We start from the raw sequence: 72089 nt of genomic DNA on the forward strand, positions 1-72089 counted from the left end.
CAGGAACAAGAGAAGGTGCAACTGTTTTTTTAAGGGTGGTTGTTGGTTCTACTAAGAGGGGAAATTAATTTATAGATTCTAGATCCATCAAGTATTTATTGACAAATGTGTGGAACTAATCATTCAGGCAGGTTATGTATTATTATGAGTTTATGACCAACCTCGCGTGGTCTGATGATAAATTATAGTCACAGTCACTTATTCTTGAAAAGAGTAGTAAATTGGTAATGGCGAATCTTGATGTACATAATGCACTAGGGACAATGATGACTTTTCGAACTTTGGCATATTTTTCTTGGAGAATACAATGCTTATAGTTTACTTTATGACCATTCTAATATGAACACTGCAATAGTATTCTTGTACCACCTAAAACAAAAAGAAATATAATTTAATTTCTATTATCTATGAATATCATTAACATAGAAGTATAATAAGATGGGTTGTGGAAAACATCAAAGATGTCAAGGCATGTTAGAATTTAACAGTACTATATTAATTAGAAAATGAATTATTCTAAGGGCAAAAATATAGAGAGACCACATATCTCTTGTAAGATAACAGATTATGTTGCTTGTTTGCAAGATTTGTTTTGTTGTCTTGAGTACGTGTTGTTTGTTTTACTAATAGAGGGGACCAGTTCATATCGATACAATAGATTAAGTAAACAAAAAAGTAGTTGTTGTCTGCGCCAGATTGATTGTAGCAATAACAATTATTTAATCTCAGTGAGAATTATGAAATGACAATGCAATAGTGCAATTTGGTGCGCATAATACAATTATGGCATGGCAACTTTTCAAAGTTCGGCATACTTTTTCTTGAAGAACACAATCCTCATAACCTAGAAAGCAACACTAACATGATTTCCTTCCATCCACGTATATTTTTTTTAAAAAAAATAAAGCTATTATGACTTGTAGCCAAATAATGTGTACCTAGTCAGGCTAACGATTTAATTTGAATCATGTTGAATTGGTAGTATACTGATCAAGTAAATAAAATAGGGGAAAGAGTACATCTCAACTTGCAGCAAAGCCGCAGAGGGAGCCTTGGGGCCGGTTTAGTTCGCGAAATTTTTGGCGAAATGCTACTGTAGCATTTTGTTGTTATTTGACAAACAGTGTCCAATCATAGTCTAATTAGGCTTAAAAGATTCGTCTCGTGGATTTCGTCTAAACTGTGTAATTAGTTTTATTTTTTATTTATATTTAATGTTTCATACATGCGTCCAAAGATTCGATGTGACGGGGAATCTTGAAAAATTTGGCGTTTTGGGTGGAACTAAACAGCCCCTTGATGGATCCCCCCATGGGTCAAGTCATCCTCTGGCACATCTGGAAGTCGAGGAACACCCTGATCTTTGACCCTGAGAACATCGCCGTGGTTGGGGGGTTGCGTCAAGCCGCCAAAGACCTTTGGGCCTGTCGTTTCAAATGACACAAAGACCTCGTCCTGTTTTGGAGAGATTTTGTTTTGAGCTGTTGTAACACTTTGTAATAGTCTGTCGCCTGTAATTTTCCCTCCCTTTCTCTAACTATTTCTCTCCTTCTCACCCCCGGTGTATTTTGTATTTGCCTATACTTTGGCTGCTCGTTCAATGAAACTATGAAAGTACGTGGGACTAAGTCCCCCCTAATTGATAAAAAAAACATCTCAACTTGATGTACCCATAGCAATGACTACGGTTAACATGACACATCAAGATAATTAAAAAGAGAAAAATGACACTAAACATCATGAGCGCCAAATTTTCCAATTGGCAACGTCAGGCAGTGGCCCATCCCCTGAGGTCACCGATAGTTTGTTGGGGCGAGCATCCAATGGCCCCAGTGCAGAGGGGCCTGGTTCGATGAATGGTGGCCAGGTCCCAGTAGTTTATTCGTGGGTTACCATCTATAGCAACGTTTGTTATTATTAATAAATACTCCTGGAATGGAGGAGTACTGCTTCTGCAACCCACAGCCTCGGATTAGTTTGTTATCTTATGTTATCTCCAACAACAACATCTAAAATATAAGACATATTTGTTCTTTGGATAGCGCTACAGGCAAAAGGTTCAATACATATTCAGCATCTTCTCCAACAACAAGACCCAAAAAAAAATCATTTCTACAAATGGGTTTCCAGGAGAGAGGATGCCCATATTTAGGTTGTGCCTCTCAGACAAACCAAAATAGATCTTCCGTATAGGTACTCTATTGGAGGCTGATTTTGAATCTCTTGCTACCCATTTTAGGTTTGGGTTACCTTGTTGGAGACAGTCTTACTATGTAAGTAGTAGATATACATAGTATGTCACTACTACAAAAACGATTTTTAGCAACGATTTTTTTTTGTAGGGACGACTCCAGTATCAACCGCCCCTACAGTGGGTGAGCTCGGGTCTCATAATTCTAGCCGCCCCTACAAATCTAACAGTAGGAGCGGCTGGTGATACAAACCGCCCCTACAAATGGGGTAGATTTATAGGGGCGGCTTATTCACTAGCGCCCCTACTGTTCATTGCAGTCACCAGCCGCCCCTACAAGTGTCTGTTTCGTAAAAAAAGAAAAAGGCTAAAATGGTATGTGTCATGAACATTTTCTGCGTGGTATATAGATTCGGTAGTAGTGGGAGAGATTGCTCAAGAACATTGAAAAATAGTTCTCCATCATACCGAATCTAATTTAGTTGGGAAAAAGGATAAATTCGGTGAATACTATATATAGGTGTATATATATACAAATTCGTACATTGTTTACAAGTTAGCCGGTCAAGACTAGTATAATACTCCTACTAGAGAATGCAAGTGGCAATAGCCAAAAAACTGCCGACACCATGGATGAATTAGTAGCACTGCACATAATTAAAGTTGGAACATATTTTTTTTATACAAAAAACTAAGAAGTAGGACCACTTTTATAATATGGAGAAAAAAAGGAAAAATAATTAAAGGAGGTCTAGGACCACAGATAACTTTCACACGCTATTCCTTGCGCTGTAGCACAACTGGGACTCTGGGAGACTGTGCCTAAGTTGTTTCAATTTGTTGAAATACTCTCTCCATCCCAAGAGAATATTTTTTTTTACTTTTTGATAAATCAAATTGTTTTTCGTTTGATCGAATCTATAAAAAATACTAACATTTATGACATGGTATAAGTATCATTTGGTTAATAATAGAATATATTTTATAATATGTCCATTTTAAGTCATAAATGTTTATAATATTTTATATAAACTTAGTCAAACCACTAGTTTGGAATTACATTTTTTTGGATGGAGTTAGTGATAATAATGTTGTGTCTGGTGTGTTCCTCCTTCAGATACTCCACCACAGGAGCAGGAGCCTCAAATCATAGGTCCTCTTCCTTACACTAGAAATGGCTCCGGCTCATCTTTGTATATCCAAAAACAGCTTTCTCTCCTCAGCTGTCTGGTGTGGTTTCTTGTAACACCTCTGGTGTTTTGGCCTAGCACTAAAATTTGACATGTCATCATATGCATTGCAAAGCATTCATGAAGTAGAAAATTTTGAATGCATTCATTAAATAAGCTTTATTTCATAATGTTATTATTTCATGTGATGTGATTCAAAACCCTAAATAAAGATCATGACCACAAGGGTCAAATTTCATGTGATCATGTGAGGTCATGTGTCATTTGACTCAAATAACCCTAATGGGCCATGTTACTGGTCAAAAATCAAAGTTAAAGTAAAAGGAAAACAAATCAAATTTGGATTCAAATTCAAATTTTAAAAGTCCTTTTTACCCCTTTTGACTAATTCAAAATCCATGTGGAATTTGGGGTTGAGGCAAAAAGCAAAGTTGAAGATTATTTTATAAGGATCAACTTTGGTATTCAAAGTTTTTCAAGTTTACATATAAAATTTGGAGTAATTTTGAAATGATTCAAATACTCAAATGCACCCCAAATTCAAATTTCAAAATGAAGGCAGAATTTGAAAATGTTCCTTGAAGCAAAGTTGTAGAGTTTGAAAAATTGAGCAACTTTCATTTTTGGAGATTTTCAACTTCTTTAGGAAATTTGTGAGTAATTTGAAAAATAGACGCAGTGGCAATTCTGTAAATACTTCAAAATTGAAATTCGGCCGAGCGCCACCTCTCTGCTTGCCGCCGGCGCCACGCGGATGTCGCCGCCGATCAGATTGCGCCGCTTCCTCGCGCATTGACACGCAGCTGGTGCCGTGGCGGGTCCGTTTGTGCGCTGTCGACGCCGGGCAATCCCTTCCCGGCTATAAATAGCAGCAGCCGCCACCGTCGTCTTCGTTTTCCCCTTCTGCTCTGCTCCGCCGCCCGCTAGCTCCGCCGCTCACCGTAGCCATCGTCGAGCCGCGTCCGTCGTGCCCAGCTACGCCAACGCGATCGCCTCGGCCTTGCGATTCTCTACGACTTGCTCACGTCGCTTGGGTTGGCCGGAATCGCCCGGCGCAACGTCTTCTTCCCCGAGCCCGACCGGAGCTCCGCCACCATCGACTCGACGTGGTCAGGCCGTTCCAGACCGTCTTCACCAAACGCACCGACGTGACCGTGGTGAGCTACTGAACGCGATACTCACTTTGTTTTAGACTCTACTGCGCCACTGCCGGGGTTATGCCGTGAGCCATCGTGCTCGAGCCGCCATGGCCGGCGTAGAGTCTTCTTCGATGCGCCTTCTGCCATTCAAAGGGCGGGGAAGGGTTCGTAGGAGTGTGTAGATCATTTGGGTGCGGTCTGCCTCGCCGGAGCGTCACCGTCGGCGCATTTTGGGGCCGGCCAGTGAGGGCAGCGCCGCCGTGAACTGTATGAGTCACTGACGAGTGGGGTCGGGCTGTCAGTGAGAAGGAAGGAGAAGAACAGTGAGGTTTTATTATTTTCTGATTTTGAATAATGCTGAAACTTTGGGAATTTGTAGGAAATTAATCATAGCTCCAAAAATTCTAAAATTTTGTGTGTAGCCTCTATACATGCTCTAGTATGATTTAAAAATTTGAAACTTGAAATTTGAATATATTTTTAATGTTCAAATATTCATTCCATTAATTAATAAATGTAATTTCCATGATTTTTGTAGGCCACTGTATAATTCCAAAAATTATGAAATTTGTTTTGGTACAGTAATTTGACATAAGGAAGCTTACATAAAATTTTTAGGTCATTTGGAACAAGTTCATTTTTGGGTTTATTTCCAAATTAATTCAAAAATGGATGAAAGCAAACCCTAAGTGTTAGTTTTGGGTTTGATCTTGTTTTGGTCATGTTTTGTGACCAGTAGGGTTTCAAGATCCGTAGTGGTCGGAGAGTTCGCCGTAGTGGTCGAAGAGTTCACCGTAGTGGTCGGAGGGTTCGCCGTAGTGGTCGGAGAGTTCGCCGTAGTGGTCGGAGAGTTCGCCGTAGTGGTCGGAGAGTTCGCCGAAGTGGTCGGGGAGCTCGCCGAAGTGGTCGGTGCTGGCGTGGTCACATCCGTTATGAATATGGTTTGATTAGTTTGGATTGTAACTGTACCGTGAAGAAAAATTGTATTCGAGGTGTTGTTATATTTCATGTACCATGACAGCATCATGTTTACATTATCATCATGTTAAAGCATCTGTTATCATTTCATGTAGAATCCGAGAGTGAAACGATTCTAGTTGAGCAAGTTCTGGAAGAACCCCCGGTTGTCACGGGATTCGATCATTGTGGTACTGATCCGGAACCCGAGATCGTCAACGAAGGCAAGCCTCGGTTTATGCATTAAACCCGAGATCATTGTGGTACTGATCCGGATTTGAGGTGTGTTGTGCTCTCGGGTGGCGTGGAGACGGCTTAGTATAGGAGGATCCGGTAGCGAGGTTGATATATGCAAGATTATGTTCTACATATGTCGTGTGATAAGGAATCCCCAGCTAGGACTTGAATCAATTCGAATTGCCGGTGCTCCGCGAATATGGAGACTCGATTCATTACAGAAGTAATGCAGGACTGGTGAATTACTAAAATATGAGAAAAGAATGGAATGAGAAGGAATGGAATATGGGAAATGTACATTTAGTTGAGATAATGAACAAAAAGGACTTAGGGGTAAAACTTGAAAATAGAATGAAGAATAGTAAGCTTTTAGCAAAGGACTTTGAATTTTGCTACATCCTTACCTTGCCCCAATTCCTGCATATTTAAAAGTCTTACACCCCTGTTACGTCGGGTTAGTCTTGTTGAGTACTTTTGTACTCAGGGTTTGTTAACCCTTGTTGCAGGTGAGTCGCATGCGCAGGCTTGTTTTGGTCCCTGCTGCATGTCTGTGTTTGAAGTCAATGACGATGAGGAGTGATGAATGGCCTTTGGACAAGGCACTAGTTTGTATGATAAATAATGTTAATGTAATATTATCCCGCTACTATGGTTGTATGACACTTATGGTATTGTAAGTTTGAAAACAACTGGTTTGTAAACTATGTTATCTTAAGACTTCCGCTATCTTTTACTCTGATGTACATATTTGAATAAACTGTTGTAATCTGCAATGTCTGTGATTGGGATCCTGTTTGAAAAGAGAATCGTGGATGATTTGGGTTTTCCGAGGACACCCGACAGACCTGTTGAGTTGTTGGGAACTCGTGTACGCTATCAAAGGTCTGTTGAGACAACGATAGGTGCACGTGGGCCCAATTTCTTAGGAGGTTCTGCCATAGCTGGTATCAGAGTAGTTCCCATCTAAGATCATTGTAGGTCACTTTGGAAAACCTTCAAATTGATTTGGATCAAAGAAAGTAAACTTGATATTTTAAAGTTCAAATTTCTTTCTTCTTACCTTTGATCTAGCCTCAATCCTGTCTTATTTGAAAGTTTGTGGCGGATAATATGATTAGGTTTGTCCTATGTATTAAAAATCTAGTACTTATGATTATATAAATCTTTTGTACTTAGATTCGTAAGATCGATTCATGCATCATGCTTGAGCACCTTGCATAAATAATTCCCCTTAATAGTGGTTGGGTAAGTAATGTCAATCCCATTCTTGCTAACCTCCGTTATCCTCAAGCTATTCTTATAGTCCTACCTTAAATCCTACAGGCTATGGCAAAGACCAAGAAAACCGCACGCAAGTCCACCGGACCTCATGGAGTCCCTCGTCACCAGTTGGCACCAAGAAACCACGAGCTTGGTGAAGGAAGTGCCAAGAACTTAGGAGATGAAGGATCTTCAAGCAACCCCGCCAACATTGAGAACCTGACCAAGGAGCTCAACACTCTTCGTCGAGCTCATGCCAAAGATCAAGAAGAGCTGGCGGAATTGCAAAGGGGCATCACCATGACCATGGAGCTACAGAATGAAGCCTAGACACGAGAGGATGCGGCCAATGAACGCGTCCATGAGTTGGAATTCTATGCAGAAGACCTGGAGATGGATAATGCCATTCTTCATGAGAATGTCCACCTGCTGTACGCTCAACTTCATCCTCCTCATGGGGATGGTGAAGTTACAGATGAAGAAATGATTGTAGATCCAGGAGAAATCGAGAATGAAGAAGAGGAGGAGGATCCTGAGGAGTTAGTGTACTTCTCAGATGAAGATGAGGTTTTGTCCGATATGGGCACGGATGCCGATGACTGAGAGCCCGGAAGTAGTAATAGTTCCTTTACTGCTTTCCTAGTAAACCAGGGTTGTCTGGTGGGATACAAGACATGTAAATTAAATAAGTAACCCTTTGTAGCATGGGACCTTTTAAATGCTTTCAATAAAGAATAATGTAAGTAAACATGTTTCTTTAACAGATGCCTCGTCCTATCACCTGAACTGGTGCTAGTGGCTCGCATGACGATGATGAATGCCCAAATCCTCCACCAATGCCTTCGACTATGGCGGATGCCATCGCCGCACTCGTCAATGCAACGGCAGAGAATGCTAGGTTGTTAAGGGAATTGGCGCAGAACCAACAGGCACCATACCCTAATCGCGGCTGTCGTAATATTGGAAATGATGAATCAACCTATGTTGATTTTACTGACACACGTCCGCCTGTGTTCTCTAAAGCAGAAGAACCTTTAGAAGCTGATGATTGACTTAGGACAATAGAGCAAAAGTTTGAGTTGATTCACTATACCGAGATTCAGAAACCAAGGTTTGCGGCACAGCAACTCCGAGGAGCTGCTGGTGCCTGGTGGGCAAATTTAGTAGCAGTACAGCCCGCTGGTCACCAAATCACATGGAGGTAGTTTAAGGATGCCTTCAGGGCACACTATATTCTAGATGGGGTAATGACCATGAAGTTAGAAGAGTTCTTGGCTCTTAAGCAAGGGGAGCACCCGGTGATGCACTATGTTGGGTGCTTCAATCACCTATCGCAGTATGCTATAGAGTATGTGAATACTGACAGGAAGAAGAAGAATCATTTTCTTAGAGGCCTGAACACTAAACTTTAGACCATGATGGCAACTTGTGGTAACGCAACTTATCACAAGACAATCAACATTGCTATCGCTTCCGAGGAGAATTACCGTCGACACAAGGAGGCAAAGAAAAAGAAAATATCTGCTTCCGGATCATCAAGTGGCAAGCGTCAGAAGATAGTCTACCATCCTCAGAATCATGGCCGTACACCATTCTACCCACAACAAGGCCAAGGCAGGCAGCAAATCTTTATTCGCCCTGCAACTAATACGCCTTATCTTCATCAAGCCCCGCAGCAGCAAAATAATACAAATAATGCAAATCGCAATGCTACTCTCCAGAATCACAATTATCCATGCTATAATTGTGGTAAACCCGGACACTTTTCCCGAGAATGTCCGTATCCCAAGGAGAACAATCCTGATGCACCCAAAGCCCCTGTTACTCAAGCTCAGAATCAGTACAGGGGTAATACTCAGAACAATCAGAAGGGTCAGGCTGAGAAGAAAACCGGAAGAGTCTTCTATACTCAGGTGGAATCCATTCCAGAAGGAGAACCAGTAATGATGGGTATGTTTCCCATTGCTAAGCATCCAGTAATTACCTTATTTGATTCTGGTGCATCCCATACATTCATCAATCGTACATTTGTTGTGAAGCATGAGATAACTATTGGGGAAACAAAAGAACCCTATCATATACAGTCGCCCGGGGGACGAATCTGTACAAGGGAGGTAGTTCAGCATGTACCTATTGATTTGGGAGGTTATGAGTTCCCTACCAATATGCTGATATTAAAGGATCAAGATATAGATGTGATCTTTGGTATGAACTAGTTAACTCAGCACGGGGCTATCATAGATGTCCTGCGTAGAACCATAAGGGTAAATGCACCTGACAGCAAAACCCAACTTCTCATCCAACTTCCCTTTCCTAAAAGTACAGTGGGAACAGTCTGTGCAACTAGTGTTGAAGAAGCCGAGAAAGTTTTAGTGGTATGTGAGTTCATGGATGTCTTTCCCGATGATCTGCCTGGTCTGCCACCAGACCGAGATGTAGAGTTTAGAATTGATCTAAAACCAGGAACGACACCAGTGTCCAGAAGAGCATATAGGATGCCACCCAAAGAACTAGCAGAATTAAAAATGCAACTACAAGAGTTGTTAGACAAGGGTTTCATTCAACCCAGTTCATCACCTTGGGGATGCCCTGCTATCTTCGTGAAGAAGAAGGACCAAACCTTAAGGTTATGTGTTGACTATCGGCCATTAAATGAAGTCACCATAAAGAACAAATACCCCTTACCCTGAATTGATTTGCTTTTTGATCAACTTGCGGGAGCTAAGGTATTCTCGAAGATAGACTTAAGATCAGGCTACCACCAGATTAAGATCAGATGTGAAGATGTGCCGAAGACAGCGTTTACTACCCGATATGGTCTATATGAGTATCTAGTCATGTCTTTTGGGCTGACCAATGCCCCAGCTCATTTCATGTACCTGATGAACTTAGTTTTCATGCCCGAGTTGGATAAGTTTGTCGTGGTGTTTATTGATGACATTCTTATCTACTCTAAAAGCAAAGAGGAATATGCGGAACATCTCTGTATTATTCTACAAAGATTAAGAGATCACCAACTATATGCCAAATTCAGCAAATGTGCATTTTGGTTGGAGGAAGTACAATTTCTGGGTCATGTGCTATCTGCTGAAGGTATAGCTGTTGATTCAAGCAAGGTAAGAGAAGTCCTTAATTAGAAAGCACCTACAACTGTTCATCAAGTTCGTAGTTTCCTGGGGTTGGCAAGGTATTACCGTCGGTTTATCCCTGACTTCTCTAGAATTGTGAAGCCAATTACGGGATTGCTGAAAAATCAAACTAAGTTTGTATGGTCAACAGAATGTGAGGAGGCCTTTCAGACATTGAAGAAATTGCTAACAACTGTACTAGTTTTAGCATAACCTGATATCGAGAGGCCATTTGATATCTATTGTGATGCATCTGGAATTGGTATTGGCTGTGTTCTGATGTAAGAAGGCAGAGTCATAGCATACGCTTCCAGACAACTCAAGAAGCATGAAGAACATTATCCCACCCATGACCTTGAATTGGCTGCTGTTGTTCATGCACTCAAGATTTGGTGACATTATTTATTGGGCAACATCTGTCATATCTATACGGATCACAAAAGTTTGAAATACATCTCCACTCAGTCAGAGTTGAATATGAGGCAAAGAAGATGGTTAGAACTTATCAAAGATTATGACTTAGAAGTGCATTATCATCCGGGCAAGGCTAATGTTGTTGCCGATGCCCTGAGTCGTAAGAGTCATTGTCATTGTCTGATTATAGAACCTATGCAACGAACATTGTGTCAAGAGATGGAGCATATGAATTTACAAATCGTAGAACAAGATTCCCTGTCCAATATGGTAATTGAGTCCACTATCAAAGATCAGATCATTGATGCTCAACGGAAAAGTAAGGGCATAACCCATATCAAGGATAAAGTCAGATCTGGAAGACCAACATGTTTCAAGATCGATGAATCAGATGTCGTATGGTTCAAGGATAGATTGATAGTACCCAAGAATCCAGAGCTGCGAAAGCAGATTCTTGATGAAGCTCATTCTACAAGATACTCCATTCATCCGGGTAGCAACAAAATGTATCATGATCTGAGAAAGAGATATTAGTGGACCAAAATGAAAATAGAAATAGCTCAATATGTAGCCAAGTGTGATATTTGTCAGAGAGTCAAAGCGATTCATATGAAGACTGCAAGTCCATTACATTCGTTGCCAGTTCCATCTTGGAAGTGGGAAGATATTTGTATGGACTTCATCGTGGGATTGCCTAGGACATCTGTAGGCTACAATTCAATATGGGTTATTGTTGATCGCCTAACCAAGATAGCTCATTTCTTACCAGTCAGAGATAAATATTGAGCGGAACAGTACGCAAAGCTTTATCTTGATAGAATCTTCAGTCTGCATGGGGCACCCAAGACCATTGTCTCTGGCAGAGGGTCATTGTTCATATCTAAGTTTTGGAAAAGTCTACATGAGTCTTTAGAAACTAAACTTATCCGTAGTTCTGCTTATCATCCGCAAACAGATGGACAGACTGAAAGGGTAAATCAAATTCTTGAAGATATGTTGAGAGCATGTGTCCTTGACTTTGGTGCTAAATGGGATGAATGCCTTCCCTTAGCTAAATTCTCATATAACAATAGCCATCAAGAGAGCATTAAAATGGCACCATTCGAAGCACTGTATGGTCGTAGGTGCCAAACACCTTTAAATTGGTCAGAAGCTGGAGAATATTGGTTCTTTGGACCGGATGTGGTCAAGGAAGCTGAAGAGAAAGTTAAACTCATACAAGCCAATATGAAGGTAGCTCAATCTCGATAGAAAAGCTATGCTGATAAGAGGAGATGACCACTAGAATTCAAAGTGGGAGATTATGTCTATCTCAAGGTATCACCAATGAAAGGAGTTCATCGTTTTGGGATGCGAGAAAAGTTGGCGCCCCATTATGTAGGTCCTTTTCAAATCCAACAACGGTGTGGACCTGTCGCCTATCGTGTTAAGCTACCAGATCACATGTCAGCGGTGCATGATATCTTTCATGTATCTCAGTTAAAGAAGTGTCTTCAAGTACCTGACCAAGAGATCGACTTTGGTGATGTAGAACTAGAACCTAATTTGACTTATGCCGAGTACCCTATTAGAATCTTAGATCAGAAAGATCAAGTTACTCGAAGACATACAATCAAGTTCTATAAAGTACAATGGAATCAACACACTGAAGATGAAGCTACTTGGGAGTCCGAGGATTACTTAGAAGAGAACTTTCCTGACTTCTTCGCTTCTATCTAGTTGCAATACCTTGTCTATATTATAACTTATCTCGTTTGTCAACAGAATGGAAAACCCCCTCCCTAGCCTTTTGAATAAAGTTCTGATGTGTTAGCTTGACACATTTCTTTTTCCATTACTTAGCCTTAAGTTTTAAATCTCGGGACGAGATTTCTTTAAGGGGGAAGGGTTGTAACACCTCTGGTGTTTTGGCCTAGCACTAAAATTTGACATGTCATCATATGCATTACAAAGTATTCATGAAGTAGAAAATTTTGAATGCATTCACTAAATAAGCTTTATTTCATAATGTTATTATTTCATGTGATGTGATTCAAAACCCTAAATAAAGATCATGACCACAAGGGTCAAATTTCATGTGATCATGTGAGGTCATGTGTCATTTGACTCAAATAACCCTAATAGGCCATGTTACTGGTCAAAAATCAAAGTTAAAGTAAAAGGAAAACAAATCAAATTTGGATTCAAATTCAAATTTTAAAAGTATTTTTTACCCCTTTTGACTAATTCAAAATCCATGTGGAATTTGGGGTTAAGGCAAAAAGCAAAGTTGAAGATTATTTTATAAGGATCAACTTTGGTATTCAAAGTTTTTCAAGTTTACATATAAAATTTGGAGTAATTTTGAAATGATTCAAATACTCAAATGCACCCCAAATTCAAATTTCAAAATGGAGGCAGAATTTGAAAATGTTCCTTGAAGCAAAGTTGTAGAGTTTGAAAAATTGAGCAACTTTCATTTTTGGAGATTTTCAACTTCTTTAGGAAATTTGTGAGTAATTTGAAAAATAGACGCAGTGACAATTCTGTAAATACTTCAAAATTGAAATTCGGCCAAGCGCCACCTCTCTGCTTGCCGCCGGCGCCACACGGATGTCGCTGCCGATTAGATTGCGCCGCTTCCTCACGCATTGACACGCAGCTGGTGCCGTGGCGGGTCCGTTTGTGCGCTGTCGACGCCGGGCAATCCCTTCCCGGCTATAAATAGCAGCAGCCGCCACCGTCGTCTCCGTTTTCCCCTTCTGCTCTGCTCCGTCGCCCGCTAGCTCTGTCGCTCGCCATAGCCATCGTCGAGCCGCGTCCGTCGTGCCCAGCTACGCCAACGCGATCGCCTCGGCCTTGCGATTCTCTACGACTTGCTCACGTCACTTGGGTTGGCCGGAATCGCCCGGCGCAACGTCTTCTTCCCCGAGCCCGACCGGAGCTCCGCCACCATCGACTCGACGTGGTTAGGCCGTTCCAGACCATCTCCGTCTTCACCAAACGCACCGGCGTGACCGTGGTGAGCTACTGAACGCGATACTCACTTTGTTTTAGACTCTACTGCGCCATTGCCGGGGTTACGCCGTGAGCCGTCGTGCTCGAGCCGCCATGGTCGGCGTGTAGTCTTCTCCGGTGCGCCTTCTGCCATTCAAAGGGCGGGAATGGGTTCGTAGGAGTGTGTAGATCATTTGGGTGCGGTCTGCCTCGCCGGAGCATCACCGTCGGCGCATTTTGGGGTCGGCCAGTGAGGGCAGCGCCGCCGTGAACTGTATGAGTCACTGACGAGTGGGGTCGGGCTGTCAGTGAGAAGGAAGGAGAAGAACAGTGATGTTTTATTATTTTCTGATTTTGAATAGTGCTGAAACTTTGGGAATTTGTAGGAAATTAATCATAGCTCCAAAAATTCTGAAATTTTGTGTGTAGCCTCTGTACATGCTCTAGTATGGTTTAAAAATTTGAAACTTGAAATTTGAATATATTTTTAATATTCAAATATTCAGTCCATTAATTAATAAATGCAATTTCCATGATTTTTGTAGGCCACTATATAATTCCAAAAATTATGAAATTTGTTTTGGTACACTAATTTGACATAAGGAAGCTTACATAAAATTTTTAGGTCATTTGGAACAAGTTCATTTTTGGGTTTATTTCCAAATTAATTCAAAAATGGATGAAAGCAAACCCTAAGTGTTAGTTTAGGGTTTGATCTTGTTTTGGTCATGTTTTGTGACCAGTAGGGTTTCAAGATCCGTAGTGGTCGGAGAGTTCGCCGTAGTGGTCGGAGAGTTCGCCGTAGTGGTCGGAGAGTTCACCGTAGTGGTCGGAGGGTTCGCCGTAGTGGTCGGAGAGTTCGCCGTAGTGGTTGGAGAGTTCGCCGAAGTGGTCGGGGAGCTCGCCAAAGTGGTCGGTGCTGGTGTGGTCACATCCGTTACGAATATGGTTTGATTAGTTTGGATTGTAACTGTACCGTGAAGGAAAATTGTATTCGAGGTGTTGTTATATTTCATGTACCATGATAGCATCATGTTTACATTATCATCATGTTAAAGCATCTGTTATCATTTCGTGTAGAATCCGAGAGTGAAACGATTCTAGTTGAGCAAGTTCTGGAAGAGCCCCCGGTTGTCACGGGATTCAATCATTGTGGTACTGATCCGGAACCCGAGATCGTCAACGAAGGCAAGCCCTAGTTTATGCATTAAACCCTTACCTTGTTTACTTTGAAAATTTTATCACCTATGTTACTTATTGCATTAAGTTGATTAATTCAAATGCTACCTACTTGATGCATTGCCTACCTTGTTAATTGTTTACCATCCTTGAAGATGTTTTCATTTACAAAGGCGTGGAATGCTTAATATGCTTTATGGTAGGCTTTCAAAGTAAAAGTTTTGATGCAATCAAAGATGGCATTCTGGCCAAGGAAAGAAAGAAGATAGAATAAACTAGAGACTAGTCAGGTGACTTATCTTGAATGTTGGGTAATGTTGCTGACTATGTCGCTTAAAGGCCACTCATTGTGGATCTTCTGAACGAGACACTTTGTAGTACTAGTCACATACCCCGGTAAGCCTACTTCGGCTAATCCGATACTAAGACGAATGTCCACGCACTGGGAGTGGAGAGATGGCGGGAGTAGCGTGTACCATCGTGGCTGGAATGTGGCTGGATTTGAGGTGTGATGTGCTCTCGGGTGGCGTGGAGACGGCTTAGTATAGGAGGATCCGGTAGCGAGGTTGATATATGCAAGATTAAGTTCTACATATGTCGTGTGATAAGGAATCCCCAGCTGGGACTTGAATCAATTCGAATTGCCGGTGCTCCACGGATATGGAGACTCGATTCATTACAGAAACAATGCAGGACTGGTGAATTACTAAAATATGAGAAAAGAATGGAATGAGAAGGAATGGAATATGGGAAATGTACATTTAGTTGAGATAATGAACAAAAAGGACTTAGGGGTAAAACTTGAAAATAGAATGAAGAATAGTAAGCTTTTGGCAAAGGACTTTGAATTTTGCTACATCCTTATCTTGCCCCAATTCCTGCATATTTAAAAGTCTTACACCCCTGTTACGTCGGGTTAGTCTTGTTGAGTACTTTTGTACTCAGGGTTTGTTAACCCTTGTTGCAGGTGAGTCGCATGTGCAGGCTTGTTTTGGTCCCTGCTGCATGTCTGTGTTTGAAGTCAATAACGATGAGGAGTGATGAATGGCCTTTGGACATGGCACTAGTTTGTATGATAAATAATGTTAATGTAATATTATCCCGCTACTATGGTTGTATGACACTTATGGTATTGTAAGTTTGAAAACAACTGGTTTGTAAACTATGTTATCTTAAGACTTCCGTTATCTTTTACTCTGATGTATATATTTGAATAAACTGTTGTAATCTGCAATGTCTGTGATTGGGATCCTGTTTGAAAAGAGAATCGTGGATGATTTGGGTTTTCCGAGGACACCCGACAGACCTGTTGAGTTGTTGGGAACTCGTGTATGTTATCAAAGGTCTGTTGAGACAACGATAGGTGCACGTGGGCCCGATTTCTTAGGAGGTTCTGTCACATTTCTCCTGCTTCTTCTCTATTGAAACTGCTGCCTCAGCCGAGCTGCGCCAAACACGACATAGGAACCCTACATTTGGTTCTTCTGCATATTTTTTTGTCAGTTCTTAGTGTCTTTGCCTGCCTTGACACGATCGACAAGTGGACAAAAGATTATGGCCCTTAGTTTCTCTGAGGCTGAGGCCGGTTTCACGGAAACAGAGTTATTGTCGGGGCGCCTCAATAACACCACCCATGCGCGGCAGCCATGCAAAAATACCAAAAGGATCCTCTTCTCCCCGTCGCATTATATAACACCACCTACAAGGCTACAAGTACTACCAAAAGCACCAGCAGTATATTATAATAACACAGATACAAACATATATGTTTCAGAATCTCAAGTTTACTAGTAGCAGCAGCAGCAGCAGCAGGCTTCAGAGTAAGAGGAAGGGTCCCATCCCAATGAGAAACACGAAAGAGCGCGAGCTCGTGCACACAGCTCGCTGGCCCCATTAGATGCAAAAACTGCAACTTGTCCAGCCGTAATGGATAGCTCCGTGCAACTTACATTTTACAATGCCGAATCGGGCACCTCCGGGCCACCGGAGCACCAAAGAGAGATTAAAGAAGGAAGCCTGCACGCAGCCTGCCGCTTTGGGGGGCTCCATTCTTGCCCATGCGTGCCAGGGTTCCCAAAGTAGCAGCATAATTCTCCCCAGCGCTTGCTATAGCTGCCAAAGGTTGCCTGCGCCGTTAGCTTTCATGATACAGTCCACTCCAATGGCAATGAGATCTGGGCAGGGCAGGGCAGGCTGCCTTTCTCCTTCGGTCCTCCATGGAAGAATAGTCAGCACTGGTACAGTAGCCGTGAAAAGCTGGTGCTCCAGTTTCCAAAGGACATGCAACAAGTGCAAGGGCATCAGTACTAGGGCCTTGTTTAGTTCTTTTTAAAGTTCCAAGTTTTTTCACTCTCTCTATTACATTAATTTTTGGACGCTTGCATGGAGCATTAAATGAATGTTTGTACTTGTACCCTGGATGCAAAGCTTCAGCTGTCCACTGAAACGACTTTTTTCCAATGTTTGTTTTCTCATCAGGAGCCAGGATTCACTAGAAAAAAAGGGCGCAAAAATTACAAGTTCAGCTCATCGCCACTTCTGAAAGAAGAGTGGTCGTTTGTGCATGTGCAGAACCTCAGTGGAGTACTTGTCTGTACAAATAGCCTGTACACCGAGTGGTGAATAATCCTTTCCTTCTTGTTCTTCATTCAAAATATTCCGATTTTTTTTTAAAACTACATAGCGTGCCCGTGCGGATAGCTAATATTTTGTACTAAAACACACGGATCGCACGATAAGATAACAATACTGTAAAAATTAAATACCAACGTTAAAGTGACATTTAATCCAAAAAACAAAGTTTGTGAAATTAATAGTCACGAAGAGCGCGGCGTCACATGCTTACGAACTCTATTTTATAGACTTTTCCGTGATGCGCCTAAGATAATGTTTTATATCGACAGGAAAAAATCTCCAATATCCATTTTTTTCGTGCGCCAATAAATCTACGAATAAGTTCCACCGCATCTTCATACCATCCTGTACATAGGCTCGAGTATATATGTCAATATTAGTGCCTATTGCATGGGTAATACTGCATCTCTTGAAAAATCTTCCATAAAAACTTAAAACAAAGTGTTATACTCACCGTATGAATATGTGTGGCTTTTGGTCTATTCCACGTAGACATATTCCCCGTGATAACGCTACGGCAATATCTAGGTTAACACATATTAAACAATCATTCATCAAATCTCGTGCTAACGCTACGGCGACATCTAGGTTAACCCACATTAAACAATCATTCATAAAACTTGGTAAACAACCTATCATTACGGATTTGAAAAATATAGAAAATCTAAATCAATCTATTAAACTTGATAGTTGCGTGTCCGTGCTAGTGTTACGGTAAAATACAAAACAACATAAATTTATAAAAAGCAAAACGAACAATCAGATTTATTAAGATCCACGTCTTACATATATTCATTAAGACACACAACACACTCAAGGTACAAAATCCCAATTAAGCTTGCTAATAACAATAGCACGTGCAATTTCACAAAGCATAGTGGCACCACTGAGTTACTGCGTATAGCGAATTTGCTTATTTGGAATGAGGCTGCAATGATAAAACAATGCTTTCACTGAATCCTTTAACAATGCTTATTAATGTTTATTCTATGGTGGTGACCTCGACACTGGTCAAGAGCAAGAATATAGTGGAAATAATCACTAATCTAAACCAATATAGTAAAGGCATCGAACTTTGACAAACACAATACATAGTTTCAAAGTTCAGTTTCTCCAAGACAAAAAAGGATAAAATTTGGAGAAAAAAAATCTCAGCCTCCTTTTCATCCAGAAACTGTTGAGGCACCCACTGGCATTCTACCGTGCACCGAGGAGGCTCCAGAACTCCTCCATGAACTTCACTGTGTTCTTCTCCATGAACCTTGTCAGTTGGATCTAAATCTTCTTTCCTTCCGCTTCCTGCCATTAAAAAACAAAGGCATAACACAACTCATTGCCATAATCTACTATCTTTGATATAGGCAAATTAATGTTAAAAAATAGAAGAAACAATACAGCTATCTGTACTTGGCTTGTACCTGACTTCAGATAACATTAACAAAAATCCAATTCTACGGCTGAGCAACATTGGACTCCTGAACTAAAACATAATACAAAGCTGCATCTTTTCAGTAAGCTCGACCACAAATGGTTGCTCTGTAGTTTCTGAGCTACAGTAGTCAAGCTAATTAGACTAAATCAGCCCTATCCTGGCATGCCCTAAGTGTACCAGGTTTGTTATCTTTTCAAAGAACCAAATTCAATAAAATTTGATACCTTGCTTTTTAGAGAACCAGATTCAATAAAATTTGATACCTCCCGGAAAATATGCAAACACAATTCAACAAGGACAATATAAATAAGCAACATTGCTGGACTTGAATAAATACCTTCTCCTCGAGGAGGCCATAGATGAAGTTGATGAGAACCTCGTCCTAGAACCCAAGGAGCTCAGTGACCCGCTTGTCAATCCAGGGCTTCATCACGTCCTTCTTGCCCTTGGCATATCCACCTATCACCAACACAAGCAGCTTATGTGTGTATATATATTTCTTGTCTGAAAGTAAAAACTCCAAAGAAGTTAGTAAAAGGTAACATCAGGCATTTGAACTGATGGGGTCCTCACTGATTAGTACGAAGGAAATTCAGAGCTATATATAATAATATATAATTTAACTGAAGCTTTGAACTATTCGATTATTGGATAAGCTTTGGAAAGTTGTAACTAAATTATTAGGTTATTGCAAATATGGCACTGCAATATAGTTTGAAGAAGCATGGGGAAAATATAGCACTGCAATATAATCTCTGTCATACCTGCTTTGTGGATCGGTCAAGCACCGCTCAAGGAAGAAGCTTCATCGTCACAAATCCAACACCAAGGCTGCAGTTCATGCATGTCAGGACTCGGGAGGCTACATCATCCCTCAGGATCCACTGCCAGCATGCCAGAATAGTATGCTTGATGTCCCTGAGTTGAATGAATAGAGATTTATGCTAATTAGGAAACGCTACCTGCATTCACTACAAAATTAATAGAAGTTACAATAGTGTGCTATGTCCAGCAGGGAGCCTGTTGTTACTGATGATTGGGTGGTAAAGTCTATAGAAGAGCTGTGAGCTATTCAGATGCACCAATTTCCTGCATTTGTTGTGAAAGAAAATTAGGATTGAACAATGTCCAGATAATTTCAATACAAGGGATCAAAATTGAATGTAGTCCCATGATATGGCTTTACTAACAGGACGTTGTTCTGAAAAATGGATATACCAAATACCATGCACAGGAATGGTAAAAGATGACTACAGATTTTAATAGACAATGATCTAGCCTAGTCATACCTAAACACATAATTTATTTGGTAAAATACAAGAAGACAGCCTGATGTTCATTTGGTACAGAACCAAAGTTTATGATAATCTGAATCCAGGCAGTTACTATTATAAGATGAAACAAGCTATGACTTTGGTTTCACACTATATCCACAAACTTTATGAAACCATGAACACACAGCAAAGCTAGAGGCTTACGCCCGTTCGCTTCCCTGAAAAAAAAACCGAAACACTGTTCCGGCGTTGCGAGAGAAAACACTGTTTCGGCTAAAAAAACTAAGCTAAAAAGTACGGATTATAAGAGAAGCGAACAGGGCCTTAGAGCTACCTAAATCAAGATGAATCAATGTGAAGGAACATGGTGAATCGTCATTAAAAAAAATGAAAATAGCAGGGACGATTCGTTGTGCCATGGACTTATCAGCAACACAAACCCCCAAAAGCAACCATATGATGTATGGTGAATTAATAGTAGCCTAAGGAAATCACAAACCTCCAGGTTGATGGACGATGCAGATATGGATGGATGATTTCTCCACGAGCAGCTTACGGAACTCAAATGTTGCCCCCGTCGTAAAAAATCCAGATCGGCAGTAATAAACCATCAAAAAATTGGGATCCGAAATAAATATAAAACACAAAATAGAATCGGTCATCCTCGCGTACCCGGATCTGCAACCAAGATCCACTTTGTCCCTACCGCCGCCATGGGACTGGCCATCGAGAGTTCGGGAGGGTGAGCCCCACCCTTACATACTGCTGCCGGCGAGGATCTACTCAGAGCATCGTCTCCCATGGCCTGCTTGGGGGAGCTCTGATCTGTTTGAGAGAAAAATTAGGAGAATGGGAGAGGCACAGATGGGGCTCAATCACGCGACCCGCTCCGACCCGATGCGAAGGCGTCGCGGCCTCGCGAACTGGCTCCGCCGCTGATGGGCCAGCGTCGCAGCCGCGCGACCCCGCCCAGCCGTCGAGCAACTCCCGTTCCTGCTGAATCGATGACATCAGTCCCGTCTGGAACTTGGAGACAGGACGGCAGCAGCAGCCTTCCGTAGGCGGCGACGCGACGTTTCCCGGCGGCGGTCCTCGACGAACTCCCTGTGGACAGCCTTCACGGCAGGTCCTGAACTATTTGGCGGTAGCAGATGGGGAGATCAAGGCGACGGTGATTCCTCGTTGCCCAGCGATGCCTTCGCAATTCCTTCCTTTGTCACCGCGATTCCTTCCTTTATCATGGCCCGCTGATCGCGGGTGGGGGTGGTCGCAGCTGGTTTTCGTCTGGCGCGGTATCGCAAGGGAGGGGCGGGCCGAGGCAGCGACGATTGTCGCACGAAACGGTGGGTTATTTTCTTTCTTTCTAGTTGTATGAGAAAAAAAGAGGAAGTGATGCCAACGGGAATATGGGATCCTTTGACCCTTTCAGCATTATGAGAAAGTTAGCCGAGGTCTGAACAGACACGCAGAAAGCAGATGGATGGACGATGGGCCTACACAAAAACTATTGCCCCGTTCGTTTGACTGATAAGTCATGGCTGAAAGTACTGTTGATTAATTTATTATGGGAGAAAAATAATATTCATTGACTGAAAAGTACGGCTTATAAGCCAAACGAACATACGTATAACAGCGTATGCTGCCTGCCGAAAGACGCAGACTCAAGCCTACACCGAAGAGCGGCAATGGAAGACAGTCATACAGATACATGTAACAGGGAAACCATTAGCTTCACGTCAGATTCACAGAGTGGAACGGGAACGCCATGCTTCAGTTTCGCAGCATGGGCCGCGGGCCGCGGGCGACGCGGACCGCAGGCAGAGCCGGACCAGGGCCTCTGGGTTCCTGGGAACAGTTGGGCCACCCCACAAGATACGGCACATGGCCTGCTAGTTGCCGAAATCGGTTCAGTGCGCGGCCTACCCTATCTGGGCTGGGCTGGGCTGTGCTCTAGAATGAAACACTTTGCAATTGGGAAATGTTGCGCCCATTTGTTAGTCAAATGCCGGCCAATTGAGAGCCGCGCGTCTTAGAGCTAGCTTCACACTAATTCTTTCCTATCCTCACCTCTACTCAATTTAGCTTCGACTATTTCAAGTGTTCATTAAGCTTCTTCTGGATCAATCCATGTCATTGTCACTGTCTAAGTTTTATAACATTTTCTAGAATAATAATATCATTATTAACTTTTTTTAGATAATTGAATAACATCCGGCTTCATTCCCACAAGTGAGGGATCAGCCCAAAACTATTATAGGACTGTTGACGAAATATGGTCGGCAGTCTACCGAGAGGTATGTCCACGGTAGTAGATGAATCGGTGGAGGTGCACATAAAGGAACCGGACGGTGACACAGAACGCAAGAGACAACGATTAGGTAGGTTCAGACCGCCGACTTAGCGTAATACCCTACGTCCTGTGTCTTTCGGTGGATTGTATTACATATGATCAGATGCCTTTGGCTAAGCCTAGGATTCGTATGGAGATGTCGACTAGGGGACCCCTGCCCTTCTTTATATGCTCTGGAGGGGTAGGGTTACAAGAAAAATATCATATTTGGTATTATACAATATCTAATAAAGCACATCTTCTTGTAGCCATACGGTGCACGCCGACCAGTGTCGTGCGCCGCACGCCTTGATCTTATGGGCTGGGCCACCTCTGATGATGCGGCTCATGTCTTGTCTTGTGGGTACCGGGGGTCATACCCCTACAGCTAGTCCCCGAGCGTCTTGTATTCACTTAGCAACACTGTCTTGAGCTTGTCCGAGCTGTCCAACTTGCTACTGATCATCAAGAACAGGTGTTCGATCAGTTTAACTAGAAGCCGAGCTGTTGAAGCGAGTATCCGAGCAGTTGAACAGACGTTCAAATAGTTGAACTGACATCCGAGCAGTGGGAACGACGTCCGAACAGTTCAACTGTGAGCAAGCCCAGACTTACTCGAAGCTGAGGTTTGCTAGAAGGATGTAAGGGGCTCATGATAAAAAATTTTGAAGTCTCCATCTTAGATGAAGTGTACCCACTTAGGTTCCGGACGTCGAAATTAGACGCTTAGCGTCCTTGACTTAGTCAGCGCGGAGTAACTTAGTCACTTTGTAGAAGATTGAGTCGAAAAATAAGCACATTCACCATGAGGTGAAGTGTGCCCACTTAGTCCCCGAGCCTGACAGTAGGTGAAGTAGTCACATGGTGCTAGGGTCCAAAGTAGTAGTCTTCAGGTGCTGACCCAATCCACAATGTCGCTGGAAACCAGTGTAGAAATAAATACAGTCATCGCAAGATGACGTGTACACACGTAGTCCCCGAGCTTGCTGGAAGATTTTAAGATATCTTGTAGCAGGGTCAAAGAATTTTTAATGAAAGCTTGCCAACGTCATCTGCCATGTACTTCACAAGACCCCGAACATGCTGCCCAAGATCAGCAACCCTACCCCGAACAGCATGGAGCAACTTGATAGCACACCGATGAGACGTAGCAAGATCTGACCAAAAAAAGGAGCCCCAACTTAGCTGACGACGCTTGCACAAAGAATCCGAACACCGAGGAGTCCCCAGCGTAGCTGACGAGCCCTAGCATAGCTGGCGATGAAGCCCATGCGATGAGCAGTCCAACCAACTGGTCGACGACAAAGTGAACGCCGAGCAGGAGTGACCACCCAGACGATGATCATCTTGTCCAGTCCCTGAGCGTAAGCTCGTTGACCGAACCGTGCCCCTGCGAAACAAATATATAGAATGGGTAGTACATGATGTAAAAATAAAATATATGAACTCTGGAGAAGAATCAGCAATGGTGATGAAATAGAGTATGCAACTCAGCGATTAGTTGGTGTGAACACTTAGTGTTATTCTAAAGATGTGTTTATATTTAATATAAATCATCCGACCAGTTAGCGTGTAACTAAGTCTCCAGCCCTAGCTAGCCTGTTAACCATAACACGGAGCGTGGATCCTATGTGCGTGTAGGAAGAGCAGGGCGTTGCTAAGGAGCCGCTGCCGACCACCCCTAACGCAGAGGACAGGCGCTCATGCACGTGTAGAGAGAAGCCAAAGGCAGGGCCATCTCTAGGAACATCCGAACATCAACATGACTGTTTGGAAATTTGCCTTAGGCTTAGCTATATGTTATCTTTAAGATGGTATATATGAAAGAAAATTATTTGGAGAACAAACATAGAGAAAACAGCTCGGAGAAACATCATGGAGATATATGAAGGTTGGGGAATATTTAGAAAAAATATTAAAGCGTGACTTAGCTTTAGACAGAACGTCTGGTCGACGTCGACGAAATTGCTCGGCTCTCGAACTTTCCAGCCTGTCATCATGGCGGCGGTCGTAGTCGTTATAGCGCTGTTCTTCGCGGCAGTCATCATTGAGACGTGGCAGGCGGTCGGAGCAAGTAGTCCAGGCGACGTCGTCCTTATATTATTGGTCGGCCTTAGGTAGATCAGATTCGGGGAGATCAGTGACATAGGACTTGGGCGGCTCGCTGGTGGCTCGACGTGGCTCGCTTAGCGGCTCGCTTCATGTTCGAGTTGGATCCCATGTCACGAGGATGTAGATCATCTATGATCATTTGTGGCTAGCTTGCTTGCATCATCTTCATGTCGTGGTGATGTAGACCACGCATAATTTCCTTGCTTGCATGGCTCTGTGGATTGGCCAAACGGGGGATCATTCTGTATGTATGCCCCATTAATTTGCACTATCAATCCGGTTGACGAAGAAACTTGAGCGAGTGGACGGTGAGGTCCCCATCGTCGATGAGGTACGACCAGTCGACGACGTGAGTCCTGATGAGACATCGGCAAGGGCTGTCGTGGCTTCCTGCCAATAACAATCATCATGCAGACAAGCAGAGAACTAGGGATGCACGAGGATATACATAACCCATAGACCATGTTTAACTAAAATAAAAGTATGACTTAGATTTTGGATCCATGAACGCAGGTGTCGTCAACTGTCAGATTGTTGCATGGTGCTATAGACATGGTCGTTGTCGCTCTAGGCTGTTAGCCACCTTGATTAGGATCTTCGAGCTTTGAGGCTTGCCATACATGAGGCGTGGTCATGTTAATGTAGCCATGGGATGGATCCATGGGAGCGACGCTGGTACGGATCTGAGAGAGTCGTGCCCCCCGTAGACCTTGCGTGACTCTAGCTAGCTATCACATAGGATTTCATAGGCCGCGGAATCACGCCCTCCATCATTGGAGAGGACTTGAATCCATGATCTATCCGTTGCCGTCGGCGATGAAACACCGAGTCCCGCCGAAGCTTGTGTGGTAGAACCGACTAATCTAATGCCTCCTAGGAGTGCTTGTCTTCAATTAGACACTAAGCACTCAGGGGAGAACACTAAATTACTCGGTTCCGTTGGGCACACCCCAGGGGAAAACTCAAAAATCCACATTTTTGCCATCGGGATCACAAATGAGAGAATAAAGCTTACATCAGTCTTAACCATTTCTTACATCACTTTTAATACAATATCAGAGTACATTATTTATTATTATGACAGCGGAATGTAATCATATTATCAGAGTTATGAACAATTTAATTAATAGCGGAATATAAACATGTGATCAGAATTACAACGAAATTAAACATCTATTTATGGCATGATGAAGCATTGATATGTAAACTAGGACAACCGATTATAAACTTTCATTTATAAAGACATTTAGTGAGAGTTATAAATAAAAACTATGATCGTAGCGTAAAGAAAATCCTCTCTGAGCCCACTAGGAGGAATTCACACACAAGAGTCAGCTTTAGCATCCACCTATCACCTACAACAGGGGGAATAAAACCCTGAGTACTTAATTATAATCAGTAAGACTTATCCGACAGGAGGAAAGAAAAGACTCCAAGGATATGCAAGGCTATCTGGCTTGTGGGTTTATTGCATTTGCAGGAAGCATTATTAAGCGTGTGTCCTTATATTCGATTTTTATTAATAGCCGCACTGGTTCATTAACTAACCATTCTATGTAAGCACCTATGCTACTCTCTAGCGGGTGGTAAGCAATCAGATTTCCTTTTTCCATCTTCCATCTTTCATCTTTCAGTTCTTACTACGATGCTAAACCATAGACAAGCCGTACCGAAACGCCGGCGATTCATGAATCAATGCCCCAGCTAGGTATCCCGAAAACACACGCCCCGCTTATACCCAAGGCACAAGCGGGACCAACCCATCACCCTCCTGTCCTGGGTGTTCAGGTCCCCATCCAAACTGGGACTCCAAGCCCCCGCCCCTGAGTCCCGGACTCAGCGCGGTGCAAGGACCTCCTAACCCAAAAACCACCAAGACAGTCGGTCCGAAAAGAGCCGGATTCACAACAAGAGAGCAACAAGTCTTCCAAGCGTCCATACCCAAGTATGTGCTCGGGATAATAAGTCTGTGACTTACCTAGAGCCTTATGCAACGACCGGTCCTTAATCGACACAAACAGGGAAAGCAGTGTAACCAAGGCATGCCCCGTGTCCATGGCGACACAACCTCTTACACCCACCAATACCCAAACCATATCCCTGCCCGGTCACCATTTTTCCTTTCCACCATTTATATTTTCCAAGTGATAATAATACAGTAATATATTTCCTATCTCTCGCGAGTGACAGACAATCACTCGACTTCTATCGGAGTCCTGTAGCATAGCAATCTACACGATCCTGACATACTAGTAGGACTCATAGGATATATATATATATATATATATATATATATATATATATATATATATATATATATATATATATATATATATATATATATATATATATATATATATATGCAAGTGAGTTTCATTCAACTCCTTAAAACTTAATGCACAAATATAATTTAAAGTGCAAAAAAGTAGGAGTTATGCACCGGGGCTTGCCTGGGTAAGATATAAACAAAAGTTAGTATTTGCATCTTCAGATCATCCACCATCATTTGAATAGAAAGCCCATTGCATCATCTCCTGCAGAGAATACCATTACACCATCTTTGGATTCCCAATCATCCTTCAATTGATCCGTTGATCCATCATCGTGCCTATATGATATGCATTGATGCAAATGCATAGATATAAATAATCAACGACAGTCGAAATGCTTAGAAACCCGACCACGCCTCACAAGCTAACGAGCTCATTCTAACGATGTCCATACTTAGGCTACCTATCTATGTTGTCGAATCAGGTGTTACTTCCCAACTAAAGTTTTAGTTATACAACCCAAGTTGTTTCTTTATTCCGTTCTATCAATTTAATATTTATTCAAAATAGGACATCATTATCTATCTAGCAAATTAATTATCCTAGAGCTACAACAATTACCATGAGTACCTAATATTGCTAGGAACCTACAGTAGAAATTTTAGATCCAACACTATTACCAATTTACCACGAAAATTCCTACAAGTTCTTCTTTTAACAATATTAAGCATTTTAAAATAATTAGAGCAACCCTAAAGACATACCGAACCAATGCGAACAAAATACACTGTTAGGTAGATCATGATTTTAGAAACTCAACAAAACTGGTTTCATCATTTTTGGACACCTACAAAATTTTATATTGATTTTGCAAGGTTCAGCCATTTTAAACAAAAACTAGAAAAAGATAGGCCAAGAGGTCCAGACACCCGTAGCCCAGTCGGCCAGGCAAGCGACCCACCGGCGCGCACGCGGGTAGCGGCCCACGGCTGGCTGCAGCCCACATGGCCAAGGCCCAGAGGGCGATGCGCGCGCGCGGCGCAGCGGCCCAGGCGCGGCGGCCAATCTGGCCCAGCAATGCGGCAGCATGCTGGCCCAGACGGCGAGGTAGCCCAACGCGATGCAACAGCAGTACTTTTGCGTTGCGGTCCCTGCACGTTTCTTAAATCAATCCGTAGGGCATACGCACTATTCACCTAGGTCACGTATTTCACAGTAAGGACCCTGTACAAAGTTTCTACTTGGATCCATACCGTTCTCACCTCATCTTCTACATACCGAGGAGCATAGGAGGTCCGGCCGATGGTCAATCCTGGCCAAGAAGGACACGGCGACGGAGGAAAACCTACTGGCGAGCGGCACGAGAGACTGCACGACCACGACAGCAGGCGATGGCGGCACGCCAGCACGGTGCTCACGCGAGACCGTAGGAAGCAGTGGCATTGGAGCGGGGAAGGGGGCAGCTTCCCTGGCCTGAGGATGGCCATGGGAGGAGCAGCGCAGGGAAAGCGGCGTGGTGGCGCGTCACGACGGGGACGCGGTGCGGGACTTGGGAAGGGCAGTGCCAAGGCAACGGTGCAACACGACCATGGGGGCCCATGCGTGCTCGCTCGCACACGCGATGGACGAGCCACAGCGGTGCACCGCGACTGCTGCGGGCATAGGAAGGGAAGCGGTAGGGGCGCCGGCACTCGGGGTGCTGTGGCTCGGGCGTCGAGGAGCAGCAGGTCCATGCGGGGTTGGGGCATGCGCGAGGCAGCAGGGAACCAGGAGTTAGGCGCGGCCATGGCGCTGTGGTCCAGAGCGTGGAGTGGCTGGAGGCAAGGAAGAGCAGGGCTAGGATCCAGCGCGGCTATGGGGTGCTGCGGGGCGGCGGGCAAGAACCGAGGAGGGAGCGCCAAAGACTGCGGTTGCGGTGGGCATGACGGACGGAGGTTAAACAGAGAGTGGTTGAGTAGCGCGCTGCGAGACAGTAGCTGGTCGCGGTCTGTCTGGACGCTCTGTAGTGGCGAGGAGCGGGGAAGGAAGTCACACGCGGGCTTGGTAGGTGGAGCTACGCGCAGCTCCGGTGAGCAGGCCGAGGAGCTTCGCGCGCGGGGGAAGGCCAAGGCGACGCGAGCATGAGGCGCATGGCCACAGCGGGGAGCTATGGCAGTGGCGCTAGGGCGCAGCGTGGCTCGGCCATCGGGCAATGGAGATGGAGCGGCGCGCGACGCAGGGAAGAAGAGGAGGAGGGATGTCGGTGCTACGCGGAGGAACAGGGAGGAGCGGCGCTGCGGGACCGTGGGATGCGCTCGCGTGTGATGGGGAAGAAACCGACATAGAGAGAGTGACTGAGAGAGTGAGCGGGGAAGGCGAGCTGAGCTGGGCTCCTCGGCTGTAGAAAAAAGAAATGAAGAGTACACGACAACAGCAGCAGCTCGACCTCGGCACAGAGGCAGACAGCAGCGACATGGAGACATCCCGTCGATCAGTTCGCTTGCTAGTCCATAACTCAACCACGACAGCCAGCAGAGGCAGGCAAGACAAGCCACAGAGGCACGCAAGGCAGGCAAAGGCAGCATAGGCACACAATGTGCTACAGAGTGAAGCGACGGAACCGGTAGTGGGACGGTGGGGCATAGCGGGAGTGTGGACACGACAGAGCCAAGTACTTCCATTAAAATTCAGACAAGATGCTAGCGAAGGTGAGGAAGAGTGAAGGACAATGGCAGCAGCCGGCTGGCTGGAACGACGGCACGCACACATTTAAAAGCAAACCGAAAACAACTTACTAATGCGACGAAGGCTCAAGTACACACTTTGACGCAACAAATCGTACCAAAACACGAAACTAAGATTTAGGAAATTTTGCTATGATTCAAACACCAAAAATAGCATTTTTATCTACTACACTTGTACTTTAAACTTTTATCCAAGTATGAATTACAAGCTATATTTTATTTGGTTTATAAAAATTATTTTTATGCTCAATCCAACAGAACAAGCCGTTCGCTAGAATCGTCGTTCGATATTCCTAAATATCTTTACGCACTGAGTAATTTAACTTGGACGTTTATTTGAGTCCACAAAACTAAGTCACATGGGATTCGTTTATCGCATCAAGTACATTTTAAATTAAAAACCCGTTGCAAAAATTCAACTTAGGCCTAAATCGCGGTGCTAAACGAGATCGTAACACTAGGGCGTTACAGCTTGTTCATGGTCGCCGTCGTGAAGAGCCGATTCCCCACGACGAGATAGAAAATTTCCCATCTAGTTCGCCATGGATTCACGTACACCCCCTACCTGGCGCATCACTATCGACGAAATATGGTCGGCAGTCTACCGAGGGGTATGCCCACGGTAGTAGATGAATCGGTGGAGGTGCGCGTGAAGGAACCAGACGGTGATACAGAACGCAAGAGACAATGATTAGGTAGGTTCACGGCGCCGACTTGGCGTAATACCCTACGTCCTGTGTCTTTTGGTAGGTTGTACTGCATATGATCAGATGCCTTAGACTAAGCCTAGGATTCATATGGGGATATCGACTAGGGAACCCCTGCCCCTCCTTATATGCTCTAGAGGGGTAGGGCTATAAGAAAAGTATCCTATTTGGTATTATATAATTTCTAATAAATCACATCTTCTTGTAGCCTTACGGTGCACGCCGGCCAGTGTCATATGCCGCACGCCTTGATCTTATGGGCTAGACCACCTCTGATAGTGCGACCCATATCTTGTCCTGTGGGTACCAGGGGTCATACCCCTACAAGGACTCAAATGTTTAAAAAGATAGTCTCATACACTTAGTTTGTAAGCCTAAAGACATAAGGCTAGAAAACCACTCCACTAAACCGTCGTTAACCATTGGTTGTTCGATAATGCTATTATACGAGCGTCCGGGCGCTTGTAAAAATATCGGACTCATGCCTGACGCTCTTTCAACATCGCTCTCTCTCCTCCCTATACACTCATTCTTATCCACGTTTTTCACCACACATCAGCATCTTTCTAGTTCCCACTAGTATTCACCAAAACAGACACTAATTGACCTCTCCCTTTCCCTCCTCCTCCTCCTCTCTCTCTCTCTTATGCTCCCATGGCGCACTAGCCTTCAAGATGGCAGCGCTTGAGCCCGGCATGGCGCAGCATGGATCCTCTGATGGGGTCCCTCACTCTTCCTCATTCGTGTACACCTTCATGGTGGGAGCGTCCTCTCTGGTAATGAGCTTGTCCATGGCGAAGATCCATGGAGGTGGCGCGGCGGTGTTGTAGGGGAGTGGGCGGCTCTCCTCCACCCCGCGCACGCTGCCCTCCCCACGCCCGGAGGCGCCCTCTCTCATCCCGGCAACCAAGCTCCCCCACCCCAACAGCCATGGCGCTCCTCGTTCCCATCCCCCACCATCGCCACCAAGCCAAGCCCGGTACCGGTGGCGCTGGTGGCGGTGGCGCTCATGCGCCACGCCGGTCGTCGCCGGCTCCAACCTCGATGGCTGGAATCGACCGGCCTAGGTTTTCCCTCCCTATGTTGCAAATGTATGTTTCAGGTGTTTCAATTATTTCAAAGGTATGTTGCAGTTGTTTCTCATGGTTGTTGCAAAAGTAGATCGGGGGATATTGCACATATTGCATATGTTGCAAGTGTTTTAGAAGCATGTTACAAGCGTTGTTCAAGATGTTTCATCTGTTCCCAAACGTATATTGCAATCATTTTTATCTGGATGTTGCATATGTTTTCACACATATATTGCAATAGTATGTTCTAAATATTTCAGTTGTTCAGTCTTATGTTGCAGTAAGTGTTTTTTATGTTATAATTGTTTTATCTAGATGTTACATATATTTCACACCCATGTTGCAAACGTATGTCCCAAACGTTTCATTGTTTTAAATGTATATTGCATTTGAGTATTTCATGTTGCAAGTGCAGACCGTCGGCGTTGGTGTCCATGAGGGCGGGCAGGGCCAAGCTACGGCCACCAACACGTGGAGGAGGCGTAGGCCGTGCGGTGCTGTTGTGGAAGAGGCGAGGGCGAGTCTTCCAGGCAGCCTAGAAGAGACGGGCATCGCGCCAGTGTGGAAGAGGCGGGGCGAGTCATTCGAGCAGCGTGGACAGCGGATCTAAAATGGGCGGTTCGGACGCAAGCACGGGAAACAGAGCTAGTGCGGGAGGCACGCGAATCCGAGTGGGCAGGGCGGAGGAGCCGCAGGCGTCCGGACATCTGGGCGCTAGTGCTGCTCTTGGTTGTTAAGGAGGTGCGCTCTCAAATAGAACCATATCCCCACAACACTAGTAGGGAACATATTTAGCGCAAACCACCTCTTCATTGTCGTAATTGAAAAATATATTGTATAAGTTTTAAAAATAAAATAAAATGATGTATGAACTTGCATATTTTGATATGCAAACTCAATCTACAAAAATCCCAAAAAAATCATGAGGGTGAATTGTTTTTTTTTTAACAAATCAGACAGGAGGGCTGCCGATTATATTAAAAAGAAGATAAACCTAGACCGGGCAACAACAAACAACACAAAAAAAAAACAGGAAAAACAACAACTCGGCCGGTTAGATTGGGACATCAACACTCGCCGATCTCAAACTCAAGAGAAAAATAACTCTGGACAGTTAGATTGGGACATCGACACGAGCCAAACAAAACCGAAAACTCAAAGAAGCCGCACACTGCGCCGCCTCCAAACCACCGTCAAGAGGGTGAATTGTTTTTATACATCTTTTTTCTAGGATTACTTTGCATATCAACTATTGTTGATGAAAGCACGCTATAAATGCACTAAGGACATACATTTTTTTAAAAAAAAATGAAAACTGCTGGGTATATATGTTTAGGACGTTTTCTCGTTTCGACCCAAAAAGCGACATAGTAAAGTGCAAGCGCGAAGCGCCTAGCTCAACTTGCAGGCAGAGATGAAACGGCCGAGAACCGAGAATGCATGCAAACATTGCAAAGTCTGCGGCACCATATTTCTATGAGAGCTAAAACCGTCACAAAGGCCCAAAAGTAAAAGGGGCATAACTTGTCTCTTTGATCATCATACAATAAAAACCACCGACACAGGTAGTTGTTCATGATCATCGTTACACAGCTACGCGGGGCCGCGGCCGTGCCAGCAGCCTGGCGCCGTCGCCGGCGGCGGTTCTGGAACGCGGCATCTCGGTGTCTCTGTCTTCAAACGCCGGCAGGCTCTCGAGCTCGAACAGGTCGGAGCTGGACTCGCTGCTCTCCTTGGCCCTCTCCCGCTCGTCCGCCACGCCGAGCGCGCGCAACAGCTCCTCCACCCTCCTCTCCGCCTCCGCCGCGGACTCCTTCGCCCGCGCCATCTCCGCCCCCGCGTCCCGCAGCCCCGTCATCGCCGTCCCGACCGCTCCAGCAGGGCCGTGCCCTCGCTCGTCGCCCACCACCGTCGCCACGGGCGAGAACCGCACCGCCCGCCTCGCCGGGGTCAGGATCCCTCCCGTCGCCGCGGACTCCCTCAGGGAAGCGCGCGACAAGAGGATCGACCTCGACGACGCCGGCTCTGGCGCCGGCGCGGCCGTTACCGTTGCGCGCGGCGTGTGGTCGACCGACCTGGCCGGCCTCCTGTTGCAGAGCAGAGCGTTCAGGAGGCACGCGAACGGCGCCGCCTTTGCTGTCGTCCTCTTGCTCTTCCTCCTGCTCCTCGTCTTCTCCGCGTCCGCAACGCGGCGGTCCCCGGTCGACGGCTCGTGTGGGTGTGGCGGAGGGAGCGGAGGCGGCAGGAGGAGGGAGCCGTTCGAGTAGGCCTGCGGGTCCGGGCGGACGCGGCACGGCCGCGGCGTCCTCTGCAGCCGCGGTGACCGGACCGAGGAACGGGACGGCGACTGCTCGGGCGTCGGGCGACGTCGGCTCGGAAGCGGCGTCCGCCGCGCCGGGGACAACGACGACGACCCCGGCGTCCGGGTCCGGCGCGCCTCCGTGGACGAGCGCGCCTCGGCGTCGGCCTCGAGGGAGTGGTAGATGGCGTCGAGGAGCGCGGCGGAGAAGGACGGCTGGTGGCCCCGGCTGGGCCGGGGCGGCGGGACGCGGGCGCCGTCGTCGTCGTCGTGTGGAGGCATGGTGGAGCTGGAGACGACGTCGGCCGTGTGGACTTGCCGGGACCGGGAGGAGACAGCGCGGGGAAGGAAGGATGGTTGGGTGGTGGTGCTGGCGCGTTCGTGCGGGGGTGAACGATCAGGGGGTCTGGTCTGGAGAAATGGTGCGCACGCATGCACACGGGCACAGGTGGTGGAAGCGAAATGGAGGTGGGTCCGTGGGTGGGTGACACTGTCCGCACTCGAGTACTTTTCTCTGATCAGATTCTCCCCCCCCCCCCCCGCGGCCCACGATGGAGTTTGTTGGCAACGGCCGGGCCGGGGAGCTTGCGCTTTCTGCGCCGCTCATGTGCAGGGAAAGCTGAGCGGGGGCGTACTACGGCCTCGCAGCCTCTGATTGTGTGTGTACGAGAGATCGGCATGTAGGTGTCAGGTAGCGAGGTGACAACGATAGTCGATACGGATTACCGGATACCTATGGCTACGAGTACGAGGGCAATGAGCTACTGCAACTGCAATGCAATCCATTTACCGATGACAGCAGACAAGGCTAATATTATGCAGTAATAGAACACTAAAACGACAAGGTTGAGTCCGGCAGACTGCAAAGAGCAGAGGCAGTGTGTGACCGAGAGAATGGCCGGGCCATAGAAAGGCCATCTCTTCGGAGTACCGGTGCAATGAACAGATTACTTTGCTTTCAAGGCATCTGAATGATGCGCTCCCTTTTGTAACTACGGTTCATGATTGTGCAGCCCAATAACAGAGCATAAAGAGCACTGCTAGACGAAAGAGAACCATTTTATTATGAGTCTGATTGCTAGTACATCAGATCAGAAAAAAAAAAGAAAAAAAAGTGCAGAGTTTACAAAAACCAGTGAGGCAGTGAACCTAGGAAGCCCTACTCGCGATCATCACGTCGTCATGATCAATGTCCCGGATTTGATAGCTAGAGGCTTAGCGCTCCATCTCGGCCACGAATTGAAGTTACTAGTGAAGTTCGCGCGCCTTCGCGCCGGTAAGTGTATATGCTGAGGTTTGTCAAGGCAGACAGGATGGATATATTACATTAGTGGAAAGGGCGCGCCCTCGCGCGCCGCAGTCTTCAGTCGAACCTGTTGGGTTTGCGCTGTGGCGATGCTGCAGGTGGACTGTCTTTGCCATCCTGTGTAGCTGTTGTAGTTTCCAAATTCTCATCTCGCACCGTTTCCTAGAAAAGAGATGCGAAGCGATTTAGCAGACTTGATGATGCAAAAAGGCATGAGAATATTAGTACAGTTATTTTGGTGGGTATAATTTTAGGAGTTGTAATCGAAAAAATGTGCATGAGCTCACATTGGCAGCATCGTCGCTGTCACTGAACAGCTGCCTATGAGCGTGGCTCGCTGTTGTTGGGGGCATGTTCGGTTGGTATTAAAGCTGGTTGGTTTCGGCTGATTTAATAGTGTTCTGTGAGGGAGAATAGTCGGCTGATTTAATAGTGTTCTGTGAGGGAGAATAAACTGAAATAGACTGACTCGGTTGAAAAGTAGTTCAAGCGAACAGTCCCTGCCAGACTGAACAAAAATTCGTAGGTAAACAATTTTAAAATACAAATTTTGGCATGCTTGGTTGACTAATTATGACACAGTAGTGTCACTTACCCAGTGGCAAGATCCTTTTAGGGGTGTTTCATCAGGATTAATTGATGATGCAGGTGTCTGTGAATTCAATAACAAGATGAGCCTGCACATTTGAACAATAAAGTAAGGAAGTATGCAAAGGGTATGGAGACTCATTTGTACAGGCCTCATGACATGGTCTATTTCTATCACACTTAAGCTGCACCTAGCAAACATGTGAAATATAGGAAGCCGTAACATAACAAATGGAATTAAAAGTTTATCATTTCCTAATTCCTACTAGAAATCTAGAATTATCTAGCAGTGATTCATATATGTTTTAATGTTTAGAATCGTAAACAAGGCACACATTAAATGAACCGTTTCCCTTTTCTTGGGACTAGACAGAACATTATCCACCCACCCTTCATAAAACATCCCATCAGGAATCTGTGACCTAACTAAATCTTAGATTGCTTGTGTACTTTTGAGGAGAATAACAGGAAATCTCCTATGTCTTCATCCCTAGGTCTCGTTAGTATTGAGAACGGTATTACCTGGATGGGCGAAGTCGTGGAAGGTATTGAGTTCAGCTGCATCTGTGGGATGATTCTGCTGAGTTGGTTGGTGCTGTGGTTAGACCTTGGTAAGTGTTTGGTTTGTCTGCCCAAGTCCATCGGATTGGTTTCACGGTTGGTGATTCTGTTTCCAACCTGTAGTTGCACGTAGATCACATATTAATTCTTATTGCTGGATAAATGTGTGGGAAGGAACAAAGGGTTAGTTGGAAAAATGGTGCAGCAAACAATGCAATTTTTCTGCTGAGAAGGATAACAACAATGTAAATCAATGAACCAATATCCATAGCTGCTGGAACAGTGAGGAGAAAGGAAAGGAAAAGAAATAAGAGGAGATGCCTAGCATTCATCCTGGAGCTTAAACAAACCTGAAAAATAGGAAAGGCCATCGCGGCCATTTCATGAAATTCACATGCTTGGTAGCTGGACGCGAACAACACATGGAGCTGAATCCAAACAAAGGTCATATTGTAAAGAATCGTAATGCAATGTGCATGAATAAAAGCCACCAACCACTATGGTGGTTCAAGAAACCAGTTCACCAGTGTCGTCTATTATATTCTCCTGGATAGTTGATGTATATAGCATTCATGTATAAATAAAAATTAGAATTTTATGTAGCTTCACTCCAAAATTATGAACCTTCATTTTCTAAGGAAACTTTGTGCATTGTCATTCTATACGGACTACCTCAACGGAACTCCAAAAATAGTTAAACCTAATTATTCTACTGATGCTGTAAACAGCGTAATAACTCATTTCTATGTATAAAAAAATAGAGGTTGTATGACAAGCTGTGCATATCACAATTACCAGATGGGACGAAGTCACTGTGATGAACTGTAGAGAATAACCAGCAAGCGGCTTCAGGCCGTGACTAACAACCACGATGATCTTGTCCTCCAACCACAGGATTAGAAGATCAGATGGTATCCTTGGAAGCATCTAAAAATAATTTCAGTAATGATCATATGGGAAATACAGAAGCAATGCTACATTAATAGGAAATAATAGAGAGGTATTGCACAAATAAACATAGCATGCATCTACTCAAGTCTTGGTGAGAATACACGATCATTCCATTGAAATCCGAGATAATACATAGTAGGAAAAAAATGAAGGCATGTGCCTATACTTATAACTATTACAAAATAGCACCTATGGACGTAATTTCCTTTTTAAATCGTGGAGTAATCGATGAATATATATGGTTGCAAGAAGTAAATCTGTCTATAACAACTGCTTAGTGGTAAAAGGCCAAGGAAAGTAGCTTATTGTACATTGGCTGCTCAAGTCTTAGCAGTATAAAAGGGAATGATGCAATTAGCTAGAGTGTTTGTGGAACAAATGGACCATTATAGGCCCATAGGACAGAATTGGTTCATTTGCAAACATACGAACCCAAATATGTAAGAGTGCATTGTATAAGCTTATCATGCAGCTTGGCCGATCCTACCGTCCTCATCATTTATGATAGCAGGAAAAGATGTAGAAGACAACATATTGAATCTATAGACACAGGGGCTGACCTTTTTCTTCACAGCACAGATAGTTAGAATAAGTTAGCAAAACATTAGGGATTACAAAGTTTATGATCAAAAAAGGGGGGAAATCAGGGTTGCAAAGAGTAGTGAACATATTTCCATTAATTATTATGCATTAGTTACATCTTGACAAATATCTGGTTATTAAGAAAATGTTCGGTTATGTTGTGTTAGGTCAGTCCATACATGTAAATGGCCTACCATAAGAACAGTGCTCTAGCTCAGTTCATACATGAAAAATATTTAAATTCAGATCATAAATGTAGGTTAAATATAAAATATCAGATGAGTAAATGGCCTGCCATAAGAATTAAAATGGCTGAAGGTGTGCATGAAAGAGAATCCTAATCCAGTCTGTATACATCGGAGACATATCCTGAAACTATCTGATGACTACATGGCCTGAAGCAACAACTAAAAAAGTTTTTTTTAAATATTTGGAAACATTGGGTGAAAGCTGTATTTACATGTATGGCAGTCTTAGAGTGATAACCCTGATTCGTTAGGATCATAAAGAAGCATTCAAGTATTTGAAATTTGGAAGGTGTCAATAGATCATGATGTAGGACATCCGATAAGAAGGATGGCAGTGATAGAGAACGAGCATTGCTACTTACCTCCCAACATAGCAGCCTCAAACCTGCGAAGATCATCAGTATATATTCCCAAGTTACATGAGAGCTTATTTTCATCACAGTCAGTACTGAAGAAAAAAAGACATCAGTTGCACTGAGCATCAGGGGAAAATAACAGTTTCAACGTGAACAGTGCACTAAAATCTGGAAGAGATCTGAAGTGTGAAATATTATGTAGGAATCAAATTTGTATGACGAATGAATTAGCATATCTAAGCCTTCTAAAAAACAAACCAAAGCTAAACATCATATAGTAGTATATAGTAGTATATAGCTATGCCCCAAAATAGCATTTTTGAGTGATGCAGGTTTGAGTGCATGAAAGAGGATTGGATTGTTGGCAGGGTGAAGTAGGCCATCATTGCATTTATCAAAGTGACTTAGTTCACTAAGAATGCCAAAAAGGACCATATATATGTAATGTTCCATATCACTCCATATGCCAAATGCCTCAGCTCAATAAAAACGGAATAAAAATATCATAAAAGACTGAGTAGTCATCTTAACATATGCCAATGGCTGATTTCAAATGAGGGTAAAAAGATACAAAAGAGTGATAATCATGACTATATATTCTCATATGTCATTGTTCAAAAGATATTCTTTCTATTATCATGGAAGCTAACAGCACCCTAATGGGTGTTACCTACAAAATCAAAAGCACTATGTGGAAGGCATATACACGCGTCATGGAAATGCAATAACAGCCTCGGCATGGTACTATACACTATACTTTGTCTCTAGTTTTAGAATTAATCCAAGAACTTATCTCACAATTTTGTTCCAGCATGGCACACTGAACTATAAAAGAATTAAAATTCGCCACACCACGTTTGAGCATTAGGGGCACAATTGAATCACACAATGAAAGTGCCAGAGTTGAGTACAGTCTCACCATTTATCCTTTTGGGCGTAGCTGGTTGTCGTCCCGCAATAATTCTTTAGAAGAGTTGTCAAGGCAGTAGTTCACCATGGCAGGCTACACCTAATTTTCTTCAAAAGCCTATAACTGCAAGCACTAAGACACTAGGAAGTAGCTGTGGTATTGGTATTTATTTGAGAATCAAGTAAAGACAAAGCAACAAGAGATGCAAGAAAGGAATGGTGTGAATACCTTCAGTTCAATAGTAATCTGTAAAAATTTTCCTTATAACCTGTAGAACCATACCTTCAGTTCAATAGAGGAAGAAAATCCATCTATTAGCTCCCAGCACTTAAAAACTGCATAATACAAAGCAAAGCATCCAATTGCTACCTTCACAGTTTTAGAAGAGGAAATAACATTGTGGTGCAGTGGTGGACTTGATGTTGCTGATAAATTATGTTTGTAACTTATTGCCATCATGATCGAGCCAATTCCAAATGTGTTCTGAGACAAGAGTACAATGAAACAACGACATCGTTAAGTGTATCGAGAAGTTACCCGCTTCTGAGAAGTCAAACAACGGTGGCAGTCTATGCAGCACGGATACGGATATGCGTATCGGTATCGGAAGGATATGGATACGCGGATGCGGCAATTTCCTAAAAACCCCGATACGTGGATACGTTTTACTATTTTTAAATAAAAATAGAAAATAACGCATATTAAAATTGTGAAAGACTGAAAGAGTGAAAGTAGTAAATTACCTTGCAATAGCAATTGCCAGCCAAAGTAAAGACCGGAACTCCGGAAGCATCTCCATTCTTCAATTGTCCATTCTCGAGTTCTCCAAGACTCCAAGTCCAGAATTTGCACAGAAAAACCAACTATCAATCAATTTATTACTAAAACTTGAGTATTCAGTAATCAGTAGTAGTTCAGTACATCACCTTCTACTACTAGCATACTGGAGTCTGAACTCTGAAGTAGACAGGAGAGGAGAGGACAAAGGAGTACAATTATTTAAAACTGATAACAATAAAGCATTGCAATTAACCACTTAAGTGTACTATTATTACAACACAACAAGTTCCTATTCCTCATTTGTTTCATTGTCATCCACAACATGAACCTACGGATCATCCAAACCAAAAGACACAGCTTGCGATTCAGGTTCATCAAGGGACAGGTCAGCCACTTCAAGAATGCCAATACCACCAAGTGAATCAAAAGAATCCCCTCCTACATCCCACATCCTTGTCTCTCCTGTCTTGTATGCATCAGTTCTTCTAGACAGATGCCTCAGATTTGAGTGCACAAAGACCAAATCTTCAGCACGTTCTGGAGTTAAGGCATTTCTCTTGATACTATGGACAAAGCTATAGGTGCTCCAATTTCTTTCACAGCAAGAAGATGAGGCTGGTTGGCTAAGCAATTTCATGACTAAACTCATCAATAAGGGAGCAGATTGTCCATGATTTGTACACCAAGTCATAGGGGAAACAACCCATCTATCATGGATTGAGTCAGAATCATTAAATTCTTCTGAACATTAGGACATTTACCTATTCCCCTTCCTCCCTTCTATAGCAAATGAGCTTCAACTCTAGTGTAACTACTTGGATTTTGCATTGGACAGTACTTGCAGCGCCACATAGCATTTCCTCCACTAGTTTTAGGCTTCTCCAGAATGGTTACATGATCCCAAAGTAGAGCCTTGATGTCTGTTGTGTTTGTGGGTGTAGATCCTATGCTACCACTAGCACTGCTCATATTTGGAGATGCCATCTACTGCATACAAGCAACAAGAACTCACTAACTGCACTTGTTGGTGTTTTGAGTACACACCAACGAGTAAATTTGTGTTATTGCGCGTCTGACCCGGATGGTGTGCTAAAAGATATAAGGTTTATACTGGTTCGGGCAGAATGTCCCTACGTCCAGTTTGTGGCTACTGCTCATGTTATTAGCACTGAAAAGTTCATAGTAGGGGTTACAAACGGGCGAGAGAGGGAAAGGTCCCAAGTCTCTGATGGAAAGGTCGAATGGGTGCTGAGAGCTTGGTCGCTGCTCAGCTATGTGTGATGTGATGCGTGGTGCCTTTTTTCGATCCCTTAGTGGGGTGCCTTGCCATCCCTTTTATAGGCTAAGGGAGAACAGGGATTATAGATGGGAGAAAGAAGAAAAACCAGAGGCAAAGGAGGTCCTTACTGGGAGCAGATAGTGCAGAGACCGTACGACCATTATTGTAGGTGATGCGAGTTTCCTCCTGGACCATAGTGGTTGTCATGAGGTTCCATCGGGATTCGCGCCCGAGGGCAAATGGCGGCGCCCACAACACTGTAAGACAAATATCGACACCTACAACACTGTTCGGGCTCTGACATGCCTATAAGGAAGTGCTCATCTTGTCACATCCTGACGGTACTTTCCTACAGGCATGCAGGGTATGGTCCTTGGTATTGCGGTTGACTTGAGTACCCTGCCTTATCTGTGCACGTAGTTATGAAGAAGCAGCGCGCAGACATCGAGCAAGGTGGAGCCAGTCCCTAGATGTCGGCGAGGTGGAGCCTGCCCTCGAATGTCGAGCGAGATGGAGTCTACCCTCTAACATCGGGTGAGGCAGAGCCAGCCCTCAGACATCGGGTGAGGCGGAGCCAGCCCTCGATGGTCGAGTGAGATGTAGTTTGCCCTCAGACGTCGGGCCAGGCAGAGCCAGCCCTCAGACATTGGGCAAGGCGGAGCCATCCCTTAGACATCAGGCGAGGCGGAGCCAGCCCTCGGGGGTCAGGCAAGACGGAGTTTGCCCTCAGATGTCGGGCAAGACAGAGCCAACCCTTAGACGTCGGGCAAGGCGGAGCTAGCCCTTGGGGGTCGGCGAGATGGAGTTTGTCCTTAGAAGTCGGATGAGACAGAGCCAGCCCTCGGACGTTGGATGAAATGAAGCCCGTAGCCTTGGTGCTTTGGATGAGGCGGGACCCACTAGGAAATGTAGTTGCGTTCTTGATCGCTATGATGAATTAGCGTTGATGGGTATCAACTCCTCTTCTTCGGGTACCCTACTTTTGGTCCCCAACAGTAGCCCCTGAGCCCCCAAGCAATTCGAGTAGAATCATCTAGGTGATGTTTCGACTTGCCAACGGGTGCGCACGAGCGCACCCGGTGGGTGTAGCCCTTAAGCCTGCGGAGGAGTAGAATACTCCTTTGGAGGTTTTTTGAAAGGGAGGACTCTACATGCCTTGGTTTTCTCTTGTTGCCCATAGCGTGCCCTGGGGATGGTGATTCCCCCTTTGCCAAGGTCGGACCCTTCGCGGGTGTGGTCGTGAGTTTTGATGGTTGTTTAGCTAGATAGTTCGATTGGGGTCCCGACATCCCGTTCGTGGGGATTCAGTCAGGGTAAGCTTTACTAAGACTCAATAGTGGGCTGATATGCCCGTGGTGCTCGTGCGCCTGGGCACTGGCCATTTGCGGGGCCCAGCTCTTTCTGCCCTTTGTAGGGGTGTTTTGAGCGGCTGTTGGACCCGTTGATGGGCCAACCCTCGGACTTCTAGGCCTAGACGGGCCGTAGATGCACTTTTGATCTATATTCCTTTTACTCATAACGAGTCTCGGTCCACCCGAGGAGGCGAAACATCCAATGATTTTCCCACAGGAAAGGATAGGGATCGCATGCGCATATCTCGTAGCATGATGTTGCGACAGATCGTGGTAGGCATGGAGATCTTGGTGGACGGTTGGTTTCCTCGCATTCATTGCCCCTATAAAACCAAAGGGTTCACCCCCAGGGTTTCATACTTTGCCTCCTTGCCTTCGCATCTGCAACCTCCGTCGCCAATCACCTAAGCCCCCTGTATTCGCGTCTTTGCCGCCGTCGAGTTTGAATCCTCTCACCCCCATCTTCTAATGGAGTCGTGGTGCCACTCTGACATCACCCTCCAATGCCTGGAAGGCCTTGTCCGCCGCGGTCTTCTCTGTGCGTGGACCACCACTAAGGAGTGGTGTGAAGGGGTCGAGGATCATCGGCGCCTACCACATGAGGAGGGTGGCGCCGCTGATGAGGCACGTGCTTCCCCTATATGCGATGGCGCCTGAGGCATCATTCGATGGGACGACGCTCATCGAGGGAGCGCTCTCCCCCTCTAAAGTAATGTAGCGCATCAAGGAGGCGATGGAGCCTCCATAGGATGACGCTGGTGCTCTCCTCGAGTTCATGTATCTAGTGCCGATACACCCTCTGATGCGACCGGAGCCGGGGTACATCATCTTCGTAAGTTTCCTTTCCTCATGCCTCCTTTTTTACTAAACACCCGGACCCTTGATGCTGATATTAGGATAGGGGGACCCGTCATGGAAACTCATCCTCATAGACCGCCCAACTCTACTACCAAAGGACCCGTCCATGACGGCGGCCAACCATGCCGTGGCCGAGCGGCACTGGAAGGCGAAGGAGGACGAGAGGAGGAAGAAGCAGCAGAAGCTACAGGCATGGGAGCAAGGGGAGGACATGGACAATGATGATGACGACAACGAGGAAGATGACGAGGTAGTTGCCGACACTGAGTAGGATGACCTAGAGAGCGAGGATGTGCTGATAGGTATCCGCTTGTCCTTGTAGGGACCCTTCTCATTTCATGCATCGGGAGGCGTGTCCGTGAGGCCAGAGGAGGTGGGCCAGACTATTGGCCCGTCCTCAGAACCAGCAGGGGCGGGTGGATCTGCCGCCGTGCCTGAGGTGCCAGTGGAGGGGGTGGCCTTGCCGCTACATCTCAAGATCCAGCAGGGGCGGACAAATCTTCTACCATGTCCAAGATGCCGGTGGAGGGGGTGGCTTCGCTGCTGCACCCCTAGAGCTGACCGAGGTAGGCGGAACTACCGCCGCACCCGAGGTGTCGATGGAAGGGGGTGGCTCCACCGATGCACCCTAGGATGCGAGGGAGGCATGCCCTTCTGCCCGGGACAGGGGGTGGGCTCAAAACATCCCCGCCCCAACGAGGTGGAGCAAGGACCTAGGGGTTCATCCCCCAAACGTATCCTCTGCCCAACAGCGTCGATGTAAGTCATTAACTCCTTTGTTTTCTCTGTTTTTCTCTATTTTCGGCATGACTTATGCCTTTTGTTTCTTGCAGCGTCCTGAGATGGGGCAACTCTTTAGCGCTGGCGCCCAAGAAGAGCATTGCAATTCAGGTGAGGCGGCGGCCGTCGGTTGACATCACACCCATTTTGGGCGGGAGTGGTGCTAGCGTTACTACCTCATCGGTCGGTCAGGCGCCGCCCACAGTGGCACCCGTGCCCTCGATGAGATAAGCGAGCGCGAGGGCTCAAAGGATGCCCCCAGAGGTCACTGAAGAACCGGTGATGGAGGCGGTGCCGCTGTTGATGATGGGTAGGTCGGAGCTTTTGACCACGCTCATGGCATCGACCCTAGCGGGCGCGACGTAGCTGGACGAGGCCCTGCCGAGGTAGGCGGGGGTGGTGGTGGTCATGATAGGTGGGCCACGGCTAGATGCCCCCATGGCGGTGCCCGAGGCAGTAGCGCGCCCGCACCTTCGGCGGCCCAAATGATGGCTCTTGACATGGGCTGGACGGAGGGGGACATGGCCGAGGGGTCCCTGGGCATCATGGCAGTGGTGGAGAGGACTAGCGGGGAGTCACCCTTGGCCCTAGCATCGAGAGGCAGCCACTCGCCCGTGTGGGGCGAGCCTCTGCTCCAATGGATAGATCTGCAAGACCCGATGTCAACACTCTTCTCGCTCGATGATGCTAGTGAGAGCATAGAGCAGGAGAGTCTGAATGAGGGGATCTCAGCCATGCTGGAAGCTTTGAACTAGGCCAGGGGCACCCTATGTGATGTCATCATTCCCACTGGCTGTGTATTCACTTAATCTTGCTTTTCGCCCTCTTCTTTCTTTATGTATTTTTGTGTTCTGACCATAATCTTTTTTTCAGTCCCTTATAGCTCACAGCCAGGAGAAATCCTGGTTCCTTCGCAAGCAAAAGGAAAGCTAGGACCGCCTTGTCGAAGAGGCCCGGGTGCGCGGGGATTTGTCCACCTAGCTTGTTGCCACCCAACAGAGGGTGGTCGAGCTGACTCCCCTGGCCAAGGAGGCGGCTAGTCTCTGCTTACGAGAGGCCGAGGCCTGTCGGCATGAGGAGGAAACAGAGAAGGCATTCTAGGACCTATCGGCAAGGATGCGGTGAGATGAGGAGGAGGCCGGCAGAGTCAGGAAGGAGCAGGACGAGCTGCTTCAGAGGGATGCTGTAGCCCGCCAGCAGATCCTCGACCTCCTAGCCAAGGCTAAGAAGGAGCGGGACCTGAAATTAGTAGCTGAGGGGAAGCTTGCAGCCCTGGAGCAGAGGGCGAGCTAGGATGCCGAGGCGATTGCCCGGCTATGCAAGGAGCGAGATGAGCTGCTCTAGACTATGGGGAGGCTCCACTCAGAGCGTGGCACGGCCCATGAGGAGCACGACTAGGCCGTCTGAGAGCACGACAAGGTGCAGCAAAAGGTTGGCTCCCTCTAGGACAAGCTCAGAACTACGACGACCCGGAGGCTGGAGGCCGAGGGCATTTCCGCTGGGCTGGCCACGGAGCTCGCTGAGGCCTAGAGCAGCCTTTAGGCAGAGAGCGACGAGCATGATCTCCTAAGCGTTGCCCTTGGAGTGGTCTGTGATGACCTAGAGGTGGTGCGGTCGGAGGGGACCAGCTCACTTGTGGCCCGTGCCATAGATATCACGGCGCGGGTGCACCAGCTCAAGAGGGAAGCTCTTCACTCCAGGATCACTCATGCCTTTGTGATTGCTTGTTCGCATTATGCGGACAGCATCGACTTAGAGATGATGAGCCTCAGTTTCGCACCTGGCTACGAAGCCTCCGAGCTAGACGAGATAGAAGCGGCAGTGGCTCCTCTTGCGCAAGACCTGGCAAATAGAGTTGAAGATATAGTTCTCCCCTAGAGGGGATAGTTAGTCAAATAGGTTGGATGAGCATTATTGTAATCTATGGACAGGTGCCGACCCTTTTGTATCTTAAAAACAAATCCATAACTTTGTTTTGTTAGATTGAACTTGTTTTCTTCCCTACTTGTATGTGAAAAAAGTGGCTCACGTATTCTGACCCTTCCGTTCATTAAGACCATAGGGCCCAAGGTGTAAGAGGAGAACTTTGATCACGCTAGTGAGCAAAGACACTGTAGCCGCCGAGGCATAGGCTTTTTGCAGTCTGACCAGGGATGCTTAGTTGTTCGTTACCACAAACCTTGCCGCTAGGCTTAGCGTGAGGAAGAGGTCTGACACGGCTACTATTTTAGAAAAGGTGTACTTATACCTTTATCAGCCTGTCGATAGAATATCATTGGCAGTCCTCCGAGGGGTATCCCATGAAGGTAGATTGATTAGCAGAGATGCGTGTAATCGAGAACAAGAAGGCAATAGAGACACACGAGTTAGACAGGTTCAGGCCATCAGTATGACGTAAAACCCTACTCCTGTGGTTTGTTGGATTGCATTGGCTATCGTATGATATTGCATGAGTTTTGAGGGGGTCCTTGCCCACCTTATATAGTCCAGGGGGTAGGGTTATAAGTCGGTTAGATCTAGGAGATAACCAAAAAGTAATAACAGATTACAGGAATTATGGGATCATACGTATCCTAACAGATCTCATAGTATCTTCAGGATATCTTCCTGGTGTCTTGCAGGAGGCGCCGAGTAGCATTGTGCCCCGCAAGGCTTTGTCTTGTGGGCTGGGCCACCCCTGGGGGCATAGCCCATATGGTCTGCCATGGGTATCTAGGGTCATACCCCCCATAGCTAGTCCCTGAGCGCCTGGTATCCGTTGTGGAACGCCGTCTTGAGCTTGTCCGAGCAGGTGCGAAGAAAGCTGAGCAGTCAAACTCATGGTCTAACCACTGTGATGAGTTGCCAAGCAGTTGTGAGCAGTTGTTGAGCAGCATGAGCCATCGCCGAGCAGTGTGAACCATCACCGAGCAGCATGACCCAAGTATGGCTTGCCACAAGGATGTAAGGAGCTCAAGTTTAGAATAAAAAATTTCTTTGTAGTGGACCAAGTGTGCCCACTTAGAGTCCGACCATGAGAAGGGGAGATAGTATTCTTCAGCTTTGGGAGGCACAAAGTCTTCTAGATTAAAGCAAACACACTCACCATGAGGTAAAGTGTGCCCACTTAGTCTCCGAGCCTGACAGTAGGTGACATAGTCACGTGGTGCCAAGGTCCAAAGTAGAAGAAAAGTAGAAGACTAGCCGAGCAGGCAGCCAGTCCCTGGGCGTAGCCCCAAAAAGAGAAAAGCACATTCACCGCAAGGTGAAGTGTGCCCACTTAGTCCCCGAGCCTGACAGTAGGTGACGTAGTCATGTGGTGCCAGGGTCAGAAATAGCAGTCAATAGAAAAAAGTCCTTAGTGCGGTGAGGAACCCAGTCGTATTGGTGATGCAGTCCCCGAGCCACAAGTGGAAACCTTGGAGAAAAAACATTTGTGGAGAAAATACCAAAGTAATGGATGTATAGTAGTAATTACTGAGTTGTAACGGTTGGCGGAGAAGTCGACGAATATTCGGTGAGCAGTAACAGATTGCAAAGATAAATGGGCGATACGGGCCATAGTTGCGCGAAAGCCAAGGTAATGGCCCACCATGCTGTTGTGGAGAATTCGGAGAGGCACAAATCGTAGGAACAGTTCCAAAAACCCTCAAATGCGAAAGGTAGGGGGGTGCTTTATAACTACGCCACCGCACCCCGTGCTCCCACCTTTGCCACTTTGCCATTTCATCTTCCTCCTTAGCCCTCACACTTCTAGATTCATATCCACATGCTCTTCCGCCACCGGCCCTAATCCAGATCTGAGAGATGGCGCCGAAGAGGGGAGCGATGAACCCAAAGAAGGCGAGTGCCGGAGCCTACCATGATGGAGAGTGGGTACCGTCATGCATGGGGGAGGCAGAGCTCAACAGATTGGTGGAGGCGGGCATTCTTCCTAACCACGTCACTGCTGGATGGCGGCTGGCCCTTGGTGAGCCCTACCCAATGCCTCGTACCAATGAGGTTGTAGTATTTGAGGACTACTTTTGGCGTGGATTAGGATTTCCTATTCATCCGTTCTTGAGGGATTTGTTGGAGTTCTGGAGAGTTAGTTTATGCAACCTCCACCCAAACACCATATTGCACATATCTATCTTCATCCATTTTTGTGAGGTGTATCTCGGAATCCTTCCCCACTTCAACCTCTTCCGTCACTTGTTCTGGCTGAAGAAGAAAGGCGGCGGTGGTTCCAAGGTGGTCGGTGGCGTGTACCTTCAGCTATATGATGGAATGGTGGGTGAGTACCCTACTATGCCACTGAATGCATCGCTGAAGGGGTGGAATGCCAGGTGGTTTCTACATGAAGCCAGTGTTTTCCTAAATGCTAAACGGTAAACAGTCGGTCACCTATCGTTTAGCCATTATACGGGCAAAACGTCCCATTAAACGGGCTAAACGGCCAATTAAACAGGGTAAACGGGTGATTAAACGGAAATGGCGCACCACCATGTAGCATTTACATGGTGTTTAAACGGGCTAAATGACCATTTAGGTGAAAGCAGAGCCACCCTGCCATCCGCTGTGACACTAACCACATCCTAGAGAGCCAGAGAAGCTGGTCAGAGAGGCCAAGCAGCACTGATATGGAGCAGGTGAGAGAGCTCCTTGACCTTATAAAGGGCGTGAGGACCAATAGTGGACTGGTGGCGGCGAGCTTCATAGTGCATCGTGTCTAGCCCTACAAGGAGAGGGCACACGCGGGCTTTGACTTCAAGGGCGACACCGATGGCACCCGAGAGAGGACGGAGATGCTATCGAGGGATGATGTGCAAGAGCAGGCCACAGAGCTATTTGCTCCATTTGCCTCATTCAACATGTCAAGGATGACGAGGCCCTTTAACTGCAAGAATCTACCTCCTTAGGTAAATATCTCAATTGTTTGTTCCTGATACTCTTTAACTTTTATCATTGCAGAGCAGTGGACTGATTCACTTATGGAAAGATCCATTCATAGGAAAGAGCGATGTACTTCTTGGGCATGCCAAGGGGCGATTGGCCACAGGTAGTAGATGCCTAGCCACTAATGTAGCCTAAGGAGGGAGCCATCAGCGTCTCATCGGAGTTCGGAGGCGTGGACACTGGTCGAATGGAGAGTCCATCCCCGGTGTCGAAGAAAATCCAGGGGAAGAGGGTAGTGGTAGACGAGCCACCCCAAAAGAAGAGAAAGACAGTGGGTGCTGCTCCCCTCAAGCTAGGAGGCATCTTGCTTGGCGGTGACCGGACCACTCGGACGTGGAGTGCAGCAATGTCCGAGTGGTCGGATGACGATGGGGCTTCAGTGGCTCCTCCACCGAGCACAAAAGCGCCTTCGCGCACCACATGCATGGAGGAACAATCAAAGGGAGGGGGGAAGTCCCCATGCAGCAGGCGATGGGAGTCCCCAAGCAGCAGGCGAAGGGAGTCCCCGAGCAGTAGGAGAGGGGAGTCTTGGAGCGGCGAGCGGAGGAGAGGCCAACCGCGGAGACCATGAGACCTCCACCCCAAGGTGCACAAGTTGACCCTAGGGCCATGCTTGGGGGCTCTAGAAGGCAACATCAGTTCAAGAAAGTATACCGGCAGGCCAACACATAAGTATCCTTGCCTTGGAGTTATTTTGTTGTCATATCCTTATCTTTTTTGGCGATTGACGAGCTAAACTGACGTAGAGCGAGGCATATGGAGGATCTAACCCTACCCATCTAGACTAATGAGCAAACGAGGGCTAGTCCCAGGGCAGAGGCAGTGCTGGTAGACCCCATCCCAGAGTCCTCGGGTGCTCTGCGGCTTGTGGAGGAGTCAACCGCCGCTGCTGGCAGACTTGGTGGTGGTGAAAAGTTGGCGCCGATGACGAATGGGTTGGTGGTGATGCCTAGGGTAACAGCGGAAACCGTTGGGTCTTTGGCGGCGAATGCAGGAGATGCCGGTGCCACGCCTGAGTCTAGGGCGGCAAGGCTGGTGGTGCCCAAGGAGCAAACGGTGCCCCCCGAGGTGTCATAGGGCGTGGTCGGACACGCTGTTCGACCACTGAGCCCCCTGGTGGTGCCTCCTGGTGTGGAGGAGGAGGACGAGGTGGAAGAGATCGAGCGTGAGGAATCACAACCTTAAGCTATCTGAATTCTCTACAAGCGGGGCGATGAAGTGGTGGCCGTTGAGGAGGTGGACACCACCAGGGAGCTCAGGAGACTAGAATCCACCCTATCAACGGCGGTGAAGTAGATCAAGGCTGACATTGCGTCATCAGTGTTCGTGTTTGTCGTTGGAGATTTTTGACTTCTGCATAACCTTGGTGCTTTTGCAGGATATTGCTCAGACTGCCAAATAGCGATGACAGCTGATCAAACGGATGGAGCCCCTCGCCGAGGAGAATGAAAAGCTTAAGGAGGTGATGAAGCTTATGGAGAAGAACATCCAAAGAGCCCAGCGTGAGCGAGACCTTGCAGAATCCAATGTGCGGGATCTGGAATACCAGAAGGGTGTCCTATCTAAGCAGCTGGCGGTGGCATCCGAGCAGCTATAGGGCAAGTCCGAGCAGCTGGCCACCATCTCTGAGTGGCTAAGGAGTGTGTCCGAGCAGCTAGAGTGGAAGTCTGAGCAGCTCTGAAACATCTCCGAGCAGAGAAAAGGTATGGCATATTGGTGATTTTCCTTTGCATTACTGAAGTATTATTGTTGCTAACAACCGTTCTGCTTATAGAGCAAGATGCAGAGCTCGGCTAGCTACACCAAACTATCAAGCAACTCTGAGAGGAGAAGGCGAAGGAGTCAAGGCGAGCGGACAAGCTGGTCGAGGAGATGAAAGGTGAGTACTTCATGGTTGGAGTTACTGGTCGAGCCATGTCTTTGCCTAATGGAGCCTTGTAATGCTTGCAGACTATCGTCGGAGGGTCAAGGAATAGTTCAATGTGCTAGAACAGGAGGCCAGGACTTAGAGGAACAAGTTCAACGCCGTAGTTATCGGATTCAAATAGGTGCTCAACTGCGACGACCTAGAGGTGTCCAGACACCATCATCGAGAGGTGCAAGGCGGCGTGGGAGAACTTCAAGAGCTTCAACCGCGACACCATTGTTACCGACATTACTCACACCCTTGCGGTGGTCTGGTCCCACTACCTAGCCATTGACCTTTAGGCAATAGGGGCTAGATTCGCCAGAGGGACGGGCGAGACGGAGCACCAACAGATAGAAGATGAGGTGGAAGATGTGGTAAAGAAGCTGGCCGGTGACATCGACCTATTCGGTGAGATGGACAGCGATGGCAAAGCCCAATGATCTACTCGGAGGATATGCTGTAATAACTGAATAGGGTAGTTAGAGCGCGCAAGGGCGCAGATAGACATTTACATGTATATGTATAAATGTTGTGAAGTGTCATGTGAATGTTTATGTAGTTTGCTAATAGCGCGGTGAAAAAATCATTGTAGTGTTAACCCTAACGTAATTATATGTAGTATAAGTAGCGTTCGAGTAGTTAGTTCGCTACTAAACTCTTTGACCTTAGCTAGCCCATAGTTCATAACATCGAGCGTGGAGCCTGTGCACGTGTAGGAGGAACAGGCATGACCAAGGAACCATAGCCGACCACCCATAACACAGAGCGTGGAGCCTGTAGCACATGTAGGGAGAGATCGGAGACTATGTCTTCTCCATAGAGAACAGAGCGGAACATGTGCTGCTCGATGGTTGGTGAAATAACTTAGAGATATACGTAGTATAAGTGGCATCCGAGCAGTTAGTTCTTTTACTGAGCTCTCGGCCTTGGCTAGCCCATAGTCCATAACATCGAGCGCGGAGCCCTTGCACGTGTAGGAGGAATAGGCGTGACCAAGGAACCGCAGCCGACCACCCATAATGCAGAGTGTGGAGCCCATAGCATGTGTAGGGAGAGATCAGAGACTGGGTCTTTTCCATAGAGCACATAATAGAGTGTGTGCTGCTCGGTGGTCGGCAAAACATTTCAGAGATATGGAGAAATGTGGCAGAGTGTTTATGGCGATCTTGTGTTGGAGTTCGTTAAGGAGTAGCTTAGAGCTCAGCAACCGTAAGTGGAGATTAAATCGTAATGGAGAAATAATGGAGACAAATTATGGCGACCAAAACTTTTATTCATCATAGAGTGGAGAATACATATTTAGAGCGTTTCAAGAATAGAAACGTATAAGGTGCTCGATGTGCCATGAATTGGGGATATCGATTCCGTCCAAATCACAAAGCCGATAGGACCCTGGTCAGGTAACCTCTTTAACGACATAAGGCCCTTCCCAGGGGGAGGATAGCATGAGTATCCCTTTGGTTTTTTGCTTTCTATGGAGAACAAGGTCGCCAACAGCAAATGAATGACCTTTGATGGTGCGGTTGTAGTATCTCTGCAAGCCTTCTAGGTATTTGGCTGTGTAGACATAAGTGGTCAAGCGTTCTTCCTTGGCCCTATTGATGTCCTCTGTCCGAACAGCTGCGGCTTGCTCTTCATCATAATGTTCCACCCTAGGTGCTCGGAAGGCAATATCTGCTGGTAATATGGCTTCTGAACCATAGACCAAGAAATATGGAGACACAATGGTACTACGACTAGCTTGAGTACGTAGTCCCTAGACCACAGTTGGTAGCTCTTTAAGCCATCTACCCAGATGCTTTTCTTCTTTCTGATATAGCCTCTTTTTGAGGGCATCAAGGATCATGTTGTTTGCCCGTTCGACCTGGTCGTTGGCTCTAGGATGGGCAACGAAGACGTATTTGATGGAGATGCATCAGTCTTCGTAGAAGTCCCAAAAATGATGACTAGTAAATGTAGTTTCGAGGTCGGTGATAATGCTGTTCGGGAGACCAAATCTGTGGATGATATCTTCGAAGAGCTCAACTGCTTTCTTTGCAGTAGCCAAGACAAGCGATTTGTACTTGATCCACTTGGAGAACTTGTCAATGGCGACATACACATACCAAAAACCACCTGGTGCTGGCTTAAAAGGTTCGATCATATCCAGTCCCCAGCATGCGAAAGGCTAGGAAGCTGGGATGGTCTGCAGTTCTTATGTCGACACATGTATTTGCTTAGAGAAAAAATTGACATCTTTCACAACGTTGGACGAGGTCTTCTGCATCGAAGATGGCCATGGGACAGTAAAACCCAGCTCGGAAAGCTTTGCCAACCAGGTTTCTCGAGGCTGCGTGATTACCACAGGAACCAGAGTGAATTTTGAGAAGTAGTTTCACTCCCTCTTCTTGGGTGATGCATTTCTATAGTATCCGTTCCTTGGCACTTTTCCTCATCAAGTTGCCATCCACCAGCATGTAATGCTTGCTTCGACGGATTAGGCATTCAGTTTCAGTCTTGTCGGTGGGTACTTTAGCACTGGTAAGGTACTTCATGAACTATTCCCTCCAATCGGCGACCGACGAAGGTACTATAAGTATCAACTGCTCGATAGGGGGAACTTCTTGAACTTCCTTCTCTTCCTTAATGGATGGCGCCAAAAGGTCTTGAACAAAAACCCTAGGCGGAATCGCGGCACGAGAGGAGCCTATCTTGGATAGGTGGTCGGCGAGCTGATTTTGATCTCATACCACATGGTGGTTCTCGATACCGTAGAACTTCCCTTTAAGCTTCCTGATTTCAGTGCAGTATGCATCCATCTTTTCACTAGAGTAGGACCAGTCTTTGTTGAGCTGGTTGATGACCAGTGTGGAGTCCTCGTATACCATGAGGTGTTTGACGCCGAACTCAATGGCTATACGGAGTCCATGGAGACACGCTTTGTATTTGGCGGCGTTGTTGGAGGCTAGAAACTGTATTCAGAGAATGTATCAGAGCTTATCCTTGGTTGGCGTAATGAATAGAATGCCCACACCAGCACCGTTGATGTTGAGGGCGCCATCAAAGTACATCACCCAGTGCTCGGGGCAAGTATCGATGATGGGCACTTGGATCTCGGTCCACTCAACGATGAAATCAGTGAGCGCCTGTGACTTGATGGTAAGCCTGCTTCTGAATTTAATGGAGTAAGTGCCGAGCTCGATAGCCCACTTGATGATGCAGCCATTGGCCTCTTTGTTGTGGAGAATGTCCCCCAAAGGGAACTCAGTTACCACGGCGATCTTGTAATACTCGAAGTAATGGTGGAGCTTGCGTGACGTGATCAGGATAGCATATAGCAGTTTCTAAACTTGAGGATAATGAGTTTTGGGCTCATTAAGGACCTCACTGATAAAGTAGGCCGGATGTTGCACCTTATAGGCATGCCCAACTTCCTTGCATTCGATGATGATAGCTATGCTAACGACGCGAGAAGTGGCGATGATGTAGATCAATAGAGTTTCATCTGGTCGAGGCACCGTCATGATCGGAGGCTTTGTTAGAAACAACTTGAGTTGCTCAAAAGCTGTGTCCGCCTCCTCCGACCAGGAGAAGCACTCGGAGGCCTTGAGGAGTTTAAAGAAAGGTAGTCCCTTTTCACCGAGGCATGATATAAAGCGGTTGAGAGCAGCCATGCAACCTGTAAGCTTATGTATGTCCTTTACGCAGGTCGGACGCTTCATGTTGGTGATGGCGGAGACCTTGTCAGGATTGGGTTTGATTCCACGGGCGCTGACGATGTAGCCCAAGAGTATACTGGATGGAACTCCAAAGATGCACTTTGAAGGGTTTAGCTTCCATCAGTACCTTTCAGATTGGTGAAAGTTTCTTTGAGGTCGGTGATGAGATTATCGGTGGTCTTAGACTTGACGACCACATCATCGATGTAAGCTTCGATGTTGTGGCCAATTTGTTGATCAAGGCACATCTGGATGGTCCTTTGATAGGTCACCCTAGTGTTCTTGAGTCCAAAGGACATGGTGGTATAGCAGTACGCACCGAAAGGCATGATGAACGACGTCTTGATCTGGTCTTCTTCCTTGAGGGAGATCTGGTGATAGCCTGAGTAACAGTAGAGGAAGGAGAGCAGTTCACAACCGGCGGTGGAGTCTACAACCTTATCTATCCAAGGCAGACCGAAGGGGTCCTTAGGGCAGTGTTTGTTAAGATCAGTGTAATCAATGCACATTCTCCATTCTTTGTTCTTTTTTTGGAATGAGAACAGGGTTTGCTAACCACTCAAGATGATACACTTCTTTTATGCATCCAGCAGCTAGGAGCCATTTTTTATACCCTAATAGCCTCCTTGTCTGGCGTGAATCGGCGGAGTTTTTACTTGATCGGTTTGGTGGTCGGTGAGACATTCAAGGAGTGCTTGATCTTCTCCCGTGGTACCCGTGGCATGTCTATAGGTTTCCAAGCAAACACATCGGCATTGGCACATAGGAAGGAGATGAGCGCGCTTTCCTATTTGGTGTTAAGGTGAGCCCCAATCTTCATGGTCTTGGAAGGGTTGTCGAGGTCAAGACCGACCTCCTTGGTTTCCTTGGACTTGGTAGAGGCACGAGGAGGCTCTAGTGATGGGATCTCTAGGTCATCGACGGGCACCATCTTGGCATCAGTGACCACGTTGGCCATCTGGATGGAGAGGTCGGTGGCTTTGGTGAGAGTGAGACTCTCTGTCTTGCAGGCGTAGGTGATGGAGAGGTTGGCCCGTAGGGCTAGGACTCCTATAGGTGAAGGCATCTTCAGCACCAGATAAGCGTAGTGCGGTACAGCCATGAACTTGGCTAGAGCTGGCTGACCAAGTATGGCGTGATAGGCGGTGTTGAAGTCAGCGACATAGAAGTTGATGTGCTCGATGTGGAAGTTGCTTGTCGTGCTGAACTATACTGGTAGGGTGATCTCTCCAAGCGGTTTGGATGCCCTGCTAGGTACCACACCCTAGAAGGAGGAGTCGGAGGGTGTGAGATATGTTATCCTGAGGCCTAGCTCCTTTAGGGCTCCGGTGAAGAGGAGGTTCAGAGCGCTCCAACCATCGACGAGCACTTTTTTGAAAAGCACTTTCTGGACGTTTGCATCAAGTACAAGGGGGAAACACTCTATGTAGGGGATGTCCACCCACTGATCGGCCCTACTGAAGGTGATGGGGACCTCGGACTAGGGGCGATAGCTAGGGTTGGCGGCGGGGTCATCTGCGTTGACGGTGAGCACCCGACGGGCAGTGAGCTTCCGTTTTCTTCTGCTCTCGGTGGAGGCGAGGCCCCCAAAAATAGTGGCGACCACCTTGTCGTGATCTTGGAAGGCATTGTTGTTGCCCCGAGGTGGTCGGCGGCCTTTGGTGCCATCGTTGTTGTCGTCATCCGGCTTTTTGACCTGGAATTCCTTAGCCAAGCTGAGGCAGTCCTTCATCTTATGCTTGGCGTACTTGTGGAGAGGGCATGGGCCGTCGAGGATCTTCTTGTATTGCTCGTCGTAGTTGTGCTTGGTGTGAGGTTCATCAACGGCGGCGACGATGTGGTCTGGTCGGTGGTGGTGATATTGACTAGACTTGGATCCTTCTAGTCGATCATGACCGTTGTCCCGATGGTGACTACGGTCATCGTAGCGGCGGTCGTTGTGGCACCGGTCATTGGGGTGATCGTCGTTGCGGCAAGTTGGGTGTTGGCGAGTTAGGCGATGAGTGCCCGCATCCTCGTTGAAGCACACCTTGGCTTCCTTGGTGTCGACGTACTGGTTGGCAGTCATGATCATCTCACCAATCCCCGTGGGTGGCTTGCGGTTGAACTTGGAGCGAAGCTCACGGTGATGGTGTCCTCGGATGAAGGCGGTGATGACCTCAGCTTCTGTGATGTTGGGAATAGAATTCCTCATCTCAGATTAGCGTCTGATGTAGCTACGAAGGAGCTCAGACGGCTTCTGATAGATGCGGTTCAAATCGTGCTTGGTGCCCGACCGAGTACACGTAGCCATGTAGTTGTCGGTGAAGACCTTTTTCAGCTCTTCCTAGGATTTGATGGAGTCTAGGGCAAGGCTTGTGAACCAGTTCATGGCGGATGGCATGAGCATGACGGGAAGATAGTTCGCCATAACACTGGTATCTCCTCCGGCGGCATGCACAGCAGTGGCGTAAGCTTGTAGCCACTGTGTGGGGTTCATCCTTCCCTCGTAGGGCTTGACCCTAGTGATTTTCAAACCATGAGGCCACTGGAGTGTTCGAAGTGCCCTCATGAATGCCGAGGGCCCTTCGGGGTTGTCGGCGTCGTGATCTACAGCGTTGCTGGTGTTGAGCGGCTCGAGAGCTGAGTCTAGGTTACCGTACTCTTAGCGGCGGCGTACTTCTTATTCATGGCAATCAAAGCAGTGTTCATCGATATGTCATCGTGCATCTCAGAGATTGTTGAGGTGCACTCGGACATCCTGGTTGACCTCCTAGTTGTGTTGGCGGTGATGTTTGATGTGGTTGCCCCTAGCTCCACCCTGGAGAGGTTGCCTATCATAGCTATGTTGGTCGGTGAAGCGACTTGGGCAGCGATGAGATCTTGGCATGGCTAGTCGATGAATCGAGCTTATGGAGTATGAATGTCTCTGATCCTAACGGATCTTGTTGACCTAGCAGTGCACTGCCTTAAGCATGGCGGTGACCTTGGTGACCCTCGGTGTCTATGGGAGCCAGGTGAACTCATTGGCGGCCAAGGCCAAGTTGGCGCTTGGGGTCTTGTAGATGTCATGGCCATCAACATGAACAAACTCATCATCGAGGTTGCATTGGAGTTGGTGTGGCCTTCATTGCGAGTCAAGCTGAGCCTCCGCCATCGTAAGGGTAGCCTCGTTTGCTTGGCGCTGCACATAGTTGATGTTCCTATTGATGTGGGCGGCATGGTCCTCCTCGGTTTCCCCTTCCTGCGGGGGCTGTCGATGCTGACGTTGAAGATTGTGCCACCACAGAAAGGAGGGAGAGGAAGTAGTTCGGTGGTGGTCTCAGCGACAGTCTCCGTAGAGCCCTAGGACTTGGAGTCTGGATTCTCCTCCAAGATGGTTTAGAGGGATGCTCCAGGACATTGGCTGACATGTAGCATGTTAATAGCCGGCAGGAGCTGGTCAGCGATCTGGTCGGTGAGAGGATGGACATCTCCAACCTGGTTGGTGAATTTGTCCTTTAGGGCATCTTGGTAGGCGGCAGCGATGTTGGTGAGCCCGAAGGGCAGGGCCGTGACCCCTAGAGTTTCCCAAACAACTGTCAATAGATCTAGATCGGAGGGTGGTCGGCGCTGAACTAGAGTGGTCAGAGTCGATTATGTGATGGAGAGGCAATCGGCGAGCTTCTAGCCGACCCGATCGATGGATGTGATCAGATCATCATTGTTGATGCGCTTCCTCTGGTAGCGAGGGAGCAGGCGGCGAGTTGTTGGCGAAGGCGACCTCAGAAGCAGTTCCAAGATCGGATCTACAGTCGTAGGTGTTGGGATGATCGGTGCAGTGTCGATCTACACTGGCTCGATGAGCTCTCCAACTCCATCAGCGTTGATGATTAACGAGATCGATCTGATCGTGAAGATCTGGCCAGGTTGTGGGAAGGACAAAGAACTTACGGAATGTACCATCTTGTTCGACATGGAAATAGCACGCACACCCCTACCTAGCACGCCAACTGTCAATAGAATATTATCGGCAGTCCTCCGAGGGGTATCCCATGAAGGTAGATTGATCGGTAGAGATGCGTGTAATCGAGAACAAGAAGGCAATAGAGACACACGAGCTAGACAGGTTTAGGCCGTCAGTATGACATAATACCCTACTCCTATAGTATGTTGAATTGTATTGGCTATCATATGATATTGCATGAGTTTGGAGGGGGTTCCTGCCCGCCTTATATAGTCCGGGGGGCAGGGTTAAAAGTCGGTTAGATCTAGGAGATAACCGGAAAGTAAAAATAGATTACAGGAATCATGGGATCATACATATCCTAACATATCTCAAAGTATCTTTAGGATATCTTTCTGGTGTCTTGCAGGAGGCACCGAGCAGCATTGTACCCCACAAGGCTTCGTCTTATGGGCTGGGCTACCCTGGGGGCACAGCTCATGTGGTCTGTCATAGGTATCTGGGGTCGTACCCCCCACATAGCCCCCGAGTGAGATCCAACCCTTTGACATTGCTAGGGTTAGATGTCACTGAAAATCGAGGAGAGGATAGAGAAACTTAGTAGGAAAAAACATCTCTTGTATTCACACGTACCCCCTCCATAGGATCTTAACTATCATTCTGCGACCATGTATTTGGTCTCCTTGTAAGTCCAACCTTCCTCGAGCCCCACGCATAGTAGGGATTCGGTCGAGGGTTGGCTCTTTTTTTGTGACTATCGCCCTGTCCATAGTTTCCACAACCAGAGGGGTTCAGTTAACGTCACTTGCCTCGATGGATCGAGTGACGCGCTCGGTGAGCTCGCTAACGGGCATGTTCAAATGGAATCTTGTTCTGTCGCTTGTGATGGGGTTTGCAAAGCCCTCGTGAGGCATTCCATTGCTCCTTAAACTATCTTCCAGTAGATTCCCCCTCAATGGGGATTCTATGGGCTCGGCTGGAGGTTTGGATCAAATCGAAAAGATTGAGATGACCTTGTCCGCTTCTAGGTAGAATAGACAAAGGCCGCTAGGGCTCATTTGCATTTTCCCCCCGGCTTTTGTTTGATGTGAGGTGGCCTCGGGCTCTTCTAGGATCAGGTGGCTCGAGCCCCTGAGCCCCATTGGGTTCGATAGGGGTCGGTCGTGTTTCATGCATCACCCTATCCTTAGTTTCCACAACTAGAGGGGCTGAGCTAACGACACTTGCCTCGATGGCTCGAGTGTCGTGCTCAGCGAGCTCGTTAATGGGCACGTTTGAGTGGAATCCAGGTCCATCATCCGCCGAAGGGGTCAGCACATCCCTCATATGGCATTCCACTACTTCTTAACCCACCTCCTGGTAGATGCCCAAGCCGTTCGATAGGCTCAGGTGGCCCATTGGCCTTTCCTCGATGGAGATTCTATGGGCTTGGCTCGAGGTTAGAATCGAACGAGAAAGGTCAAGATGTCCCTGTCTGCTTCTGAGCAGGGTTGAGCAGGGCCGCTGGGGCTGATCTCGGTTTTTCTCCCCTAGCTCTATTTGACATGAGGCGGCCTCGAGACCTTCATGGACTGGCCTTCAAACCTTAGTCGGTTGCCGCTCATATCGAATGAGATGACTACCACTTCGTAACGCGACGCAAAGCGTTGTGATTGTAGCAATCGCATATGCGACGCTTGGATGTGTGAGATGAATGTATGAATGATCATATAAAGAAATAGTGGGGGTCGGTAATGTTACCTCGATGACACAAGTAACGGGTTTTGGGAGTTCTTACCAGATGTGTCCGTGTGGGGTTCAGGTCCGACGTTCATGATGGGGCTGGTATAACCTGCATGAGCCTCCCATTCTTTTGTATCTATCATTCGGTAGCGGCCTAAGCCATTCAATCGACTTTGGGTGACCTGACAGCCTCTCCTTGGTTGAGATTCCATAGGTAGGCTCCTCCATACCCTTCTTGAGAAGGTGGAGGTTAAGGTTTGGAGTGCAGCGACAAAGACTCTGATTGCACTGGCAGGCAAAAACACCATAGCCACCGGGGCGTAGGGTCCTAGCAGTCCGACTAGGTTTACTCAAAGCCTTGCGCCCACACACCGTGCCTCTAGTTTTTAAACATAAGGAGGGGTCAGGCAAAGAGAATGTCTAGCAAATAGACACTCCCACCAGCCCCGAGCGATGTCTGACCCTCTACCATTGCTAGGGTCAGAGGCTCGGTATCAAAATTTAATACGTAAAGTAAGTAAGGGTGCTTGTCTCTCGGCGGTGGCTTGGAGCCGTTCGATCGACCTGGGCACCGGTTTTACCTCAGTGGTAAGAGTGATGGGCTTGGAAAACCTCCACCGGATACGAGCGTGATCCAGTCTGCTCCCTACCTATTTCTCGTTAGTGGCCAAGTCGTCCGATCGACTTGTGTTACCTGTTGAGACAAGTTTTCCTACGGAAAATGTTTGCTGGATAGATATGCTCATATCAGCCCCTGAGTGAGATCTAACCCCTCGCCGTTGCTAGGGTCGAATGTCACTAAAAAATTGAGGAGTTGGATAACAAAACTGATAAGAGAAAGTGTGTGTTTATTAAGGGTAAAAGCGACGTAGCTGCTCGATGTTCCAGGCATTGGTGAAGACCTCACCGTTGATGGTCTTTAGCTTGTAGGTGCCTGGCTAGAGCACCTCTATGATGACATATGGTCCCTCCCATGGTGGGGAGAGCTTGTGGTAGTCCTTGTTGCTCTATACGAGGTGAAGGACCAGGTCCCCAATGTTGAAGGCTCAACCCCGCACTCGTGAGCTCTAGTACCATAACAACGCATGTTGGTACTTGGCCAAGTAGAGGAGGGCGACATCACACGCTTTGTCCAGCTGGTCCATGGCATCCTCATGGGACACCTTGGCTCCCTGTTCATCCTACGCCCTGATCCTTGGTTCTCTATAGTAGAGGTCGGTTGGGAGGATGGCCATGGAACCGTAGACCATGAAGAAGGGTGTGTAGCCGGTGGCTCGACTGGGGGTTGTCCTTAGGCTCTAGAGTACTGAAGGAAGCTCGACCACCCAGCATGCGCCAAACTTGTTCAAACAGTTGAAGATCCTAGGCTTGAGGCCTTATAGGACCATGCCGTTTGCACGCTTGACATGCCCGTTCGTTCGAGGGTGCGCACGTGCGGCCCAATCGACATGGAAGTGGTATTCATCGCAGAATCGAAGGAACATCTTTCCAGTGAACTGCGTGCTATTGTTCATGATGATGGAGTTTGGAACTCTGAAGCGATGGACGATGTTAAGGAAGAACAGCATGGCTTGCATAAACTTGATCGTGGAGATCGGCCGAGCTTCTATCCACTTTGTAAACTTGTCTATGGTGACAAGCAAGTGAGTGTAGCCTCTAGGTGCCCTCTTGAGGGATCCGACTAGATCGAGCCCCTAGACCATAAATGGCTATGTGATAGGGATCGTTTAGAGTGCTTGGGCCGATAGGTGAATCCACCGAGCGTAGTACTAACACCCTTTGCAGGTGCGCACAATCTGTTCGGCGTTGGCTATAGCAGTGGGCCAGTAGAAACCCTATCAAAATGCATTTTTGACCAAGGTTCTAGGTGCGGCATGGTGACCATAGAACCCACCATGGATATCGCTCAACAAACGCTTCCCCTGTTCGATGGGGATGCAGCGCTGTAGGATCTCAGTGTGGCTTTGCTTGTAGAGTTCGCCCTCCATAAGAACAAAGGACTTGGTGCGACATGTGAGCCATTGAGCCTCTGTCTTGTCCATTGGTAGTGCATCATGGAGGAGGTAGTCGAGGTAGAGCGTCTTCTAGTCGACTAGAGGGTTGGGCTCTATCGCTGGGTTCTCTTCGAGCTCCATGACTTTGGGGCCAGGTGTAGCCGACGGTTGGTCAGCCCCTAGGCCTGGAATTGGATGGACCATCACCACCTTGTTCTAACTCCTCTTAGCAAACCAAGGGCTTGTGCTGGTCACTAGCGAAGATGCCCATTAGCATCGGCTCTCAGCCAGATGCCGCTTTTGCAAGCGCATCGGCCGCCTCATTGAGGCACCTTAGGATATGATTGAGCTTGAGGCCGTCGAACTTGTCCTCCAACCGGCGAACTTCTCGGCAATATGTGGCCATCTTGGTGTCATGGCAGCTTGACTCCTTCATAACTTAGTTGATGACCAGCTAGGAATCTCCTCGAATATTGAGGTGTCGAATGCCCAACTCGGTGGCAATGCGTAAGCCATTGATGAGCGCCTCGTATTTAGCCATATTGTTGGAGGAGGGGAAATGGAGACAGATCATGTACCTCATGCGTACCCCGAGGGGCAACACGAAGACCAGCCCTGAGTTGGCACCCTTTTTCATCAGTGATCCATTGAAGTACATCGTCTAGTACTCTTGATCGATGACTGCTGGTGGCATTTGGACCTCGGTCCATTCCATAATGAAATCAGCTAACACCTTAGACTCGATGGTCGTCCGAGAGGCATACACAATGCCCTGACCCATCAGCTCAAGTGCCCATTTTGCTGTTCTTCTAGTGGCATCCTGGTTTTGGATGACCTCATCAAGGGGGAAGGACATCACAACCGTCACCGGATGTGACTCGAAGTAGTGACGTAGCTTCCTCTTGGTGATGAGGACGGCGTACAGTAGCTTCTGGATTTGGGGATAGCGAGTCTTTGAGTCAGATAGGACCTCACTAATGAAGTACATAGGGTGTTGTACTTTGAGGGTGTGCCCCTCCTCTTCCCACTCTACTACCAGGGTGGCGATGACCACTTGCGTGGTGGTCGCAAAGTAGAGCAGAAGGGGTTCTCCATAGATAGGAGGAACTAGAATCGGGGCCTTCATCAGGAGCAGTTTGACCATGTCAAGTGCCTCCTGGGCCTCGAATGTCCATTCAAAGTGGTCGGCCTTCTTCAGAAGTCGATAAAGGGGGAGACCTTGTTCGTCGAGGTATGAGATGAAGTGGCTGAGTGTGGCGAGGCACCCTGTAACTCGTTGCACCCCCTTTATATTTTGAATCAGGCCCATCCTTGTGATGGCTGAGATCTTCTTTGGGTTGGCTTCGATGCCACGCTAGGAGACGATGAAACCAAGCAGTATGCCCCTCGGGACCCCCAAAACACACTTCTCAAGATTGAGTTTGGTGTCGTTTACTTGGAGTTTTGCAAAGGTCTGCTCAAGATCGACTACGAGGTGGTCAGCTCATTTGGATTTGACCATGATGTCATCAATGTAGGCCTAAATGGTCCGCCCAATGAGGTCCCCAAAACACTTGAGCATGCAACGCTGGTATGTAGCTCTAGCGTTCTTCAGACCGAATGGCATTATGATGTAGCAGAACGATCCAAAGGGGGTGATGAAAGATGTCACGAGCTGGTTAGACTCTTTCATCGTGATTTGATGGTACCCAGAGTACGCATCGAGGAAGCAGAGGGTTTCGCACCCTAAGGTAGAGTCAACTATTTGGTCTCTATGCGGCAAAGGAAACAGATCCTTTGGGCACGCTTTGTTGAGGCCTATGTAGTCAACACACATCCTCCATTTCCCACTCTTCTTTCGTAAAAGAATGGGATTGGCTAATCACTCTGGGTGTTACACTTCCTTGATGAACTTGGCCGCCAAAAGCTTTGTGATCTCTTCACCAATGGTCCTGTGTTTCCCCTCATCAAAGCGACACAGGCGTTGTTTCACCGGCTTAGAGCCTAGGTGGATCTTCAAGGCATGCTCGGTGACTTCCCTCAAAATGTCTAGCATGTTCAAGGGTTTCCACACCGTCTCTCTCTTTCCCTCTTTCTCCCTCTGTTTTCTGCCGCCGTCGCGCCGTGTCATGGTGAAGCCAGAGAGTGAGCACCTCTCATCAATTCCTCATGCTCGCATCTCTGCCTTTATGCCCCCTCTCTAGCCGACCCCACCCCACCTTGACTCACGTCACACTGAGCTCCAATTTTGGAGCTTTGTCCACCGCCGTGCCGTTAAGGCCCGTCGCCGCCCATGTCATTGCCAGTCCCCACCACTTCATCCCATGCCAATTCCTCTGCACCACTAGCTAGCCTTGGCTCTCTCTTCATCGTGCATACACTAGTCATAGCTCTAGTGCCTTTGTGGTCTATCGTTCACCTCGCAGCGTGCACATGGCCAGCCTTGCTCGGGTCATCTCTAGTTGAGCCGGCTTCTCAGTAAGGTCACTGTGAGTGGTTGTTGCTCACTCGCTACCCCTACCACCTTATTGTTGCTGCGGCTCACCTGAATGTCGTCGCCATTGCCGCAGGGTGCCCACCATCGTGGAGAGGTCTTTCTACGGTGTCCCGGCTCATGCAACCGCCGCCCATCATTGCGTGTCGAACCCTAGGTGAGTGTCAGCCTCGTAGATAGGTCAGTGGGGGTCCCGTGTGGCCGGTGTAAGTGCTAGTGCCACCGCTCACCATGCTAGAGCATGTGGGGATGGCCGAGGACCTTGCCATTGTAAAGAGGAGAAAGATCTGAGGGTTTTGTTGCAAAGTCGTTGCCTATAGAAATAGTAACATGGACTATGGGTTGTTTTGCTCATAGTCCAGGGGCGTTTTTGCAAGAGTGCCCATGTGCGCGAGTTTCCTCACTGTGGGCCGCCTCCGCGCGTGGGCCACGCCTCGCCTGTGGGCCGTCGCATGCTCACGCGTGGGCGCGTTGCGCCGCATGGGCCGTGTTGGGCCGAATTGAGTTTATCTTTTTCGTGGTGAATAGAAATAACTTTTCATTTTAATTCTGAGCTGAACTTTGGTAAATCATATAAAATCATGTAGGTATCCAAAAATTGTGAAACTAATTTTGTTAGTTACTAAAATTGTGCTCTATCTGTTGGTATATTTAGTTTATATATATATATATATATATATATATATTTGTTGATACCAGGAACTATTAAATCATTTGAGAGTGCTTAATATTATTAGGTTAAATATTGTAGGAATTTTTGTGGCAATATGGTGATAGTTGTAGCTTTGAAATTTTTATAGTAGCTTCATGGTATTATTTTGTGCTCACTATAATTTTTGTAGCTTTAAAATAGACTTAACATAAGGGTAGTTAAATGCTCTTTGTTTCAAATATACATTAAATCATTTGTAGAAATAAAGATATATCCTTCATTTATAAAGCTAGGTGTTTGTTAGTTGAACCCAACACTTTACTTGATGAAGATGATAGTTAGCTTAGTATCTTAGTCATTAGAGCTGGCTTAGTAGTTTACCATGTGTATTCTTAATTTAGGAGCTGTTGTTGCTAAAATACTAAGTGTTGCATCATCATCGCATGCATGTAGAGAATGAGTTGGTAGAGATCATGACCATCGAAGACCATGAGTTTGAGGAGGTGATCGAGGAGTACAAGGAGGAGATCCTCATGCAGGAGGAGGTCCTAGAGCCGCCACTGACTGACTGAGCTGACATCGCGCCTGCCCACGACAAGCCCTGGTGCATAACCCTTATTTTGAATGATCATTGGATATATATGTGATGTCTATTTGCGTTACGAGATTTATATTGAAACTACATGCATAGATAAACCTACCTATGAGTCCTACTAGTATAGGTCAAGTAGCTGCTATGCTTTGGCTATCGGTAGCAAGAGTAACCTATCGTTACTCGCAATAGGTGATTATTATCATCACTCTCATAATAAAATGGTGAAAGGAAAAATGGAGACCGGGTAGGGATATGGTATGGGTATTGGTGGGTGTAAGAGGTTGTGCCCCACGGCCAATGGGGCATAGCTTGGTTATACTATTTTCCCTGTCCGTGTCGGTTAAGGACTGGCCATTACATTGGGTTCTAGTCAGGTCACAGACTTATTATCATGAGCACATACTTGCTTATAGGAGCGGGAAGGCTCATTGCTCTCATGTCGTGGGTTCCGACTCTTTCTAGACCGATTGATTGGAGGCAGGGATGGTAGAGGTCTAAGCACCACACTGAGTCCAGGACTCAGTTGTGGGGGCTTGGAGTCCATGTTTGGACGTGGACCTAGACCCCTTGATAGGAGAGTGGTGGGTTGGTCCTGCTTATCCTAGGGTATAAGTGGGGCATGTGTTTCAGGGTACCCAGCTAGGCTACATTAGTTCACGAATGACCGTGTAATATGGTACGACTTGTCTATGATCTAGCATCGCAGTAAGAACTGGAAGATGAAAGATGGTGACATGGATCTGATTACTCAACTATTGCTTGAACATAGAATAGGTGCTTATATAGAATGGCTAGATAATGAACTAATCATGACTGCTAATAAGAACATCTATAAGGATTCACTACTAGTAAGGCTTTTCGCAAAAAGGAAACCCAGCAAACCATAAAGCTTATCATATCCTTTGGAGTCGGGAAGTTATTCCCACTAGTCGGGTAAGTCTTGTAAGTACATTATGTACTCAGGATTTATTTACCCCTATTGCAAGTGCAGCTTGAGGAGTAGCTGTTATCTAGAGGAATCTTCTGGTGGGCACAAATGGATCCTTGTATCTTATCGTTATATGTTTATTATAATTCCACTGTTTAAATTCCGCACTCTGAACTTGGTATTGTAATAATGTATTTCTAAGAACTCTTGTTGTATCAAATAGACTAAGTATTGTAAACTTGTTCTCATTATTGGATCCTAGAGGAAAAACATGGATTATTTGAGTTCTCCCTTGGAGATGTGCTTGACGGAACCATCTGATGTAGCTTACTTTCGGGGTGCTTAGTGTCTGGTGGAAGATGAGCTCCTCTAGAAGCATGCTATTTTAGGCGGTTCTGCCACACATGGTATCAGAGTCAATAATGAGTCTACGAGTTTCATAACTCTTTTCAAAACCTATTTGATCAACAAAAGTTTTACAAAAAGTAGGATGCGATAAAACTATGTAAATAAGTATAAGCCCTAGCAATATGGTCTATCAAGGATAGCGGCATTAGTTTTATCTAATCAAATTTCTATAGGTACACTAACTTACACTGTGTAAGAATTATTTAGCAAGCGAAAAGTGAGTGTGCGATGTGTCAAATTTTTTTGTGAATGCCGCTATATTCTAGCTTGATTGAACAGGTAGGCTGATGCATGCATCATGAAAAGAGAATCTTGCTTAAACTAAACTCCCCCCCACACGTATAATTTGGATTAGTGAATTGATAGGATAACCTAAAAGAATGCTTTAATAAAAGCCTTATCATTTCTCTAAGTCTCTTGTTCTTAATATGGCGGGTTGTCCCTAATGGTTGGTTCGTATCTATTTACTGATGAACCTGAGGTTTGGTCATGGGAGCACCAGTGCTGGGATGGGTCGTGGTCTTGGTGAAGACCAGGGTGATAACGGTCGTGGTGATAACAATGGCAACACCAATGGGGATAGCCACGAGGCCCCACTTCTGGCTCCTCCACCTCCGCCACCACCTTCGATGACTCATGCTAAGATGATGGCAGAAATGTTGGTTTCTCCGTGTGAGTCAGCCTATGCCTTACAGATGCTTGCCCATGCCATTGGTGGCTTCACCCATGGGGGCTACGAAGGCAATGGCAGGAACAGGGGTCGTGCCCATGGTCCCAAGGGGCCCTGTTCTTACTAGGATTTCTTGATGATGCACCCACTCAAGTTCACATCGACTGCTGAGCCTCTAGATGCAGAGCATTGGCTTTGTATTCTAGAGCAGAAGTTTTACCTGCTCACTATGATGGAAGAGCAGAAGGTGCGCTTTGCAGCGCAATAGCTATTGGGTTCTACCAGTGCATGGTGGGACACGTTCAATGCTATGCAGCCGGTGGACCACTGTGTGACTTGGCAGGAGTTTACCGCTGCTTTCAGAGAGTACTATATTCCTACTGGTGTGCTGAATAGGAAGTTGACGGAGTTCCTAGACCTAAAGCAAGGGAGCTTGTCTGTGATGGATTATGTGAACAAGTTCAACCATCTTGCATAGTATGCTGGGACCCATGTAGACACCGATGAGAAGAAGAGGGGCCATTTCTATTGTGACCTCTCTTGCAGTCTGTAGAAGGAGCTATACATAGGGAACTACTAGACTTTTGGTGCTATGATGAATGTTGTTATTGCCATGGAAGGACTTCAGTGTGACTCTCAGGTTGAGTGGAAGCGCAAGCGGGTGATCACTGGATCTTCTAGTCACTCATAGGCTTAGAAGGTGTAGGTTGTTAGGTGGATGTCCTATCACTCTCTAGGTGGACAGTCGTCCTATCAGTCTCAGCAGATTCACCAGGCACCTCCCACTCAGTACCATGCACTTACTCTACAGGTGCAACAATAGCCTTAGGGACAACAAGTTTTGCCTCATCAGGGACAGGGGAACTGGTCGAGTGCTTATTTCAAGTGTGGCAAGGAAGGCCACTATGCTCGAGAGTGTCCATAGAACTAGCCTGCGTAGTCTTCCCAGCCTTTAGCCAACTCCCATCTAGTCAAGAGGATGATTATCAAGAAGAAGGTGCTCGTAAGCCGCTCTGGATAAGTCAACTTCACTAAGGCTGAGGAGATCTTGCAGAATGAACCGATGATGGCTGGTATGTTTACCATTGATTCCCACCCATCGTTTGTGTTGTTTGATTCTAGTGCATCACATTCATTCATGAGCATGGGGTTTGCACATAGGCACAATATATCTCTTATGGCTATTCCTATTGCCTATAGAATCAGTACTCTAGGTGCGTAGTTGTGCGTTAATACTTAGATGGACACAGTCAGATTAGTGCTAGACACTCACACTTACCGCATTTAGTTTATGGTGCTGCCTGGGTAAGGCATAGATGCAATTCTGGGCATGAACTGGTTGTGAGTTTATGGGGTAGTCTTGGACCTTAAGCAGAAAGTTGTTGAGTTATGGCTTCCTTCTTCCGAGGATAGGATGTCTCTCCTTATGCCCTCAGATCCAGCCTTACCAGTTGTTGCTCATGTTGAAGCTTCTCCTGATCTTGCCTCTATTCTTGTGGTATGTGAGTTTCCGTATGTCTTTCCTAAAGATCTACCTGGGTTACCACCGGATAGGGACATGGAATTTTCCATTGAGTTAGAACCTTGCACTGCTCCTATTTCATGGTGTCTTACCACATGGCTCCTAAAGAACTAGCAGAAATAAAGAAGCAGTTAGAGGAATTATTGGAGAAGGGATTTATCCATCCTAATTCTTCACCATGGGGTTGCCTAGCTATTTTTATGAAAAAGAAGGATGGTACTTTGTGGATGTGTGTAGATTACCACCCTCTCAATGTGGTAACCATTAAGAATAAGTATTCTTTACCTCGTATTGATACTTTGTTCGATCAGTTGGCTGGTGCCAAGGTGTTTTCAAAGATTGATCTTCGTTCTGGGTATCATCAAATTAAGATCTGACCATAAGATATACCAAAGATAGTTTTCTCTACTAGGTATAGGCTATATTAATATCTAGTCATGTCTTTTGGTCTCACCAATGCTCCTGTATTCTTCATGTATCTCATGAATTCAATCTTCATGCTGGAGCTAGATAAGTTTGTAGTGGTGTTCATTGATGATATTTTGATATACTCCAAGACCAATGAAGAGCATGCACAACATCTTCAAATAGTACTGACTCAATTAAGGGAACACAAGTTGTATGCTAAATTTAGCAAGTGTGAGTTTTGGTTGGATCGAGTGCAGTTTTTAAAACATGTTCTCACACCTGAAGGTATCTTTGTAGGCCCAAGCAAGGTGCAAGATGTGTTAAATTAGAAATCTCCAAAGTTAGTGCATCAGATTCGTCAATTCCTTGGTCTTGCTGGTTATTATCGACGCTTCATTCCTGACTTCTCCAAAATAGCCCAACCGATGACAAAGTTGCTCCAGAAAGATGTCAAGTTTGTATGGAGTCCAACTTGTGAAGAAGCTTTCCAAGCCCTGAAGCAATTTCTTACCTCTGCTCTTGTTCTTGCCCAATTAGATATTGATAAGCCATTTGACATGTATTGTGATGCCTCAAGGACTGGATTAGGATACGTGCTTATGCAGGATGGCATGTGATAACTTATGCTTCACACTAGCTAAAAAAGCACGAGATGAATTATCCCACCCATGATTTAGAGCTGGCTGCTGTGGTGCATGCTTTAAAAATTTGGAGGCATTATTTGTTGGGAAATAAAGTGCATATTTATACGGATCACAAGAGCCTCAAATATATTTTCACTCAGTCTGAGTTGAAAATGAGGCAACAGAGATGGCTGGAGCTAATCAAGGATAATAATTTAGAAGTTCATTATCACCCTGGGAAAGCTAATGTGGTAGCTGATGCTTTGAGCCAAAAGTCATATCAAGTTGAAGAAGCACCTTTGTCCCTCAACCATGCTGAGGTGCTAGCTCATATTGCTCTAGTCTCAAATTTACTTGAGCAAATTATTATAGACCAAAGGCAAGATATTTCGGAAATTTCGAGTATCAAGAAGTTAATTGCCGAAGGGCGTGGTCCATATTTTAGTATTGATGATCAAGGTGTAGTGAGGTTCAAGAACAGATTAGTTGTTCAATCAAGAGAGGAGCTTAGAAGAAAGATTTTGGATGAAGCTCATAATTCCAAGTTATCCATCCATCCAGGAAGTAACCAGATGTACCATGATTTGCGCCACTTGTATTGGTGGTCAAATATGAAGCAGGATATCACCAAGTACATCGCAGAATGCAACATTTGTGGAAGGGTTAAGGCATACCATATGCGTATGCCTGGATTTTTATAGCCCTTGCCTATCCCTGTTTGGAAATGGGAGGATATTTTCATGGACGTTGTTGTGGGTTTGCCCCGCACGGCAAAGGGATATGACTCTATTTGGGTCATTGTGGATCGTCTTACCAAGTTCGCTCATTTCCTTCCGGTGGATACCAGATATTCAGCCAAGAAGTATGCCAAGTTGTATTTTGATCGGATTGTGATCCTGCATGGAGTTCCTCTTATTATCATCTCTGATAGAGGGTCAGTCTTTGTCTCGTTTTTTGGAGCAACTCCAGGAATATCTTGGTACTAGTCTCCTCAGAAGTTTAGCTTATCATTGACAAACTGACAGCCAAACAGAAAGGGTAAACCAGGTACTTGAGGATATGTTGAGAGCTTGTGTCATTTCTTTTCCTAAAAAGTGGGACGAATGCTTGACTCTAGCTGAGTTTTCTTATAACAATAGCAATCAGGAAAGCATTCGTATGGCACCTTTTGAGGCCCTGTATGGCAAGAAATATAGAACACCTCTTAACTGGGTTGAGGTGGGTCATCGTGGATATTTTGGGCCCAATTTTATCAAAGAAGCTCAAGAGCAAGTTAGTATTATTCAGAGCCATTTGAATGCAGCTCAAAGTCGTCAGAAAACTTATGCGGACAAGCGAAGAAGGTCCTTGCAATTTGAAGTTGGTGATCATGTGTATCTCAAAGTGTCACCCATGAGAGGGGTGCATCACTTTGGTGTTCGGGGAAAGCTAGTCCCTCGCTATGTTGGGCCTTACAAGATTTTGGCCTAGTGTGGTTCTGCTACCTGCCGTATCTAGCTCCTGGATATTTTATCAGCAGTGCATAATATCTTCCATGTTTCCCAGTTAAAGAAATGTTTGTGGGTCCCCGATG

The 72089-nt window shown here is 46.4% G+C and overlaps 1 protein-coding gene and 1 long non-coding RNA gene across 2 annotated transcripts; both read right to left on the reverse strand.

Annotated features, from left to right (window-relative positions):
- Window positions 1–18239: 18239 nt before the first annotated feature.
- Window positions 18240–21386, reverse strand: LOC136475002 (uncharacterized). The gene is made up of 4 exons (XR_010763063.1): window positions 20511–21386; window positions 19502–19826; window positions 19075–19196; window positions 18240–18604 (listed from the first exon to the last, which is right to left on the reverse strand). It is a non-coding gene; the product is annotated as an uncharacterized lncRNA (long non-coding RNA).
- Window positions 21387–32699: 11313 nt separating this feature from the next.
- LOC136475003 (protein BIG GRAIN 1-like) lies at window positions 32700–33977 on the reverse strand. The gene has a single exon (XM_066472559.1). It carries the CDS (start codon window positions 33801–33803, stop codon window positions 32808–32810), a length of 996 nt encoding a protein of 331 aa, XP_066328656.1. The 5' UTR covers window positions 33804–33977; the 3' UTR covers window positions 32700–32807.
- Window positions 33978–72089: the final 38112 nt, after the last annotated feature.

The sequence above is a fragment of the Miscanthus floridulus genome, chromosome 8 (assembly GCF_019320115.1).
Source record: "Miscanthus floridulus cultivar M001 chromosome 8, ASM1932011v1, whole genome shotgun sequence".
Taxonomy (NCBI): domain Eukaryota; kingdom Viridiplantae; phylum Streptophyta; class Magnoliopsida; order Poales; family Poaceae; genus Miscanthus; species Miscanthus floridulus.

Bases quoted from the DNA above. Each gene is read 5' to 3' on its own strand.
- LOC136475003 (XM_066472559.1), bottom strand. From the start codon at position 33,803: ATGCCTCCACACGACGACGACGACGGCGCCCGCGTCCCGCCGCCCCGG.